Below are 58,570 nucleotides of genomic sequence, written 5' to 3'. Positions count from 1 at the left end.
TTGGTTTGCTCTTCCTTTTCTACTTGTTGAAGATGCAGCATTAGGGTGTTTATTTGTTCCCGTTCTGTTTTCCTAATGTGTGAGTTCACAGCTGAGATTTCAGTTTTAAACCCGTGTCTCTTTTTCTCTTTGGGTCCATAAAAGTAAATCAAGGTTTCTCATCTGTGGAAAACTTTGTCCCCATCCAACATTTGACAATGTCTGCAGACAATTTTTGTTGTCTCAATGAGAGGTGGCCCTGTAACAAGTGGATAGGAGCTGGATTTGCTGCCAGACACCCACAATGCTAAGGGCAGCCCCACAACACAGAGTGGCACCCAGAATGTCAATAGTGTTCAGGTAGACAAAAGCCTACAGTCCAAGAAACCTCCTCACCTTCCCTTCTAAGCACTGCCCTGGAGGCCAGGGCGCTGGAGCAGGGCTGCCTTAGTGCATCTGAAGTTCTTCCTGTGGGAAGAACCAAAAAATGGCCACAGGGACTTCCCCCACAGTTTCCCTCAAATATCTTACTTGCCCAAAGGAATTTTTGGACCCAACAATCCTACTACTGCATTCTATGAGACCTTCAAGAACCCTGCTGTTAAGGGCCAGAGAGACAGCTCAAAGGACTAAGTGCCTGCTTCAGCAAGCACAGGGTCCCCGGGTGCCAGGCTGGCCCCACCACGTGGGTGTGCTGAGCTGGCCACCAAGACTGGGCCTGGTGGTACAGGCCTGTAATCCTAGCACTAGGGAGGCTGCAAACAGGAGCATCACTGAGTCTGAGCTGCATAGTGAGACCCTGTACAAAATATATTAAAAGAAAGAGCCAACCCTCTGGTGTAGATTGGTAGCAAGGGACAAAGTGGGCTGAACACAGAATACTGCAGCTGGGCACCACACTGCTGCTATCAGGGCTGGTCCTGGGAACAGCATGTTCCTCTCCTCAGCACTTACCTTTGGGAAGCTGTTAAGCCTTCGACACCCATGGAGCAGTCCGGTCTAGCCAGGAGAGGAGTAGGGCACGGAGAGGACCCAGGCCCAGGCTGCTCCCGTTTGAGTGAAAAGCCCATTACCTGTCTGGGAACTGATGTTTGAGAACTGCTGGTTGTTGAATGAATGAATGAATGAATGAGCAGAAGGGTAAGCCTGGTGAGATTCATTCATTCATTCATTCATTCATTCATTCATTCAAAAATAGTCACTGAGTGTCTCCCCATGCTGGGAGAGGAAAAGAAGCTGAGTCTCTGTTCTCATGACATTTACTTCCTAGTGGAAGGAGACAAATGCTCTACAAACAGGTATCATCTCAGGCCTTCCTTGGAGGGCTAGGAATGAAGGAAAGTCTAGCAAGGAGATTGGGATTGACAGAGTAAGCGACTGTTTACCTTGGCTGCTTAGAAGGGCTTCCCTGAGGCCATGGGGCTTGAACACCAGAGGCCTTCTGCCATGCTGCCTGTGGTGAGCGCAAAGGCCTCACCAAGCCCATCACGAGGTATGAGGCAGGGATGCTCCTGAGGAACCAAGAAGCAGCAAAATGACCAGGTGTGGAGAAGGGCGGGCCCAGCCTCACTTCCCAGTGCATGCTCAGGCCCGAGCCGACCTCTGCTCCTGAAAGCAGCTGGTTGGCGGCAAGGCTGGGAAGCTGCATTTCTACAGTGCCCTGAAGCCAGTGATGCGGCGCTCCAGGGCACTTGTTCTCCTGCACCAAATCCTGTCTGGATCAGCACTGCCTACCACAGTGAGAGAGGCTGCCTTTACCACCTGCCTCCCCGAAGGGTTCACGGCTCTATAGCCTGGTGCTTAGTAAGCACTCAGTGAAATATTAATTGCATGAATTCTTCAAAGAAGGCTTCTGTGCAGGGCCCTGCCCTACTTGCTTTTGCCATCCTGCTCTGTTTGGCTGCAAGCAGATCTCAGCTGGCCAGACCCACCTCCTACTGGTCCCTCCTTCATCCCTAAGCAAAAAATCCAGATCTGGGCTATGCTCCTGCCCTGGTGCCCTGCATGTCATCCCAGCCTTCCTTGTGCCTCTCGTGCATTCCTGCCCATTCCTCAGACTCTCCATCCCTGCCCACTCCTCTCAGGTTAGCAGCACTCCTCAAAGTGCAGCCATTCTATACCTCCCCAGGTCCCAGGGCCTGGTCCAGTTGTGTCTTCCTTTCTTGGCCAGAGATCACAGATGGGTGGCTCCAGTTTGAAGCCACCAGTCAGCAGAAGTCTCTAGTGCAGCTCGTGGGTTTTTAATTTAAATTCATCACCAGGTATGGAGGCACACTCCTGTAATCCCAGCACTCAGGAGGCTGAGGCAGGAGGACTGTTGTGAGTTCAGAGCCATTCTGGGCACAGGGTGAGACCCTTTGTCAAGCAAAACAAAACATCAGGTTCACTGCCAACACTCACAACTGAAGGGATTGCATATCGCCACCCAGCTTCTTGATTCCACTAAAAGCCGAAGGACCACCTGGTGCGGTAGTGTGCACCTGTAGTCCCGATGCTCTGAAAGGCTGAGGCAAGAGGATTAAAGGTTTGAGTGCAGCCTGGGCAATTTACTGGCTTTGTGAGACTCTTTCAAATTAAAAATAAAATGATAAAAAGGACTAGGGGTCTAGATCAGTGTGAATGCCTTGGGGTCAATCCCCAGTACTGTAAAAAGAATAAATTACTTAAATAAAATAAACATCATGGACCTGTACCATGGGCCCACATTCCCACGTGGCCCACATGGGCCAGAGTTGAGGTCTGGACCTTGTCCTCGTGCTTTGGTAACTTCAGCAACCAGCACAGTACCTGGCCCTTAAAAAGCATGTTATTGAAACCAGAGGGGAAAATACATTGGCCCCAAGAATGAAAAGATGCAGGGTTGGTTCTGGCTTAGGTAGACTCATGTGACCTTGGGGTCTCTCTGGCCCTCAGTGTCCTTGTCTGCTCAATCTAAGTAATGGCAGTCCCGCTTCCCCGCCTTCCGTCAAGCCAGAGAGGCTGTGAGGAGCGTCGCACGCGCCTAGCATATAAAGCTCGGTCAGCGCGAGTCCATACCGCAAGGGACTCAGCAAGTATTTACTGTCTGGGATGCGAGGCAGTGGGAGAGGTGTCAAGAGGCCCGCTGGGTTCCTGGGGCGCTGGGGATTGAGGGAGTCCCTGGGGTCAAGTGCTAGTGCACCACCACCTCAGGAATTGGAGCCGGGATTTCCCTATCTATCCAGTGAGGATGATCCAAGTCTCATGAGGGTTAATGTATCCAATATGCACATTGAGCCAGGGATATAGCTCAGAGGCATAGTGCCTGCCTGCAAGAGCAAGGTCATGAGCTCGTTTCCCAGTACCAAAACTCTTGAGTACATTAACCCTCAGCCACCCTAAGCAGAAGGCTGCCATGCAATGTACATGCAGAAGCTGTCAGGGGCAGTGGACAGGAAGTGCTTAGGGTCCTTCCTGGCTGCAAAACTCTCGGCCACCTTAAGCCTCAAGAAGACTCCAGGGCACAAAACCACAGCTGTCACTGGGTGATGTGGCTCAGTGGTAGAGGCCCTGGATTCCAATCCTCAGTAAAGTGAAAAACAAAAAAGTGTAATGTATAGAGGCCCTTGAAGGGGAGCAGTGGAGGAGGGGAAGAACGCACTGGATGGAAAGTTTTCATCTCTCTGGAAAGATCCCAAGCGCCCTGAGGATGGCGCTGACTAAAGTTGCGCAGGACAGCAACACAGGAAGTGAACAGATGTGGGAAGAAGGGAAGCAGCCCTTCTGTGAGGGAGGAGTTATTTTTACCTCATCCCCATGCAGAAGAGGGACAGTCCTGCCCCAGATACACCCCAGCGCCTCGGCTCCACGGATGCCCCCCTCCCAGCACAGCTCACTCAAGGGGCGCTCCAGGAGTCAGAGGGTCACTCACAGCAAACAGGCAGCCCTGCAGGAGGATCAGCAAGAAGGTGCAGGAGACCCGACAGTGACTTTCTGCTCACCCAGGCCTCGGTGCCTGAGACAAGCAGCAGGATGCTGCTGCCCGAAAACAGCAGGAGGGCCCAGCGCAGGGGAGATGGCTCTCTACCTTCATTATGGAACCCAGGAATGAAGCTTGAGAAAGAATGTGCCAGCTTGCACTGTGTTACTGTGCATCTGATGCTACATCACTGGGGCTGGGGAGATAGCTCAGTAGAATAAGCGCTTGCCTGGCAAGAGCAAGGACCTGAGTTCAGTCCCCAGTTCTGGCGAAAAAAAAAAAAAAAATCACTTCTAGAATGTGTGCGCGTGTGCCTTCTGCACAAGACTGAAAGCCACCTCACACCCATAGAGGTGAGAGAAGGCCAAATGTCTCAGGTATCTGAAGGACAAGCCACTCCTTGCTGTAGGCATCTTGGAAGAGGAGCTGCTCTTCCCTTTCAGCAGCCATCAAAGCTGTGCGGAAACGGATACTGCGTGCAGCCGGCCTCTGCACCTGATGGCAAACCCGAATCTGAGCAGGTAAGTTCCCTCGCGCTCAGCATCCAGCAGTCAGCTGGCGCACGCCTCCACGTCCTGGATGCTTACACACGTCCTCTCTTTTGTCCTCATGACTCTCCCCCATGAAGTGAGTTTCTCCCATCTTTAGGAGCCCAGCGGTGAGGTGACACCCAGGCCAGGAAAAGAGCAGCCACGGTCTCTGACCACCTGATGCCCCCAGGGAGAAAGCTGGCGTATTCAGAGCCCTGCTTGGCCAACAACATCCTTAGGGGCTGTCTTCTCCATTTCAGGACAGGGGGACATCTGGTCCCTAAGTGCATAAGCCCTCCACGTCGGTTTATTTGTCCCTTCTGTTCACGGAGGTCACTTTAAATACTAGTTATATCCCCCAACGCTGATGGCTTCTCCACGGTGACAACACTCAAACCCCTTCCTCTTGGCTTTTGAAACGTGCCCTCCACTGTCATTACTCGGTCATCACCCTGAGCAAGGCGCGCAGGACTCCTCACTCCCAACTCTACCTTCGCACCCACTAACTTCTCTCTCCACCATTCCCTCATCCCACTTGAGATTTCAAATAGCATAACAAGATGGGCTTTTCAAATGAGATTTGTTTTAAGAATGCAGGGTGAGGACTGGTTTTGTTGATGCCTCTGACAGCCTGACTCCACGGAACCTGGGAAACAACACTGGCCAGGACCGAATTTCTCGCCACTGCAGTTTCGCCCACTGCGCAAGCGCAGTTGCAGTCTCCTCCAGCCTTGCCCACCCCCCGCCCTCTCTCCGCCCTTGGACGAGTCCAATTCCTTGAGGACAGGGGGGTGCCGTGAATCTTCATTATTTCCGAAGATAGTCCGAGCCAGCTTCTGACCAATCAGAAAACTTCCTTTATCGCTCCCTCTGGCTACACAGGATAGAACTTCTTTTCCCGAAATGCTCCGGAGGAGCTGGGGTGGGAGGTGCCAGTGATGGACGGTACTTAGAGCCATTTATCAAGAAGAATAAAATTGAAGGTCAGATACTGACACGAATTGCATGGAAAGAAAAGGCTGCTGGTCCCGCCCCCACCTACTACTGGGTTTCCTAGAGTCTGGGGGGCGGGAGGTATTGGCATCAGCCAATCGAGAGCCAGAGAGGAAAAAGAGGCGGGGCAGTGGCCAATGGTTGCCAGGCTCGCTTATTTGGCTCAATGCTTGGGACCCATTTCTCCCGGACCCTAGCGCCAGGGCTTGGGTTGAGGTGCTGTGCTGTGAGCACTAGCTGCGTCGCCCGCTTGTACCTTTCCAGGCTGCTTTGAGGGCCTTGAACTGGAGCCCGCCTTCTTTCCTAGCTCCCGACGTCCGACCCAGGCCGGACGGTCGAGCCGCCTCCCCACCGTGCTCGCACGCCCTGGTGATCCCCTTCCCCACTTCCCTGACCCAGGCGGGACAGACCCGCGAAGCTCACCCACCAGCCCCTCCAACAGCTGCGACCTTCCCCGGTTGGTGGTAGTGGTTGGTTACCATGGTGAAGCTGGCGGCCAAATGCATCCTGGCTGGTGAGTCTGAAAACTCGCTCTTGAATACCTTGGTCCCCGGAGTCCCAAGCTTCATACTTCATGGGGAGCTTTTGTTCAAGTGAACTCTCTACACTCTGTCCCTGTTTCTCTCCCAAAGGCTAGCTGCTGCGGTTACCCATGTAGTAAATACCTCTAGGCGGGAAGCACTTATCCTCCAGAGCACGTTTCTAGCACCCGCCCCGTCATACTCTGAGACCCCCAATTCAAGCTCTATTGACGAGGAGGAGCAGGCTTGTTTTACAATCAGGCTAAGCGAACCCCAAGCGCTGGATCATTTGCAGTGCCCCCAAATGAGGCATCGGTGGCTTTGGTCGTCTTCACTTAAGAGATTCTTTTCCTGGCCCCAATTCTTCTGATAAGAGAGATAGAAAAGAGTTTGCAGAGGCACCTGTTTGCTGTCTGTAAGGTCGACTGTTACTCCGCTGTCCTGTCTCAGGAGAACATAAACTCAGAGACTCCTCAAAGTGAGCCGTCTGTTTTGTTGCCTGCCGTCCTAAGCACCCACTACAGTGCCTGGAACATAGCAGTTACTCAGGAAATACTGACAGAATGAAAGAATGTGTCGTTCCCAGGATCCACCCCAGCGAAGGTCAGACACAGGAGTTAGAACCCCAGGTCGGCTCAACTCCAAAACCATTACCTGGTGTTACTGTCCAAACCTATGACCTCTCCAGGCCTTCCCAGCCAACTCAGGAAAGAACTGAGGAGAAATTACATAGAGAAAAAAAATTCCTTTTTATTCTCTTCCAGACTGAAAATAATTGATATTTCGTTTTTCTGTTTGTTTTTTCAGTACGGAGAATTGAACCCAGGGCTTTCACCCTGAGGTACATCCCTTTTTAAATTTCGGGACAGCATCTCACTAAGTTATCTGTGTTGGGCTTGAACTTGCAATCCTTGTGCCTCAGGCTCCTACAGTGCGGGACTTACAGGCATGCACCACCACATCTGGCTTGATGATAGCATTTTTATTTTCATTTTTACTTTTTGGTTTCTCTCCACTTGGTGCCTTTTTATTTATGATTTTTATTTTATTTTGTCATTTTGAGGCGGGGTCTTGCTGTGCGGTTCAGGCTGACCTTGAGCTTGCTTTGTAACCCACATTGGTCCCGATCTTGCAATGATACTCTGTCCTCAGCCTCCCAAGGGCTGGGATTACAGGCGTGCGCCACCACGCCCATTTGATGATAATGTTTTTAATGACTTTTTTTATTTGAAAAGAGAAGGTCTCGCACAGAATGATGTCTGACAGTAGTACCACTGATCATACTGGAGCAAAAGATATTAATGGTTCTCCGGAGACTCTCTAGTTTCCAGAGCGCCAGGGGAGGCAGTGTTGTATAACAGAAATAATTCTGGCTGTTCTCCTGACTGACTGTGTTACCTTGCACAAAGCATTTCTTTGAGCTTCAGCTCCCTCGCTGGCTGAGGTGGGAACATTTTCATTTTCTAAGACTAGGTTTCTTTTAAAAATGAACTTCTATCTCTGACTGTTCTTCCTCCTAGCTCCTTTTGAATTCAGCTTCCTGAGCGCCTTCTGTGTGCTGGCCCGGTGCTAGTCCTCAGCGCTGCTCCCCTGAGCCCTCAGAACATCTCTATGGGGTGGGTTGGACTTGCTGTCATCCTAAGGTACAGATGAGACACGTGAGGTGCAGAGGGGTGAGGACACTTGCCTGTGGTCACGCTGAGCTGTGGGATCCAGAACCTGATCCAGACCCAGGGGGTCTGATTTCCAGGACTCTGTTCTTAGCACAGGCTGTCCTGTCCTCAAACCTTAGTCCTTTCTGCCCTTCTTTACCCCTGCTCTCTCCAAACTTGTTTCTCCTGATTCCAGCATCAGCCCGAGTCAGTGGCTCTGCAGCCTCCTATCAAGGCCGCCAGGGCATCTCCTTCCAGAAGTTTCCAGGGATCAAAGACCTCTGCTGGGGACCTGGCTATAGCGCCCCTCCCAGCTCTCATCCCCCCCCCACACACACACCCCTCGGGAGCTGTTCCCATTCAGCACTGTAGGCCCACACCTCTTTTCTCATGCAGCTGTTCATCAGGGCCCTGATGGTCCAGGGTAGAATCCCTCAGCAGATATTTACTGAGCATCTACTGTCGATCAGTCACCACGCAAGGTGCCCTAGAGCTCACGAATGGATCAGGGAAGCTCTGGGAAGAACTAAGCCATGCATGACCCATTATAACTGGTCAGTTGAGTCAGTGCCACAACCACAAATTGATTCCCCTTTGTGTGTCTGACTCTGGAAAAATATCTAGGCCCAGCTATTGCGTGTTTTGGTTCCCATGAAATGAGAAAGCCGTATGTGATGTTTGTCTGTAATTGATTTATTTTAAAAAACACTTACAGAGTCTTTACTGTGTGTCAGTCACTATGCATATTAACTTACTAAATCCTGTAACAGTTCTATGAGGTAGGTGCTGTTTGTAACCCAGTTTACTGATGTGGCCACTGAAGCACAGAGGTGGAATAACTGACCTAATGACACGCAGCTGGGAAATGCAGGCGCTGGAGCCTGGCTGGTGGGTCCATGCCCTTAACTAATGTGTTGTGCTGCCTCTCTGCATGTGGGGTGACAGTCATGCCTCTGTGGGTCACAGTGCCAGTGTCAGCTTTCCTGCCACCACCAGCAGGGATCCATGCAGCCTCCCAGGCAAGACCAACAAGGTGGCACTCCCCTCCTAGGCTACGTAGGAAGGAACTAATTGAGCTTTGCCTGAAGAGAGCGGGATTTGGGTTTGGGTTGGAACACAGTGGCTGCAAGTCTGTGGGGTGTGGAAGGATTGGAGAATAGGGGTGCAGAGCCCAGATTCTGTGTATGGGGCAGGTAGAGAGAGTGGGCAGGAGTCAGCAAAGAATGGAGAGAAATCAGCTCTGTGAGGTGCGCCACCCGCCCATGTGCTGCAGGGGTAGGGTAGCACCGGAAGCCTGGGAAGGCGAGAAGGCCTTTGGGGAAGCGTTTTCAGTCAAGGCCTGGTCGAGAATCCCAAATATATTGAGCCTTACAGCAGGGCCATTTTAATGACGTCACTGGCCTCTCAGGTGTCAGGGACAGAACAGGCCAGAGGCAACTCTGGGAGGCACAGCAGTGGGGAGCTGGGGCTGTCAGAAACCTGGAGGATCCACAGGGGGGCGCTGTGCCCCAGAGGTTGAGCTGTGGGCCAAGAGACCACCATGTCCTGCAGGTCACTCGGGGGGCCTTTGGAGGCTCTCTACTTTTGTGATCTCTCTGGGCCCCAGGTCCTGCTTCATCAGGGTCCAGGTGAAAAACAGGAATTATAGGAAGGGAGGACTTCACTGTGTTCAGAGGACCTTAGATGTGAAAGGACTGTTAGGTATTGAAGGGCTTGAGAAGAGAAGCAGACAGGAGCACGGAGGGAGCACGGGAGTGGCTGCAAGAAGGACCTGGGCCTCCGAGGTGAAGGTCAGCGGGAGGTGGGCGCTGCCCAGGGCCTTAGGAAGACTGGGACAGTGCAGAATCTGCCCCTGTGTGCTGTAGTGAGAGGAGTAAAGGAAACACGTGCGTGCAGTGAGGACTCGGTGAGGTACAATCTGTTCTGTAGTCACAGGTCTCATCCCAGCAACCCCATTTGTACATGCGCAGACTGATACAGAGAAAACGCTACAGATGTGAGCACCCCACAGTGAGGACCTGTGGTGGTGAGCAGGAGGAGTGAGCTAAGTGGCGGGACCTCTCAGGGACAGGCGTGGTGTGAGGTGGCCATGGACACAGATGGGATGAAGACCCATCACCCTGTGGGTAGCCGGAAAGTCAGATGGCCCAGGAGGGATCCTGGCCTGCATTGAGTTGGGAAAATAAGGGCAACTGAGGCAGAGAAGCCAGGAGCAGGCCCTCAGGAGGGGCCACATCCCAGGGCTGGGCAGGGCAGGGGCTGGAGGCCGGCCAGTTCAGGGTCAGAGACATCAGGGTGAAGCTTGAGAAGAGGCCACTGGGTGCAGCGGGGATGGAGTCACAGGGCAGCCCTGCGCTGAGCCCTGCAGTCCTGTGCCAGCAGCGCCCTCCACTGCACCCGCAGGCTCCGCCCTCGCCCTGGGCAGGAAGCCACCCCGGCCGCAACCCGGCTGCCTCTTTGCTTCCTCGACGCTCCCTCTGACGCTGCGGTTCTCAGCTTGTGCTATTTGAATTTGCACTTGTCATCTTGTTGCTCTGCAAACGTGTTTATCAGTTCTGTCACCTCCCTGGGCTCGGATGCCTCCCTGGAGCCCACACAGGAGCTCTGCTGGAAGTGTTGGTGACTGACTGACAGGCTGGAGGGAGAGTCATGGCATTAGCCAGAACCGATCTGTGGGGAGTGTCACGAGCAAGGAGAGCCAATTTCCAGCTGGATTCAGGAGCAGAGCTGGAGTCGGGAGGATGGGAACAGTTCAGGCACGAAGGAGAGAGGCCATGTGCTCGGGGACAGGGGTCCCAGTGATGGGTGATCCAGGCTGCGGTGCTCATGTGTCCAGGAGGGACACAGCGATGAAGGCCTGAAATATGTCAGACGTGGTCCCTTGAGTGGAAAGAGAAGGCTGAGGCAGTGCAGAGAGTGTGATGTTGGAGCCCTAGGCCCGGGAGTGACCTCTGAGAGGCTCGGTCTCTCCCTCCGCAGCTGAGGAAGGAGGGGGCGTAGCGTGGGGAGGAATGAATGAGAGTGTGACTGGGTTCACGAGGGAGTGCAGCACGTGTCAGCTCGCTTCTAAGAAGTGGTGGCAGACGGCAGAGCGAGTCTTGAATAGCGCACTCCGCCCTGGAGGAGTCCGCGTCAGTGCCGTGCCACTCGCCGTCAAATAATCGTCTCACAAGAGAAAATTACAGGTGGGAAAAGTCAAAACTGGAAATGAACAGAGTGGCAGACTGTCGAGAAGCCAAGCAGGGAGAAGTGTAGAAGCAGCCGCAAAGTGGGGAGCGAAGGTGCGGAGACCAGGCACGGTGAGAGAGCCAGCCAGGCACATGGTGGAGGCTGATGTCACCAGAATCAGGAGAACAGAGAGCACCGCTCAGTGGGGGGCGGGAGAAGGGTGTGGGAGCCACTGTGAGACTGTGATGGGAGGTGCGCCTCCCTTGAGGACAGCTGACATCCAATGACACTGGGCAGGGCCCTCTGCAGAAAAGTGGGGAGGGTCGAGAGCAGTTACTCGTGAGCCCTCAAGGACCTCTGCCATCCTCAGTAGCACCAGAGGGCCCTGGGATGACCTGCTCCTGACAGTCCAGTGGCAGATCTCAGAGATCTAGGAGCCTGGAAGTTTTTGGTTTATAGAGCAAGCAGGTCTGGGAAGGCCTGAGGTAGTGACTTTCCTCTTCTCTGACCCCAGGAGACCCAGCTGTGGGCAAGACCGCCCTGGCACAGATCTTTCGCAGCGATGGGACCCACTTCCAGAAGAACTACACCCTGGTAAGCAAGGGTGATCTGGTCTGGGCACAGCTCAAAGAAATGTGACCATTGACCCTGAGGGAGTAACTTGGCAGAGCCCCTAGAAGCAGCCCCCAGAGGCTGTGTAGAGATTAGCTTCTACCCACTGCGCTGAGGGGTGACCACAGGCTTAATCCCTCCAATTGCTGCAAATAGCAGCTCCCCTGGGGACAGCGACGTGGGAAGGTGAGGGAGCCTCTACCTTCTGCGGGCTAAGCACCACCAGCCAGGGGTGGCCCCCCAAGGAGAGGGGTCTCCTCATGACACCTGTGCTCTTCTGTTCCTTGCCAGACGACAGGGGTGGATTTGGTGGTAAAGACAGTGCCAGTTCCTGACACAGGCGACAGTGTGGTGAGTGGCATCGCTGACCCAGGTGCACCTGGGGCTACTCCAGTAGGCCCAGGGCCTCCTTCCTGGGAGGCAGATCGTTGATAGGGGAGTCAAGACCCAGATTTCACTGTTCATGCGAGTGAAGAAACCCAGAAAACCCTCGAGGGGGGCACTGACAGGGCAGGAGGGGGCGGGCTGCGGGCCTGCTGAGGAACTGTTGTGTAGTACCAGGTTGTTCACCCAGGTCCCTCTGTGGGAAACCCAGAGCTCATGGAATGGAATTGCAGATGTTCGTTTGTTAGATGTGTGTCCCTGCTTGGCGAGAGGGTTTGTAGCTTCTTCCAGATGCTGAAGAAGGCCTGTGAACATGAGAGAGTGAGCAGGAGGAAAGGGCATGGGCAGGAAAGAAAAGAAGTTGTCAGCAACCTGACACAGCAAGAGAGGCCAAGACAAGGACACGGGTGGCCAGCTTGGAGGACAGGTGTTGGGGCTGATGTTGTGACAGCAGGTGCCAGGGGTCAGGCCATCCTGCAGGGAGGGGCAGAGGGACCTGCAGAGAGGCTTCCAAGGGCAGCTTGGAAGGGGCTCCCATGTGGGTGGGGATGGCTGGAGCGGGCAGGAAGGAGCATCTGGTGCCCGCATCTGAGCTGTCCCCGTATGATGACAGACTGTCCTACTTTCAGTGCCTTCCCAGGCCTACTCAGTGACCTCCTTTAAAAGGAATTGTTTTAAGATTTGAAAATCAATTTGGTTAACAAAGTGCAGAATGACCTTTTGGAAACGGGAGCACCACCGTCGGCCTGTTTCGCATTCTGTTCTGCCAGGTGGGCAGGCAGCCTGTTCCTGGTGGTTTTGCACTCGGGTTTGGGAGAGGCGAGGCTGCGTAGCGCATGGTGGCCGTGGGCCTCTGGACTTCCTTCTCATGCCTGGGGAAAGACAGGATGTGTAAGAAAACATGTGGGCACGTGGGTCCACGCATGTCACCACCGAGCCACATTCACGGTGAGCTAAGCATGCCTGGCGGCCCGTGGCCAGCAGTGTCCCTGGTGTAAGCTTCCCTGGGGCGCACTTCTCTGGTTGCAGGAGCTCTTCATCTTTGACTCGGCCGGCAAGGAACTGTTTTCCGAAATGCTGGATAAATTGGCAAGTACCAGAGCTCTTTTACCTAACTGGCTGCCTCCACCCCACCTCCTGCCCCACCCCTTACATGCTCCCGTAGAAATGCCACTACACTGTGGCTGGCGAGAGAAGCTGCTGTGCCATGGCCATATCCAGGAGGGGACATTCCTCACCCTTGCTCATGGATGGTGAGATCCCAAATGTGCCGAAGCTGCGTGGCCATGTCCTTGTGCCCCCCTTGGGGACTCCATCCTTCACAGCACCCCCCCCCCCGTGTGCTTTCAACACCGCCTCTTAGCCTCCCAGGACAACAGTGGGGGGCCCTGAGATGAGGCTCACCTTCCACCCTGACCCCCAACCGTGGGGATGGTTGCTCTTCTAGGATGTGCCCCTTCTGTTGCCCTGGGCTCTCAATACCTGTGTCCAGGGCCACCCTGCTGTCTCACCAGAACCCAAAACGCTGTTCCTTGCAAGGTGACAATCTCTGTAACCTGGGTCCAGGAGCCCACCTGAAGGCCTGAATTTTCCAGAGCCCTCCCTTGCCTTCCCCAGAACAGCCACATTTTGAGGGAGACTGCTCTCTGCCCCCTTTTTGTTAAGTGGAGCTAACCATGGTGGCTTCACCCTGGGCTGGCTCATGCAGTGACTCATGATGCTCACCAGCACCCACAGAGTGCATGGCCTGGTGCTGGGGGCTGCCGTCCCTGGAGGGGGAAGGCAGGAGTGAAGGCTTACAGAGAGACCCTCCCTCCCCCAGCCGGCCTGACCCAGTCTTGCCTATCCCAGCCTCAGCTTGAGCCCTGGGGCTATGTCTCAGCTCCATGAAGGCCTGGATGAGGGAAGGTTTCTTAAATTCGGGTAACACCAAGGTATCTCCTGATGTCTGCCGGGGAAGTAAGTGTGTTTTGTTTTTGGGGAATGCGCATGAGTCAGCCTAGAGGAAATTATGGGGGTCTTGGTTCAGCTCATACTCTGCACCCTGAGTGCCTCCAGGAATCAGTGTAGCTTGGGAGGTGGGGAGAGGGCCCTCCAGAGCCAATCCTGGGCTGGCCCTCAAAGGACAACTGGAAGAGAAAGGATTCTACTCTCTGCCCACCCCAAACCAGGGCCACTCCATCTCCCCAGGGCAGGACATCCCAGGACTCTCTGAGAAGCCCTCACAGCCTTTGAGAGTGAGCCCTGGCTCCTAATTGGGACATAGAGCCCGGTCTGGTGGGTGTGGTATGTGTTGGGGCTGATGCCAACGCTGCAGGAGCAGCAGTGGCCTCTGTATTTGGCAAAGCCAGCCCTGACAGGAAGATGCATGTAGATGCACTCCCAGGCCCTGGCTTAGGAAGGGAAGAGGTGCTCTCAGCTTGTAGGGGACCCTGGACAGCAAAGCCAAGGGTTAGCAAGAGTGGAGCTCTGGGCTGAGCAGAGGCTCAGGACCACTGTGCCTCCTCTGTCCCTGAAGCATCCAGATGTGGGCAGGTCAGACGGTCTCCCTGTACTTGGTTCCACTAGTACAAAGTAGGACCTTGTGGACTGAGCCCAGAGTGTTAGCAAGTTTCACAGCAGAGTCTGTCCCACCTGTGAGATCTGCAGCCCCTCCCCCACAGGGAGCGCCCCTCTGTTCATTCCTGTGGAGGGGCTGGACACCTGTGGATGTGCCTTTTCCTGGCACACAGCCCCTTTTCCCTCCATCAAGTCCCTTAGCAGAAAGCCACATTGTCCCCCAGCCTAAGAACCACCGTCACATTACTGACATGTGCTCCTCCTGGCCCTCGAGCAGTGGGAGAGTCCCAACGTCCTGTGTCTCGTCTACGATGTAACCAGTGAGCAGTCCTTCAGCAACTGCAGCAAGTGGCTGGAGAAGGCGCGGGCACAGGTCCTGGGCACCACTCTCCCAGGTAGGAGCTGCCAGCATTGCACTTCCGGCAGCCCCGCTGTCCTTCAGCTCCAGAGGGGGAGGTCCCAGCAGAGGTCACCATGGGGACAAAGCAGGGCACCGAAGCTTTGACTCCGATGGCCAGGAGTGTGCCCTGGCTCTGCCCCTAAGTCTGTAGGTACAGCGGGGTCGATGCCACCCACCTGGCAGAGCCACGGTGAGACTCAATGTCATGGGGGAAGGTGCAATAATACGAATTGATATTTTCAGAAAGCCCACCCCAGGGAGGCGTCCTCATTTTCTCCTGTGTGTGAGGCATGAGTTGCATTCAAGTCCTGTTGTCGTTTCTGAATACTTTAAATCGGTTTGTTTCTCATCCCTATGCGAGATCAACAAATTCTGCTCATTACAGACCAGGGAAAGCGATCTCCAGAGACAGGCTCAGAAATTAGCTGTAGCCGATGCAGCTGGAAGCAGAACTAAATTATCTCTGAATCCCTGACTCTGAGCCCAGGCCTGAGATTAGTATTAATGACCATTTTTAAAGTTTACCCCATGTGCTAGGAATTAGCACAAATGGGCACCGAAATCAGCCCTCGCCTGCACCACACTTGTAATCATGGTGTGTGGAGGGGGAGTGGGGGGGGACAGCTACATGTGAAGCTTAGAAAAAATCGCCAGGCACAAGCTTGTGTTCAAGGCAAAGACCACTGGTTCTTCTGAGGCCCTGGGGACCAGCACAAGCCCCCTGGCCTTCCTATCCCTCACCAGGCAGCGTCTCAGACCAGTTCAGCAGCTCTTGGAAACAGTGTGCTGCCTCCCTGGCTGACCTCCTGGCCCGCCATGTTAAATGTGATGTTCTGCTTGTTTTCTTCTGAGTAGGTGTTTTAGTGGGAAACAAGACCGATCTGGCCAGCAGACGAGCAGTGGATCCAGCGCAGGCCCAGGCATGGGCGCTGGGCCAAGGCCTCGAGTGCTTTGAGACATCTGTGGTGAGTACCTCTATGTGCCCCCAAGTCCGGGGTGGCCTCTGCCAGGAGTGGTTGAGCCCTGAGGTCATCTCTGCAGAGTCCTGCTGGGAGCTGGTGTTCATGTGTGCAGGTCTCCACTAGTGAGACATTTCAATTTCCCTGACACAGGCATGAGACGGCATAGGTGGCTGTGTGCGTGACTTGATTGGACCCTCACAGTAGGTCCCGTGGACCGGGAGTTGCTCCCCCATCCGGTTCCTAGTTCAGGACTGAGCAGGTGAAACAACTGCCCGAGGGCATGTGACCAGTAAAGAGCCAGGGCCAAGGCCAGGACCTCCAGCTTCTAGTGCCCACCAGTGCCTCTGGGAGCCTCGCCAGGTGGCTCCAGGTTATAGAGTGTCTGCTCGTGGAGTAGGCAGATCAGGAGCACCCTACCCCCAGCTTCTTTGGCTGATCTGGGGTGTCATGCCCTGGGGAATGCCTGCGGAAGGCCTAGGTGCTCTAACCCTGCTGGTGAGGAGCTGGGCCAGCTGTGTCCCTGGCTTGGTATTTAAACCACGGAAGCCTGGGGCTCCTCACCTGTATGTGGGAATGATAACATACGGCCCTCACTGGGCGAGAAGTGTGAGAATGAGGACGACAATGGGATGAAACATGAGCACAAAAGTCTAGTGCAGAGTATCGGTGGCAAATGTTAGCTTTTGAAAGCACAAATGTTCCCTCAGTATCTTGTTTTACTGTTATTACTCACTAAATCCTTGAATTCGTAGCTTGCACACAGACGAATGTCACCCTTGCCTCTGGTCCAATTATCACAAATGCTAAATTAATGAAGTTCAAATTAGAGAACCTGAGTCTGTGGCACGCTGTGCAGGGGCCCCCTGCATCTGCACAGCAAGCCTTGAGTGGCGCCATGAGCCATCACCCACGCCACCCCATCCCATCCCCTCTTCTGCCACTCACGTGGCTGACACCGTCCCATATTTCCCAGAACTCAAAAGTTAAACCCCACCCCAACACATCAGTCACCGAAGGCCATGGGCCACGAGTTTAAACTCCATTCAGGTGTTGCAGCGGGTGGGCATAAATTATGCTTGAAGAGGCTGCAGCGAAGCGCTTGGTATTAACTGTGCGAGTTAACTAGTCCCCCCTGAGTTGATGCTAACAGAAGCTCCACTGGCAGCTCGGGTAAGAAAGCTGTAATTAAAAAGGAAATATAACCAAATGCTGTTTGAGATGCAGCCAAGTCTTGATGCCGAGCCCGTTTCCTCTCTTCCTAAGTGCAGCGGCAATCCTCTGGCTGACCCAGCAGTACAGCCTGCAGGGCTCTTTGACTTTCTGATGCCCCTGGATATTTGAAATTCTCAGGCCCAAAAGTAAAAGGGTTTCTATCATCAGGAAGTAAAAATTATAATAAACAAGCATCAGTAACAAAATACCCATTGTTCACCACTGGAAGACAACAGTAAATGTAAACAAGTTCAAGATTAATCTGTTGGGACGCCTGCCCGGGCAGTAGCCAGAGGAGAGAATAACGCATTGAGGTCCTACTGTGTGCTGGGCGTTTTGCAGATTACCCATTTATGCTTCATAGTAGACCAAGGAGACAGCTGTTCCTAGCCCTGATATATGCTTGAGAAACAAATTAGAAAGGGAGGGGGTAGCTCTCCCCAGTTGCACAGCTAAGGAGGAGGAGAACCAGCACCAGGACCTGTGCCTGGCCAGCTGGAATGCTCTGGCCTCCTGAAAGGAGTCAGAGCACCTGGTGGCATGCTTGGGGACAATTCTGAGCCACACTGAGAGCAAATGCTTTAAGCAGACCTACTGTAGGGGTCGGGATGTAGCTCAGCGGTGCAGTGCCTGGTAGCAAATGTGAGCTCCTGAGTTCAGTTCCCAGTGCTCCCAAGAAAAGCAGACCTATTCTATCAGTGTCTAATCTGTGTAAGCAAGATTATGATTAGTCATTTGACAAGAAGATTCCCGTCCCTGGGAACCCCTTAGCACTTTGGTTCAGCTGGTGTCTGTTGAGGCTCACAGCCCCACCTTCCTTGATTTCTGCTGGGTTCTCCCAAGATCACGCCTTGGGGAGCTTCCCGATTCTTTATGTGTGGCTCTGCAGACCCTACTCTCTTCCTGTCTGGGACTTAACTGTGCCAGAAAAGGATGGGCCATGCTATGGGTTGACCTTGGCATTGTGTGGCAGGAGACGCTTCACCACCCCTAGGCGTCACACTCACCTCGTGCCCACCTGGAGGCGGCAGCTTTCAGCGCTGTGAGGTTGTGAGCTCACACAGGTGCTCGTCTCGGCTCGCTTGCCCCATCCCTCGGCCTGCTCCTCGCACTGCCACCTATTTCCCTCTCGGGGCGTCCCTTGCTACAAAGTCCAGGTCGCTTTCTCCAGGGCCTGGTCTCCTCTGTGCACGACTGGCTGCACAAGGAAAGCCTGCTTCTCAAGCTGAGGGTCTGGAGCACTGACCAGCTGGGACGCTCCAGCCGGGGCCCCATCCACTCATCTGGAAAATGCAGTCACCGTGCGTGACGACTTGGGTGCCATTCTTCACGTGGAGGTTCTGTTAGGGCTACTTCTCTGCTTCCCATCAAGGTTGTTCTTTTGCCAGCTGCCAGAGAGCTTTCTAAATCGGATTCCCACACATTCACAGTTTCGGCCATTAGCTGCAGTAGAGTGCGTTCCTTGCTTTCACCAGCTTATTTCTTAAAACTTAAAACACCTGTGTTTCCTGCACACACCAAGCAGGAAAACAGTGATGGGGGCATTGGGGGCCACCGTGGAGACCTGTCATTTCCCAGCCATTAGCTGTACTGGAAGAGAGTGGTGTCAACTTGTGGCACGCATGACACACTGAGCAGTGGCACTGAAGGCTCTAAAAGGTTCACCATTACCACTCTAGCACAAGTGCTTTACCTTCTCTGATCCCTGTCACACCAGAGAAATGTCCTTTGGATCCTGAAGTTACGAAAATACTAATTCTAGCCAAGCATGGTGGCACACACCTGTAGTCCCAGCTTCTCCGGGGGCTGAGGCAGGAGGATTGCAAGTTGGAGGGCCAGCCTGGGCCATGTGGCAAGACCTTGCCTCAAAAAATAAAAAGAGTAGGGATATTTCTCAATGGTAAAGTGCCCCTGGGCTCAGCCCCCCGGTATTGCAAGAAGAGAAACCACCTCATTCCAGCTATTGTAATACCCAGGCCTAGGTTGTGATGAGAACTGGTTTGATGAGAAGCCACACCTCTGGCAGGCCACGAGGGAGAGGGAGGCAGCAGTGGATGGTGCTGGGTAGTGCTTGGGTCCTCTGTGGCCCACCGTGCGTACTTGTTGGGCGTCTGTCTCTGGGCACGTTAGTCCTGTGACCCTCGTGAGCCCCTAGCAGAGGTCCTCTAAGGCAGCCGCCAGGCAGCTGTCCCTTTCCGTGGGTCCTCGGGAGGCGGAATTGGGAAATGCCGGCCCGTGTTCAGGAAGCTCCTTCAGGCTCCTCTGGTCCCTTCAGCCCTGACCTTCCTTTGAGGCTCTTGCTTACAGCACAGGGTGGCTCTCTCTGCTACTGGCATTGACCTAGGGGGCCTTGTTTTAACGTTTGGCCAGCATGGCTGAAAGGACAAGCACTGTGGGAACTGCTCTCCCTCAGATCCCGGCTCCAGCCAGCTGCATTGGCACCAGCTGAGGCTGGCTGCGCGTTCCCTTAATCTCTGTGTCTGTTTCCTTCTCATAAAGCTGGCAGCATGAGAGCAGCCCCCCTCCCATGGTATCGAGGTGGACGAAGCCGGGTGGGCAGCTCCCGTGAGAGGGAAGCCTGAAGGGAACGCTGGCTGCCTGGGCTGGGAAGGTAAGGCAGCCACCTCTGACTGTGTCCACAGAAGGAGATGGAGAACTGCGAGGCCCCCTTCCGCTGCCTGGCCACACAGTTCCTGCACCTGTACCGGGACAAAGTAGAGCTGTTCCAGGGCCTGGTGTGACAGCCCCGGCTTGCTCTGCAGGATGGCGCGGTGCTCTCGAGCGTGACGGGGCTCCATCTCCCTCCTGGAAGGAAGGCAGGAAGATGGAGCTGCCTCTGCCCTTCAGTGTATCCTGGTAGCTTTAAATAAAGGCAACAGCAGCAGCAGCAGCAGCTCTTTTCACTCTTGCCCAGGCAACCCTGTTCCATTTCTCATTCTGGCTGTGGTCCAAGAGGGTCCCTGTCTGGGGGGGTTGGGGTGAGAGCCCTACCTGGGGGGATGTTGGGGCGAGGACCCTACCTGGGGGTGGAGTGGGGTGAGGGCCCTGCCTAAGGGGCATTGGGGTGAGGGTCGTGGGGGGGAGAGGGGATTGGGGTGAGGACCCTGCTGGGGGGGATGGTTGGGGTGAGGGCCCTGCCTGCAAGGGCCACTCCCCCAGCTGCCTTGGGGCAGGGCTGTCTTTTTCAACAAGCTCCTGCCTCTCCAAGTGTCTTGGTCTCCTCAGTGGCCACTGTCCCTGGCCACACAATGTCCCCTGCCAGCCTCCGTGATACAAGGCCACCTCCTCCACGGTCATCTCTCAGCACACCAGCCAGTGGTTTTCACTCTGCCTGAGGTGGACCGTTGTCCATCCCATCCTAAAACACTTTGATTGTTCCCCTTCCCTGGTTAGAGACCCATGACAGTCCTTGCTGCCGTGCTCCTCAGTGCTGCAAGCCAGAGCCCCAGCCAGGGCCTTCTGGAACTGTCACCCACCCCTAAGGGCCTATATCCCCCAGCCAAGACGCAAGATGCCCTGGTTCTGGGGTGGATGGCCCCGTCTGTCCTGGTGATGGTGGCAACAGTGGCACCACTCTGTCCTGTTTATGCCCTGCCATATCTGTGAGCAAAGCCGGTGACATATCTTACCTGATTTTGTCCCTACAGCTGAGTCTGCTAACAAGTGTGGTCTGCTAAGGAAACCACTTTCTGGGGGGTCACCAAAAGTTAGGGACTTCCAGGCCCCTTCCCTGTGGCTGCTGAGATGGCCTACTCTACCCCCCTTCCACCCTCCTATCTCTGTCAGAAGACTGGAGTGGCCACAGTTGGTAGGTGGGTGCCCTCCCCAGCCGAATCCCTTCTTCCCTAGAACCAAGTGAAAGACCCCCCAGAGCCTTCTACAGTGCAGAACACTGCCAAGAAGAGACGCTGCCGCCTCGCTGCCCAGCTGGATGCTGGCTGAGCTTCAGGAGGCCATGGCAGCTGTAGGCATGGGTCGTGGGTGCCTCTCTCCAGGGGTTAGGTGTGTAGGGTCTGGGAGAGGCCGGCCCCAGTAGCAAGGAAGACGGACTTTGTGGAAAGATGACACAGGTGGCATGCAGGGGGCCCAGACGGATCCACATGGAGAGAAGTCCTGTGACTGGCCAGACCAGCACTGTACTGAGAGCTGATTCTCCCTGGAAAAGGCAGGGGCTGGCAGCTGGCAGAGCTGTGGAGGGAGACAGCTGTCCCCTCAGGAGAAGGCTCCAGCCAGAGACAGGTTAGATCAGCATGTTAGGAAAAGCCAGCAGGAAGTGGGCTTCAGCAGAGCATGATAAAATAGGATGGCTTAGCTTTGGGGCCCACTGAGGTAAACTGGCCCGACAGGGAAGTAACGGTCAAGATGGCTCCAGACAGTGCAGACAACAGAATTGGCTCCATTTGGAGCTGAATATTCCCCTCACCTCCCACCCTACAAAATAAACTTTCTTTTCTGGTCAGAAGTGGAGCTTTTGGAAAGTTAATGGATCAGGGAGATATGCTCAGGAGTGGGTTCATCTATTGGTAGGTTCATCTAGTGGTAAGTTCACCTATTTGTGGGTTCATGTAGCAGTGGCTTCATCTAGTGGTGGGTTCATCTGTTGGTCAGTGTGCGATTAGGAGGTGAGTGAGGCCTAGCTAGGAGAGGCAAGACACCGGGGGGTGTGGCATGGAAGGTTGCGTCTCCTCCCAGCCTCTCTGTGCTTCCTACAAGCCCAGGCCCTTCTGTTCTTCCTGCCTTGGGGCAGGCTGACTGGACGGAATCCTCCAAAAACCAGAAGCCAAAATAGACCTCTCCTCCTCTGGATTGTGGGTGTCAGGTATTTTGTCCTACTGACAAAACTGACTAAGACAAGAAAGAAGCTATGGTCTGAAATGATTTATCGGGGACCCAGGTTAGGTGGTGGGACTCTGTGCAGACGATATCATTGAGGGGAGACCTGAGAGCCACGTGATGTAATGGGGGGAGTGCTGAAGGGAGCACAGCCAGCAGGGACAGAAAGTGCAAAGGCCCCAAGTCACAGCTTCCATGAAGGCGTAGCCTGCGTGTTCTGGGAAAGCAGAGGGAGGCTGGTCCTGCTGGGCCGCTGAGGGAGGGATGTGGGTTTTACTCCAGGACAGCAGGAAGCCAGTGGTGGAAGGGCTCCCAATTCTTCTCTCCTTACAGCGACGCCTGTTGGGAGCCTTCCACGTGGCCATTAATTTCTTCATTTGCCTGGAGATCCCATTCTCATTGAGCAAAACTACACGGTGCATGCCCTGTCTGCAGACTTTGTTCCTTTTCTTTTTAATCACCTCCTTTCTTGAATGCCTTCATTTTGTGTAGTTATTTGTTGTACAGTAGTGGAGACTGAACCTGGGGATTCTACCCAGGGAATGCCGAGCTACATGCTAGCGCTTCCTATTTATTTGGAGGCAGGGTCTCACTAAATTTCCCAGGGTGACCTCAAAGTTTCCATCCTCCCGCCTCAGCCTTCCTAGTGGCTAGGACTGCAGGCATGCGTCACTGCTCCTGGCCAGATTTTATTGAATGAACATGTGTGTTGAATGACAGGATAAAGCAAGCATTGCTGAGCACTTCCAAAGTGCCGGTCCCTGTTGCAGGTGCTGGTGATTTCTCAGTGGCTCTAGAATCCCTCCCTTAGGATTATAACACTCTAGAACAGCGATGGCGAACCTTGTAGAGACAAGCGCCCGAACTGCAGCCCAGAACCCACTTATTTATCATAGAGCGCCAGCACTGCAGTTAAACTGGAATCTTGATGTTTTCGCTTAGAAAAACAGCTCATACATTAGCATTTTTGTCTTAAAAACACAATAACACGCATGCCATAGGTGCTGTAGAGGTGAGAGGTGTTGGAGGCACAGGTTCATGATCTTTTGTCAGGTGGCCCTAGAGCAGGAGAGAGCAGGGGACAGAGGAGTTTTGATGTTAAGTTTGGGATGGAGTGTCCAAGCCTGGTCTTTTGGGACCCCCTAGACTGGGACTTTCACCTAAAACAGAGACCTGGAACTCAATGCGCAAGGGATGTGTGTGGGCCCTGGTCACCTACAGTGCAGGAGGAAAAGCATAAGCTGATGCTAGATTTGGAAATTCCAGGGGCAGCCAAAGAGTACACACCTTGGTGTCTCCTTAGCAGCATGGGCTGCCAGAGGGGCCACTTTCATCTCATTTGCAATTAAAGAAAAAGGCTCTAACACTCACCCTCCACACCATCCTCCCTTGCATGACACTGAGTCCAAATCAAAGACCTGGTCTTTTTCTCTCCTCTTTTTTCTCTCTTCTCTCCCATTTATTTATTTGGTATAGGGTCTCACTGTGCAGCTTGGACTCATAATGATCCTCCTGCCTTAGCCTCCCCAGCACTGGGACTACAGGCATATGCCACCACACCCAGTTTCAGCAGCTGCTCGGTAGGTCCAGGGCTCTGGGGCCGGCCAGGGCATGTGGTACTGGGGATCGATCCCAGGTCCTTGTGCTTGCCAGGCAGGCGCTTAGACCGCCAAGCTATCTCCCCAGCCCATGGTCTCTTTTCATCCTCTGAAATTGGCCATGGGTCTGCAGGAGAGGGATGCAGCTGGGCCACTCAGGTTTGGGGTCACACACTCAGAAGCATAAAATAGCTCCCCAGTGCAGGAAACCATCCCCTCTCACCCAGGCCTTTTCCTGCCCCTGTCTGGTGGGTGGTATGGGGTGCAGCCTGTTGCATTCAGGGTTTACAAGGGAATGGACTTGATACAGGACATGTAATTTGTAAGATTACTTTATAGTATTCACCCAAAGAGTCAAAGGCAGAAGAGTGCAGGAGATCTGTCCACATACTAGAGACCAAAGAATCCAGCAGAGGGCCTGGCTCCTGCGGTGGCGTCCCTACCAGTCCAGCTGGAGGCCGAGAGCTCACAGCAATGTCTCATGCAGGTCTGTGTCATAGATCTGCCCTGGGAAGGCCCAAAGGTCAGCGTGGAAGCTGGAAAGTCTGCGGCAGTGGGATGGAGGATCCGTGCCGGCAGACTGAGGGGTCTGCACCCGGGCCGAGGTGCTCAGAGTCAGGACCGGAGCTCTCCCAAAGAGAACCCCGGTGGCAGCCAGGACCTGAGCCTCTCCTGCACTGAGAACGACTGGGTTAACCTCAGGAAAGCCAGCGTGACAAGCTTCTCCAGGAGGATCATCAGCCACCATCTTTCTCCAGTTCAGCTTTTGTGCTGCTGGCAGCAATCCACGGGTGGGCCCTCTGCACTCAGCACCACGGGTGTTACAAGTTGACGGCACAGCTGCAGGGAGCTCCCGGGCCCTGTAACACCCTTCACTTCCGGGAGAGCAGCCCTGGGCTGCTGTGTGCCAGGGAAGGTATGCTGGCTGGTTCATCTGGGGAGCCTAGGGCTGGAGGATTCCTGCTGCAGTGTACACGAATAACACGCTTCTGTTGCAGTGCTAAGATGTTGTATTTTATTTTTTATTCTTTTTTTATTTTTTTGTATTTTCTCTTTTTTGTATTTTAGGGAAGGGTCTACAGGGTGTTCAGGGTCTCACTACTAGACCAAACTTGTAGTGATTTGCCTATTTACAGCCTCCCAAGATCTGGGATTACAGGCACACGCCAGCACGCCCAGTCTCAATCGCCTTCTCAGCACGCCCCACGGGCAGGGCCAGCACAGCAGGCCTGGGGATCGAACCTTGGGCCCCTGCACCTGCTTGCAGGCACTTCAATCCACTGAGCTATTTGGCTGGCCCTAAGATGTTGTATTTTAATAGTGGGGTATGGAAACTAAGTGTTTCCAGCCCAGCCAGTGACAATAGGCACAGATTCAGTTGATCACAGAGGAGGCCCTGAAAACAACACTCTGCCACAGCGCTGGAGGGTTCCTGCCCAGGCTGGATACAGGGAGAGGAGCCCTGGGTTTCTTTCCTGTGCTTTACATTCCTGCCTTCCACTCTGTGCAGAAACCTGCTACATTTGGGGGATCAGGGACAATTGACTTACCCTGCAGGAAATCCAAGTTCAGGGACAGGGCAGAGACAGGGTTTGTCAGGGAAGGGCATTTCACACAAAGGGCAGCATGCGTGCAGACCTTGAAGCCTGAGGTGGGTCCCTCTTGGCATCTGTGGCCATGTAGGATTTGGCTAAAAGGGGACCCAGCAGGCGAGAGGCCAGGGACAAGGATAAAGCTAGAGGAGCTGGACTTCTTCCAGAAAGAAGTAGGGAGCCACTAAAGGGTTTTAACTGAAGTGATTCACCTCTCTTTTAGCTTTAAGACCATCAGTCAGGAGCTTAGGAGGCTGGAGTGGGGGAAGGAGGGCCACCAGTGGGGTGAGAGGCAGTCACAGTGCTCTGGCCAGGTGATGACTGGGACCTGGGGAACAGGGCCAGAGCCCCCTTCAGCATTAGCAAAACTGTGGGAGACACTGCATTTTCAGCCCAGCATAGGATCACCTCCTGACACACGCGCACACATTGTTTCTCTTCCAAACATCAATTGATTTTTTTTTTAAAAGCATTATCCTTTATTTACTTTGGAGATAGAAAAACAGAGAGAGAGAGAGAGAGAGAGAGAGAGAGAGAGAGAGAGAGAGAGAGAGAGAGAGACTTGTTCAAGTTGTAAATTGTCAGCAATGGAGCCAGGATTAAGAACTCGGGCTCCCTGGCCCTCTGTGGATTTTATGATATTTATGTAAGTGACACCGGCTCTCACTTCCGCTCTGCCAGTAAACAGAGCTGATGGATATGAAGAGGGCAATCGCAGAGAGCTCGCTTCCATCCTCAGAAGGCGAGGAGACTAGGAGGCTCATTAGGAGAAAATATTGAATGGCAGTGTTCAAGTTTCTCCTGTGAGAGGAGGGGGAAGCCTGTTTTTACCAAAGCCATTACATAACCAATGCTACGGGCCCAGGGGTGCGTGGCTGGGGCAGAGCGCGGAGCAGGAGCCAGGAGAGGGGCTGCTTGATTTGGGGAGAGCAGGGACTGCATCTGAGCCGTGCTGTAGGTCCTCAAGAAGCAACCAGGGTGAGTGGACGGAGGACAGAGCGGGATTAGAGCTAAACTGCACGTTCTCACTCTCTCTGATCCCGAGCTCCTCACCGTGCCAAAGGAGAACGGCACCAACTATTTGACGGATGAATTTAATGGTACTAGGACTGAAAGTAAGGCTGAAATGAGCTACATCCTGGTCTTTTTCAGCAGCTTATCCTGAAACAGGCTTTTGCTAACTCACCAAAGTTGTCCAGGCTGGGCTCAAACCTTACTTGTTTTTTGTGTGTGGATTAGCATAGGCAAACCTTTGATGCGGCCTGATATATACTACACTTTCAATGTGTATATCATGGCTGGGATCTAAAATGCACCCAAAAGACTCCTTTGTTGCTAACTGAGAGGCTTCAGGGGAGTGATTGGGTCACAAGAACCCCTGACATCCACAGATTAATACACAGGTAAATTCATAGCCCAGGGGTTTGACAGGAGGTGGGGCCTATTGGGAATAAAGGAGTCTCTGGAGTTTGCCTTTTCAGGCCTATTCTGTCCCCAGCCCTCCTCTGTGGCTCTTTCCTTCTCAATCTCTGCTTCTGGCTGCCACAATGTGAGTGTCTTTCCTCTGAACACTCCATTTTATCTCAGGCCGGAAAGCCACAGAGCCACGGACCCAACCCTCGGAAACCATCAGCCCCAGTAAACCTTTCCTCTTTCAAACTGTTATTCTCAGGTATTTTGTCACAGTGACAGAAAGCTGAACATCACAGCAGAGTGAGTGATTCCCAAACTTTCTATAGTAGCTATTGTTTTATTTATTATGAAAATAATGTATGCTTAATTTCAAAGATAAAAAAACTGCTGCGAGAAAATAGAAATGGATCCATTCTACGTGAAAATAATCCAGGTATAGTGGCGCACGCCTATAATCTTAAAGGTTGGGAGGCTGAGGCAAGAGGATCACTGTGAGTTTGAGGCCAGTCTGGGCTACATAGTGAGTTCAAAGCCAGCCTGCACTCCAAAGCAAGACATGTCTCAAAAAGAACCAAGTAAATAAATGAAAATGATTCTGATCCTACCTCTCAGAGCTGGCCTCCGTCAACACTGAGGGATGTGCCCTTCCTGTTTCTTTCTTCTCTGTAGAAAAATGTGTACATATTTTGAAACCAAAAAAATATGCTCTTGTCAGGTATGTTACTTGGAAATTAGTCTTTGAACAGCATCTTGCGGGCATTAGTTCAAATCCAAAAATGCAGTATGAAATGGGCATTCTTTTTAAACCATGAACAAAATGAAAGGGACAAACAGACATGATGAACTTACGGTGACCCAACGGGCAGATTTAGGGTTTCACCCTCTACCTTCCAGTCCATTTGGGCTTCTGTCATTGTCACAGTAGTTTAAACCAAATTCCAATGTTCCTGTCATGTATTTCTGCGGCAATCCCATGGCTATTATCACTGCTAATAAAATAATGAATTCTTAGTCACCTCTAATAGTCATTCCACGTTCAGATTTCCCCAATTATCTCCTGGCTGGTCTGTTACAGGACTGTTCTAATAATCCTTTGTTGATAAACACAAGGTTTCACTCCTGAAAAACCCTGCGGACAATGTCCTTTGGCACTTGGTTGTGGACCCCCGTCCAGTTATTTCTACAGGACAAATGCCTAGAAGGGGACTTTCCAGGTCAAAGCCTATATGCTTTTTTAAGGCTCTCTAATAGCATGTGACAAATTACCCTCGGAGAAATGGTGCCAATCCAATTCACACTCCCACCGGCGGAGGCTGGCAGCCCTGGACAGCCTGGGGATGCTAATGAAAGGGAGAGAAACAGTGCAGAGGAAGGGAGGCCCGGGGTGAGAGGTGTAGGGCAGCCCCAAAGAGCCCTTGGCACCCCTCATACCTGCCAGCTCCCTGAGCCCCGGGGCCCGGCGCACTGCTGGCTGTACCACATTAAGTCCTGAAGCTACGATTCCATCAAGCCTGAGGACAAAACCCAAGCAAAGACTGTTCGATCTGTTCTAATTAGCAGCTGCTTTTCCAAAGGAGTCAGGAGCAGCCGCCACGGCTGGAAGCAAGAGACAGAAACCCGAACTGCAGTGGCTCAGCTGGTCTGGGAACTCGTCTGTTTCCCTGAAATCCCAGGACAGAGCTCTTGGCCACTGTGCTCTGAATCTAGGAGGCCCTTGCCGTCCTGAGGAGGACTGAAATTGACTGAGGGTGAGGGACGGCAGAAGGTCTCCACCAAGGCCAAGTGTGGTCGAGTTTGGTCTTTGCTAAGGGCAGGGACAAGAGGCAGGGTCAGACTTCACAGGGGAAAAGCCTACCTCCTCCTACTTCTCCTCCCTGTCCTCCTCCTCCTCTTCCTGTTCCATCTCTTCTTCCTCTTCGCCATATAATTTAATTATTTCAAGTTTGAGAAAAGCAAACAAACCCAAAACACACTTGAAACCTGGCTGTGCACGGAGGTAGGGAGCAGACTATGCCATACCTAGCAGTCCAGGTGTACCCAGCTCACTCTCCAGGTGGAGCTGATGGACTACAATGGTCCTCTTGCCTTGGTCACGCCCTCTCCAGCCTGCACTGTCCTGTTACTGTGTCAAAAACAAATATCCCAAAGAAAGTCACAGTCGGCTCTCCAGGTGACAGAGATAGCCATTTCCACCACCATTGTCCTGTCCTCGCCCAAAGATTCATTCAGCCCCTGGGTCTCCCACTGCTGTGTCATTTGTAAGATGGTGGTGACATCAAGAGCAGGGCCAGGGCCAGGGCACAACGGTAGGGCACTTGCAGCATATGCAAGGCCTAGGGTTCAAGCCCCAGAATTGCAATAATGAAAAGAAACAATTGAAGCGCATATGGCACCCACGTCATGATAGCTTCTTGCTGATACAAAAGGAAATTTTCCAGCAAAGATCAAGACGTGACTCGTGGGCAAGAATCTAAATCATTTCTGCCACAGCAACCATTGAAAAAGAGTAGCCATGGCCCTCTGTTATCCCATGGCCGTGGGCCTCAACAAGGGCCACAAGGTGACTAAGAATGTGAGCAAACCGAGGCACAGCCGCCGCCGTGGACGTCTCACCAAACACACCAAGTTCGTGCGGGACATGATCCGGGAGGTGTGCGGCTTCGCCCCCTACGAGCAGAGCGCCATGGAGCTGCTCAAGGTCTCCAAGGACAAGCGCGCCCTCAAGTTCATCAAGAAAAGGGTGTGGACGCACATCCGCACCAAGAGGAAGCGTGAGGAGCTGAGCAACTGGCCGCCATGAGAAAGGCAGCTGCCAAGAAGGACTGAGCCCCTCCAGAATAAAGCTTTGCAGAAAAAAAAAAAAAAAAAAGAATCTAAATCATACAAAGTACAGATCAGCAGTGCCCATTGCAGCTTCATCTCATAGTTACCTATGGCAATGCTGAAGCTGGATGTTTGTGAACAACTTCACAAAAGTAGGTGCACTGTGGTGGTGTGGTGGACTCCCTGTGCCTCCTGCCCTTCTGTGACCTCGTGCTCACTTTGACCCCAGCCTTTACCTCACTAATGTGCCAAAGACAGCTCCTTTCCCAGGCTGCTGAGCTCAGGAAATCCTGGCAGGGGACACAGTTCTGTGGCCCCCTGTGCTGCCGGCATCTTCTCAGGCGAACCCTTACCTGTCACAGCCAAGGGCACCTTGGATCCCAGCATAGCTTCCAGCAGTGCCCACAATTCCCTCCACGTGCTTGTGATTCTTGGGAGATCCAGGGAAGGCGAATCCTCCCTTCAGCTCCCATCCTTAGGAGTGGAACCCAGGGCTCCAAAATCTCAGTGCCTATGGGTGGGAACCTCTGCCCAGACTGGGTGTCGTGCATGGGACCCTGGGGAAGAATGGCCCACAGGGCCCTACAAACAACTAGAGAAAGGCCTGAACTCTTGGAACAGGACAGCAGAGAAGGCCTCCAAGGAGAAAGATCAAGCGAGGGCCTCTCTGTGATAGCCTGCAGGAGCTGGAGTTGTCAGTGAAGCCAGGAAATGCTCAGCTGGAGGGAACAGCATGTTCAAAACTCCCCAGGGCAGAGAAGAGCTGAGGCTAACAGAAGAGGCCGGCACCGTGGGGAGCCTAGAGAAAGAGGCAGGAGAGGCCGGGAAGCCCATGCCCAAGCATGGGGCTGCAGAAGGGTTGTGCTCGAGGGAAGTGGGTGGTATGGTGTCAGACTGGGGTGCAGAGCTCAGGGTCCTCCATGGTTACTTTTATTCCTTCCTTTGTTCACCTGATGGTCACAGAGCACTGAAGCTCAGAACACTTCAGGATGGGCCTGTCCTCTCCCCAACACCTCAGTGACCAGGACCCCTTCCCCCAGGACCCAGCACATACCTTTGCTCATGGCCACAGGGGGTGCATCCTGGGGCCCAACAGCATGGGGGTGGTTGTGCATTGATGCCTGCAGAAGGCCGGCAGGGGCAGAGGCAGGGAGGGGTGCCTATACCTGGGAACCCCATCCTACCACTGCTGTCTGCAGCACCTGCCCCTCCCTAGCCTGGCAAACCCTGGACCCCCAGGAACAGCGGCCACACAGAACCTGTGCACCTTTGGTCACTGAGAAGCGACCTAGACTGACAGGAAAGGACACAGGGCTGGGAAATTTTCAGGACAGGCTTGGAGGTTGTGCTGGAGGATGTTTCTCAGGGGTGCAAGCAAAATCTACTTGATAAACACTGAACCCTCAGAGCAGAACCCCAAATGCAGGGTGGGAAGCCCCCTTCCTCTAGAATTTGGCAGTAGGGGCTTTGAAGGGAGGGAGAGAGGCAGGCACTAACCCAGGGCTATGTAGGCCATTAGTAAAAGCAAGCTTCCTCACCCTGCTCTCTGGGGGCCCAGTGAAGGTCCTGCCACCCCCATTAGCTACCCACAAGGGATTCATATGTGGTCGGGGCTCCCCAGGCTGCTGAGGGTGCTCCACCCCTCCTTCTCTCCTGCTCCTCCCTGCTGCCAGTCCTCTGCTGTGCTAAGCCCCGAGATCCACGTGCCAACCATACCATACTGTGTTTGCCGTACTCCCATCCAGTTTAGCGCCCAGACAGCAGGCAAGGGCAGAGGAACCCAGGGAGGCAGGCGGAGAGGTGGGTGCAGCAGACCCTCCTGACCTGGTTCGTGTCACACTCACTTCCAAGATCATCTGCTCCTGCGGGCGGGCGGGCGGGCGGGCGGGCGGGCGGCTGGGGGCACTGTGGCCAAAACAGCAGCATCCAGCCATCCACATGCTCGTCTCCAGCTTGCACAGTCAGGAGGCCCCTCTGGGCTGCCCAAGGCAGCTGCTGCCACTCTGGCCGGGCTGCAGGGTGCCAGGCCCCAGTTGGGAAGGGGTCTCCGTGATCTAAGAGGGTCCACAGAGAAGGGAGGAATTGTGTGGGTGTGGTGAACAGCTCCTGAAGGCCCACAGAAACCCAAGCCACATGGCATCCCCCAAGCTGAAACAGGGACTTAGTTGGGCCGGGGAGATAGCTCAGTAGAATAAGCACTTGCCTGGCAAAGGCAAGGGCCTGAGTTCAATCCCCAGTTCCACCAAAAACCAACAACAACAACAACAACAACAAAACCCAGGGACTTACTGATTGGGTCTACAGGTGTCCAGGGATAAATAAAAGTGGGATGAAGCTTGGCGTTTCTGCCTTCATTTTATATCTGTCCCTTTTATTACCTTGAGACTTTGGGTCAGATCCCTGCTCTGCTCCACATGTAGGCCTGTTAATCACTCAAGGAGTCTGTGATACAAGGTTCTCAGCCCTCAGCTTACCCCGTCTGTGTCCTCCCCCGTCAAGAGCACCTAAAGTAAATCAGGATTCACAGAGGCATCTGATGACCAATTTTTACCAACAGCCTATTCTGGACCCACTGGGGCAATGCCTAGCAGCCATTGTCCTCAAGTACAGTCCCCTCAGATTCCAGGGAAAGCAGAGCCTTGCAGATGCCCCCATGATGAGGCCACCCCCAGGAAGGAGAAATGACCCCATGATGGGAACAGAGGCTGCCCCTGAAGCAAGAGCTGTCGTCTCACTGTGGGCTCCAGATTTCCCTGCCAGGACTGCACAGTACCAATGAGGAAGGGCCAGCCAGATAGCTCAGTGGGCTAAAGTGCCTGCTTACGCAGCAACAGGGACTGGGGTTTGATTCCCTGTGTGCTATGCCAGCCCTGCGTGCTGTGCCAGGGCGCACTGAGACTGTGATTGAGACTGGGCGTGGTGGCGTGTACCTGTAATCCCAGAGCTTGGAAGGCTGACAACAGGAGGATCACTGAGTCCGATCTGTGTGGTAAGACCCTGTAGACCTTGTACTAAATACATACAAAGAAAAAAAGAAGAGTGAGGAGATGGCAATCGACTAGCGCTGCACTTGAGCAGGATGCAAAAGCCCAGCTATGCAGATGCCCGGCTTTGCCTTTGTCTCCTTCTCTGTCGATCCACAAAGCCTCCTCTGCCCCTCCCAGCAGGATCTTGAGGCTCTTTCTCTGGCTTCCCAGCATGGCGGTGCTGATTAAAGCTCCTTTCCTGTCCTCACCACTTTTGTCTTCTTGATTGGCACCATGGACAGGTGGCTCAGCGCTGTCTGTGGGGAATTCCAGAGCCAGGCCTTTGGCCCCCAAACTCCCTGACACAGTGAGCTCAGTGGCCCTGCCCTGGTAAGTCCCCTAGAATGACCACCAAAGCCTCCTAACCAGGCCCTCATACCTGCTCAGACATCTCTAATCTCAGTTCCTCTCAGTCACAGGGCAACCCATCCCCATAGCATCAGATGTCAACCTGGCTGCTTACAGCTTTTCAAAAGCCTCCTGTGCCCTTATTAGTGACCCAACCCTGGACCTGGCCTTCATGCCCACCTCACTGGCCTCATCTTGTCGCATGTCCCCTACTCCAGCACACGGCACACACATTTTTTTAATGCTTTAGTTTCAAGGAACTTCTTCCAGTTCTTCATTTCCTCCCTCTATGGTAATTTCTTTGTGCCTCAGTTTTCCCATCTAGTTATTGGGATGCTTAATAATATTTTTTTTGTCCATCCATCGGCAGAGCTTGAGGCAGGTGTTCAGCAGTTGATATGGAAGGCTATCTCACAAGCGGAGACCAGGAGAAAGCCAGTGGGTGGGGCTCCCCCTGTAGGCCCTGGGTGGCATCACCGGGCCTCTGAGAGAGTGCCCCTTAAGGGCCAGTCCTCTACTGCCTGTCCAGGGGTGAAGGAGCTGGCTATTTGTCCTCCAGTGGAGGACACTAGTCAGTGGTGAAGAGACCTGGGGGGCAGGTGGGGGGATGAACTCATCAGCACATCCAGTCTGGCAGAGCAATGCAGGAAGCGGTCACCAAAACAAACACCCACCTCCAGACTGGGCTGCAGAAATCTAGGCAGGGCACGGCTCCTGCTACAGTTAAATCTCTCCTCTCAGGGCTTTCACATGAATGACTCCTACCATTCAAGTTAAGTGCTCCCTGCAGCTCTTGGGCACCAAGGAAATACTCAAGGGGTCCAAGCTGCATTAGTAATAGCAATAATAATACTGGTGTGCTATCACCACTGCTGTGCTCCCTCCACCTCAGGACCTTCACTCTGGCTGACCCACTGCCTGCCCATCCTCCCTACACCATGTTAATGTCTGCTGATTCTTCCCATCACAGGCCAAAAGTCACCTTCTTGGGGAAAGCTTTCTCTCCACTGGATTCCCTCAGGGCTTTCTCCCTTAAACCACTCTTCCTCTCCTTTCTTTCTTTCTTTCTTTCTTTCTTTCTTTCTTTCTTTCTTTCTTTCCTTCCTTCCTTCCTTCCTTCCTTCCTTCCTTCCTTCTTTCCTTCTTTCCTTCCTTCCTTCCTTCCTTTGCTTCTTTTTCTTCATGAGTACCCAGGAAGACTACATTTCCCAGCTTCCTTTATTTTGCTGGAGTCATGTGACTATCTGTAGCCAATGGAATGTGGCAGAAAGTGAGTAGCATTTCCTGCCTGGCCCATAGATTCCTCCCCCACAGCCTCCACACTCTCCATCAACCTACAGAGCCACAGAACAAGAGTCAATAGTCTTTTTCTGTAAAATCCAGAAGGCACATATTTTAAGTTTTCGATCCACACAGTGTCTTAGTTACTTTTCTCATTGCTGAGACAAAATACTCAATACACATTTAGCTCATAGTTTATAGAGGTTTCAGTCCATAATCAGCTGGTTTCAGTCTGTAATCCAAGGTAGGATGGCACATGGTAGAGGGACAACAGTTCATGGCAGCAGAAGACAGAAAAAGCAACAAGTGAGCAAGAGAGAAGCCTCTTCCTGTCCCTTATATTGTACCCAGTCTACCAGAGGTGCCAGTCCAATCAGTGAACTGATCCAGTAATCACCCACTCTTAATCCCAGAATTGCACTATGAATCAGTCACACACTCGAGATTCATCCACCTAAAAAAGATCCTATGACTACCTGAGGCTTTGGGAGAACTAGACACAAGCTATAGCACTCCGTCTCTGGCCTCTCAAAGACTCATGCACATCCCTTTATGCAAAAGGCACTCAGTCCATCTTCAAGGGTTGCTGAAGTCCTAACAACATCAGCATTGCTGAAAAGCCCAAGTCAAAAGTCTCCTTTGAGACTTAAGGTGAACTCTCAGCTGTACAAATGAAAAGAAAGTTAAACACATGCAATGTTCAATCACACAAGGTAGACATTTCCATTGCAAAAGTTACAGACAGGGGACACAAAAGAATGAGACAGAAGCAAGTCTCAGGTCCAGCAAAGAAAATACTAAGACTGGTAGTTCCATGAGCAGCATCCGAGGCAATCTGTGGCAAGATGAGAGCTCCAAAGGGAGTGAATGGTTCTGCCCCGACTGGACTTTAGTGGTTGTAGCTCCCGTGGCTTCTCTCTTGGGCTCGCTCTGCTCCCTTCTTGCAGCTTTCCTCAGATGATCCACATTTTTGGCTTCTCCAAACTTCTCAGGTTTCCCCTGCACCTTTGGTTTCACACTCACAACTTCATGTACTGCCCCCTCAGGGGCACACTGCCTGGCCTCCCAGGCCTTGTGATCTCTGTGTGGAAGCCTTGCTGAACCCACATCATTCCATTCTGCATGCACCTAAAAAAAGCACTACGTGAATGATGCCAAGGTTGGTTGTTAGCTAGAACAGGAGCCATATTTCCCTCTCTTGGGCTTCAGTGCCGAGATCACTGAACATTTTAAGGAACAAATTCTCTAGGCTGCCACCATCCTGAAACGTGGTGCTCTTCAGCTTTCTTCTCAAAGCAAAGTCATTCAGTTTTGCAATTTTGAAGCTGCAAAGGTTGGAATCCTGCTGCCTCTCGTGATGCCCTCAGGCCATCTTTTCTATTCTCCAGTTTCTGCTAAGTAACCAAGAGCTCATCTATTCTTTGTAGTCCACACCTTTACTGGACCTTCCTTTCTAGCCAAACTCACAATGTTTTAGATCATTCTCCTGAAAAGATTCTCTGATATCTAGACCCAAACCATAACATATGGTCCATCATGGCTAATCAACTTTGGCAGGGGATGGGGGAATGGGAATCAAATTCAAGACCTCATGTTTGCCAGGCAGGTGCTTCACCACTGAGCTGAACCCCTGGCTCCTAATCATCTTTTTCTCTGTAGTGCTGAAACAACCACTTGTTGGGAGCCAAGGAAGCTGGAAAGTTGGTCAGATGCATATAGGTGGGACTAGGCCTCCGTGCCCAAAGCAGGCAAACAAGCTACCTCAGTCCTGACATAAGCATCCTGACTGGTTAATGTTGGTTACTAGTCACTAGCCAACCTTGTGTCGCGTATTACTAACTTTGCAAAGGTATAAATAAATGTCCCTATTGTTGCTTGCAGGGTTGTCTTGCCAACCAGGCAGATGAGTCACAACCTAACCCAGCTTTTGTCTTCTTGTCTATCTTTTCCTCATTCCTGCCACTGTTTCTCCCCGGGTAGAATGGATCACACTGAGACCCACAGATCCTTATATTTGGCCCCTGATCAGGACACCAGTTATGAGATAAGTGTGGGCAGTGGGAACACTTCCAAAGAGACGCATAAGGGAGAGAAGTGGATTGGTGAGAGCCAGTGGCATTCACCACAGGTGTGCATTGGTACTGACACATTAGGTATAAAACTTTGGGGTGGAGTCTCACATCTGTTTGCCTCTTCCAGCCATGGAGATTTGTGCATACTACCAACTACAGTTCTGTGTGCCTGGTGCTAAGAAGGGGGTCAAGACTATGGTATGCTCTGGGCTTGACATTGGCTATGTGTGTTGCTGGCGTAGCAAATTTGTTAGGCTCAAGATAGTATCTAGGTTTAAAACCTGGGCAAAAATGAAACGTCCAGTGGTCAGAGCCAGAGAGAGAGCAGGCACACACCGTGGCTGCACAGAGGCCATGGCAATTCAGAGACAGCTCACTGAGTCACAGATCGGAACTTCTGCCTCAAGGGAAGTAGAACCATTTTCTTTATTTCCCTTGCAATTGGCACTAAAAGAAGCCAGATGGGCAAGTGAGTCCCTGGAGGGTTTTCAACATCTCTACCCTGTTTCTGAAGTTCAAGTCCCTAATAATCCAGGACAAGTTGTATGTCTTCATGAAGCTGTACCTTTTAAAACCTTAAAAGAATTTAACCAAGCTGTTGTTACTGCTCCCTTTACCTTGAATTTAGGAGAAATGCTAGGAAAACAGACTGTGGTCCCAAATGATTGGAAAGGAATAAGGAAAACATGTTTAAATCCAGATTATTTATTGTAGAAAGGAAATTTCTTTGACTATTGCAGAACAGGCCGCTCAAAATGTGGTTCACAACTTAACCATTACAAAAGATAAGCTAATTGGGGAGGGCACCTTTGCTAGCACAAACAATCAACTGACCTTTGCGTTGCAAATATACAAGCAAACTAAGATAGGTGCCATTAGGGCCCGGAGGGGACTTCCTTCTAAGGGTGAAGCACCCCTTAATTTGGCTTCCATTAGGCATGGCCCTGATGAACCTTTCCAAGATTTTGCTGCACATTTATTGCAAGCTAGTGAGAGGATCGCAAGTGACAAAGAAGCCAGCAAATTAATAGTTCAACCATTAATGCCTTTGGAAATGCTAATAAATGGTGTAAAGAGGCTTTAAGAGCTCACAGAAAATGGGCTACACAGCCTGAGATGATTCAGAATTGTTCAGATTTTGCCCCTCATACATACAGGGAGCTGCCTTGGTAGCAGCTATTGCTCACGTTATTTATCCACAGGCTGAAAGAAAGGGAAACTTCCGCTGGGGCCAGCTTCAGCCCCATCATGTTAGGTGGGTGCTTTCCTCTCCTGTGCCACAAGTGTCTTTCACCTTTGGAGGACGACAACCCACAGCGGAGGCTTGGCCCTTAGTTCCTCCTCCAGGTTCCTATTAACTCCTGAAATGGGGCTCCAAATTCTCCCTCCTGGAGCCTGTGGATCTATGCCTCAGGGAACAGTGGGAACCTTGCTAGACCATGACAGTCTCATTTTAAAAGGTCCCCAGATTTTTGCCTTCTGTTGTAGATACTGATTATGCAGGGAAATCAAAATTATAATTGAATCCACCCAAACCATTGTTTGAACCACACCAGACTCTTATGGTGCTCAATTGGTTGCTCATTCTTTGATAAAAATTTTAAAATTATTAAAGAGAAATATTGGATTAAAAATAAAAATAATTCATTAAAGGAAAAACATTTTAAAGGGCGTTTTCAAATGCAAGTGTGTATGGCCTCCAGGTAAGGCAGCTAGGCTGGAGAGCTACAACGGACCATTCCTCAAGAAATAGAGTTTAGCAGAAGGATTTTTTTTGGGGGGGTGCCCACTCAGGATGCCTTCAGGGCAGGTCTGGGTTTGGCATGAGGATGAGGGGATGAACCACAGCATCCTGAGCCTGACTGCTTTGTTTCAGCAGGCACTTAAACACCTGAGCTAATGGGCAGGCCCCCGAGTTTAGAAGAAAAACAGGAAGTAGAATTGTTCTCTCTCTCCCTCTCTCCCTCTCCCTCTCTCCCTCTTTCCCTCTCTCTCTCTCCCTCTCTCTCTCTCCCTCTCTCCCTCTCTCTCTCCCTCTCCACTACAATTGACACTAAAACAAAAGCCTTTACATTTTCCTCTTAAGGTGATTAAATGAAAAGGCTGTTTCCGTCTTACAGATAAAAACATTTTGCTTTTTGGGTGCATGCTGGGAGATAGCTCTGTGGTCTAAGCACCTGCCTGGCAAGCACAAGAACCAGGCTTTGATTCCCAATGTCACGTTCCTGATCAGCATGAGCCGAGCTGTGCATTGAGACCCTGTACCAAACAATTAATTAATTAACTAATTTTTTAAAAACAATTTGCTCTAAAAAAATCATATTTCCTAAGATTTGCAATAATGGGGATACTTTGAAAGATTATTTAAAATTCCTTTAATTCCTAATAAGTCTGATTGCTTGTTTTGCAGTCTTAAATTAAAATTGGTATAAAAAAACTTTGATATTTTACCAACAAATATAGAGGTTTGGAGTACAACCTAAAAGCAGTGTGAGTTAAATAGTTGCTTGATTTTGACGTTCCATTTAAATAACAAAAGGCCTCGTGATGGACTCCAAAGGGGAACAAGCTGTGATCACTTCTTCATATTTGAGTCAGCTTATCCAGCAAAGATATATTGTGCCCCACACTGTTCAGATGAACCCTTCATGACTTTCAGACTTTACTTGGTAGTATTAATTGGCTCCATCTAGATTTTGGGTTCATTTCTCTGGTGTTATTGACTATCAGTATCCTTCAGATAAATTAAATTAATTTGCTTTTTTTTTTTTTTACAGCAAGGTCATATTAGGTTAAGTGAGGAAATGTAGGACTTCCTCTTCCAAAATATAGGATACAGGTTTATCACTGTACGATTAAAATACAATTAAAAAGAGAGGGGAATCAATCGCTCCAACTTCACTTGTCAATCTATACTACTAAAAATGTTAAATTTGGGGCCAGCCAGATAGCTTAGCAGACTAAAGCACCTGCTTAGACAGGCACAGGGACCAGGGTTCATCCCTAGTGTGCCGTGCCAGCCGCGCCCCCATGGCACCCTGAGAGGACAACTGAGACTAGGTGTGGTGGTGAGTGCCTGTCATCTCAGCACTTGGGAGGCTAAAAACAGGAGGATCACTATGAGTCTGATCTGTGTAGTGAGACCTTATAAACTCTGTAGTAAATAATAATAATAATAAATTATTTTTAAAAAATTTAAATTCTGCAAAAGCTTGAAATACAGCAGCAGAAAAAATTCCATCAAATAAGAGAAAAAAAGATTAGGAAACGTCCTTTGAAGAGATCTCCGTACTGGACAATGGAAGGGAACCAGTCCACTACTAACCTGGGGCAGAGGGTATGCTGTGTCTTTCCAGGAAATGCTAAATGACCCACTTGGGTGCCAGAGCATGCTGTCAGGCTGTACCATGAAGCCAGATCTGGAGAAGAAGTTAACAGCAATGAGGCTAGATCCAACCTGGGGCCTACTGAAGTAACTGACAAAATGGAAATTTAAGGTCTAAATAAATGATAAAATATATAAAAATAACTGAGCCAAATTTTACTAGTATTAAGACAAAAATGCAAAATATGCATATTAATTATAGATAAAAGATTTTATTCCTTCTAAAATTTTCTGATAAGAGATCTCTGCTTATTGACAAATAAGAAGATCTGATTAGTCTATTTATAATTATACATTTCTACAAATTATAATAGAGTTACTATAATTCAGTTTGGTCAAGAATAATTCTGAGTGCACCCTGATTTTGAAAAGATGTTTGTGTGTTCTGTGTATGTTTATGTGTTTGTGTGTCATTCTGTGAACAGCTGTCTCTCTTTTCTTTCTTGATCATTTGTTCATATTACAATTTGAATGGGCCAGGGCGATTGCTCAGTGGTATAAGCACCTTCCTGGCAAGCACAAGGTCCTGAGTTTGATGCTTGATACTACAAAAACAAAACGAAACAAAAAACACAAAAAATAAAAATTAAAAACAAATACAATTTGAGATATAAACTTAAAAACATGGTTTTTCCTATGTTACCAGCTAGTCTTAAGTGATATCAAAGTTGGTTAATTTCCCATTTATCAAAAAGTTTAAGATATTAAGCAAAAATTCCTTAGAGTAGGAAGAAATTATTAGAGAGGAGTCCAATTGATGAATAAGAGGTTTGGCCAAACTTTTTGTTCATTATTGAGGAGCTCCCAATAATGTCAATAATCTCTTAGGAGACACCCTCAATAAATTTGTCATTGGTTAAAAGATCAAGTTTTTTTAAAAAAAAAAATTACAATGAGGCTTTCTCTTAAAAATGGTTTGATATAAAGCTAAATTAAGAAACAAAGTTTTTTCACATGTGTATGGTAATTCATTATTATTAATCTCACAGTGTATTGAGTGTATTCAAGATTCCAAGCATACAAATCTTCCAAAATGTAAAATAAAGATTGCTTATTGTGATAAGACTTTCTCTCAGATTCAAACCTCTGTCTTTAGAAAAAAACTTGTGATGTATATCTCATTTAAGGACAGCTAATTAGGTAAAAATTTCTTATGTATTAGATAAGAGATGATTGGTTAAAAGGGTTATGTTATGTCAAAATGAAAATTTAAGTATGTCACAAAATGTCAGAGGCTGGGGAGATGGCTCAGTAGAATAAGCACTTCCGTGGAAAGCACGAAGCCCTGAGTTCAATCCCTGGTTCTGAAAAAAAAAAAGTCATCAGGATTGTCTTTTTACAATGTTGTATATGGTTTTGATCTATAAATTTCTAAGTAACAATATGTAATTGTTATCTACTACCATTCTATAGGGATTTATATATTAGAATATCAATGGTTGTTAGAAAATAACAGTTCCATCTTATGTCTAGGATATTTGATATTCAAATAGATAGTAACGTTAAGTTTACTGCCTGTGTTACATGGTAATATCATTAAACTTTTCTTGTGGATGTTTAACAACTAAATTTTGGAGACCAAAAATTAGACAGATAGATGGTCTAAAAGGATAGCCAATATTTTGGCCCTAGCCCTTCAAAGTCAGTGAGCACTCAGGACATAAGAACCTCTGCTGTAACATCCTGTAACTCTGTTGCATCCCAAATTTTCTTATCAAGGAGACTATGGGGCCACAGAGGAAAGTGATCAATGATGCATAGTGTGCCTGAGGAGAGTCTCTCTAGTGTGCCTAGAGAGAAAAAAAATTATCTCATGTTTTCACAGAGAGCAAATTGGTCAAGCAATGGCTGTGACTCATCTAGATGGCTGACACTGACAGAAGATCTAAGAGGTGCTGTACATGGTTCCAAGGTAAATCCTGAGATTTAACTGACCTTCTCAGATAGCAAAAGTTAAATTTGTATGTATACAGGTCTTGCTTTAACTTAGTCTTAACCAGCCAGCAGAAAAATGTAACCAAAAGATGTGAGAAGTAATGCCATATTAATATGCTAAGCTGTAAAAGGCTCAAGCCACTAACAGCTTCTGACAGAACCAGCCATACAGACAACTCACTACTATTATGGACTATTGGACTGTATAGGGTTGCATTGCTGAATTCAAGTACCTAAAATCTTTAAACTAGCATCAAGTATGAAGAGGTCCTCTGAAGAATTCTCAAAATACAGCTTCTCTAACTGTAATAGAACACCCATCTCTGACACAACAAAACAAAAAAGGGGAATGGAAGCTAGAAAATTGGTCAAATGTGTGTAAGTGGAACTAGGCCTCAGTGCCTAAAGCAGTCAAGCTACCTCAGTCCTGAGATAAACATCGTGACTGGTTCATGTCGGCCACTAGTCACTAGCCAACCTTATGTCATGTGTTACTAACTTTGCAAAGGTCTAAATAAAGATCCATATTGTTGCTCACAGAATTGTCTTGTTAACCAGGCACACAAGTCACCACCTAACCCAGTTTTTGTCTTCTTGTCTATGTTTTCCTCATTCCTGCCACCATTTCTCCCCAGGTGGAATGGATCACACTGAGACCCCATGGATCCTTACAACCACTGACAAAATATAAGTAAATTAGCATGGCTGTGTTTCAATAAAACTTTATCTATAAAAACAGGTTCAAACTGAGTGTGCAGATAGGCCTAATAATCCTAGCACTTGGGAGGCAGAAGTTTGAAACCAGCCTGGACTATATAATGAGTTCAAGGCCAAATGGAACAACATAGAAAAGACACTGTCTCAATAAATAAATAGAAACAGGTTATAAGTTGCCAACCGCAATTCTAGAGGACGGTGGAGCCATTGAGTAGAAGAAAACTGGGCCCCATGTGTAACTTTGTGCAGCAAACGTGATGGGCCTAACCCTTACCAACTTTCATGTCCTGAATGAGAAATAAACTCCTATTGTGCTAAACATTGAAATTGGGGGTTGCTTTGATAACAGACAGTATCTCCTAATTAATAAGACTTCACAGAGAAGGGACATGAAATGTGGTCACCAGAACATGAAAACAAGGAAAAGAGGGGTAGAAATGCGCTGCTCACCTGGTTGTCCTGCTGTTCCCTAACACACCTTGTACTCCCCTCCACATCTAGACCTTTGTCCTGTTGTGCCATCTGCCTAAATGACTTTCAGCCTCCTGTCTTTTCCATCCCATCCTCCTCTCAGCACTTCCTGAGAGCCCAGTGGGTTCTACCATACCAAAAGGCCACAGGGCCTCTCAGTAATGTAAAAGCTTGGAGAACAGATGGTTCTGGATTGAAGTCCTGGTTCTGTCAATATGAAGTCAGAAAGCAAACTATTAAATGTAACAGAGCCAAAATTCCCTGGGCTTGAAAACTTTTTACATGACAACAAATTCTTGGTATGTGAATGAGACCGCCCAGGGCCCACCAGATCTTCATTTGACCCATGCCTGGCGTGACTGAGACTGCCCATGGCCCACCAGATCCTCATTTGACCCAGAGCCCAGGCCTGGAAGCATGTGAGTGGAACTTCCTCCATCAGACAGGCCCAGTGTGGAACCCTGGGGCACAACTTGCTGCAAAGAGGCTAAAAGCAAGACCCACCCACCTGATCCAGGAGCACAACATCTTGCCAGAGTGGCACAGAGGGTTCACTGCAGAAGACTGCAGTAGGAAGAAGTGGAGCACAGCAGCCAGACCCACACCACACTCATCTGGACGAGTCTAAACTTGGTAGATCCAGCTGTGGTGCTAAGATAATAACTCTATCAAAGTTCTGACCAAAGGTCAAAAGACAGTGCTGTACAGAACAACAAAGAGAAGGAGCAAAATGCATTCTCAGGCCCTGAGCCCACCCATAACAAATGCAGGGGACAATAGCTTAGAAGAAATTGGAAATCACACACCTGAAATCTCTGAAATAATAGCGTTGGAAGTAAAGAAACAACTACAGAAAGACATAGAAGAAATCAGATCAGAAGTTATTTCTAAAGTAAAAAAAGAAATAATTATAATGAAAGTAGTACCAACTACTTCTAAAGAGGATACTGATAAAAAAAATAGAAGACAATAGAAAAATTATGGAATCCTTCAATGAGCAACATAGGAAAGAAATAGAATGCATGAAGCAGATTCAAAGTACTATACAGGAAATTAAAACCTCAATCACAAGCTGGCAAAACCATTTGAATGAAAGTTAAAATAGACTTTTAGACCTTGAAGACACTGTTGCAGCTAGTGAAAAGGTAAGAAAAGGTCTCTTAAAAACAACTAAGATGCAAGAAAAAGTAATTCAACATCTGCAAGTTGATGCAAAGATGAACAATGTAAGACTAATGGGCATCAATGAGAAAGAAGGAGTCAACACAAATGATATAAGAGGAATATGGGCAGAAGTAATAGCAGAAAACTTCCCAAGTATGGGGAAACAATCTGACATTCAGGTAACTGAAGCATATAGAACTCCAAATAACATCAACCCAATTAAAACCAGACCCAGACATATAATAGTCAAGATCCGAGAAATTCAGCACAGGAACAGTATACTAAAAGCCGCTAGAGAAAAGATCACAGTTAAAGGAAAACCCATCAGAATAGTGGCAGATTTCTCTTCACAAACCATCAAGTCAAGAAGAGCATGGAGTAAAGTACTACAAGTCTTGCAAGAAAATAAATTCCAACCCAGACTCGTACCCTGCAAAACTCTCTTTCAAGTTTGATGGAGAAGTGAAATACTTCCATGACAAAGAACAACTAAAGAATTTCATGATGATGAAGCCAACCCTACACAGACTACTAAAAGATATTCTAAAGAAGGATCAAAATGACAACAACTCCATGAATGAGAATGGAAAGAATCTACCAAATAGGGCAAACAATTAAACACAGGAGAATAAGAGGTATACAAAAACAGTCTTTCAGTTATTCTTTTGTATACAGCAGCAAGATATTTCTATCAGCATACTCTACAAATGGACTTCTCATGCACCCTATAGGGCATAATTCTATCTGGGTCTACAGGGAGGATATCAAAGAAATAGCAGTAGCTCGGTCCCACAAGTGACACCTGGCCACCAGTAAGAGTCATGAGTACTGTCCATGTCCATGATGTACCAGAACTTTGTGTGATATCCTATCCCCAAACTGTTAGAAGTGCTGGTCATATGTTTGCCATTCCAGTATTTATGTTATGTTTTATTCTTAGTAATTCTTCACTATCATGAAAACTTTTTCTTAGTTGAATTGTTCTGAAATATTAAATTTTTGATTAATTAATATTTAATTAATTTTCTGAATATTATTTAATCTTAATTTTTGTTTTAAGATTTATATTGTATTTTTGTGTGTGTGTGGAACTGGGGATTGAACTCAGGCCCTTGTGCTTGCCAGGGAAGTGCTTATCCTACTGAGCCATCTCCCCAGCCCTATACTATATCTTCGACTTACAATCTACTTATAAGACATGATATGATATTTTCTCCTAATATTAGAAACTTTAAAAAGTATATTTCCATTTTCCATTGAAAAAAACAAAAAACAAATTCTTAAAATAAGAAATGACAGAAGTAAAGCCATGCTGTTATGTTGAGCTATAGGGGACTCAGGTCAACAATTTCTGACATTGCCAGTGAAGTGGAAGACCCAATACTATTATGGGCTACTGGACTCTTTTAGAATATTTTGCTGAGTTTACAAACCTATAATATTCAAATAACGGAACTTAACAAAAAAAGGTGGATCCAAATGAATTCTCATTTTGTATCTGTGTATTCAAAGTGGTTAGAATAGATATATAGTTACATTCTCTTAATGAATAGAAGGATTTTTCTAATGGTGTTTGTAAATAGGATATCATGTCTGCATCTTGTACAGCAATTAACCACTAGGAAGAATGTGTGTAATGTGTTAATTATTGAAACTGTCCTACCAATTTGATTTGAAACTGTCTCATTGCTATTTGTTTCTCAATAAAATTATGAAAAAAAAAGAAATGACTCCTAGGCATAAATCAAAGCCAGGGTCACTATTAGGAAAATAGCTAAACCTAAAGGTATGACTATAGTACCCTTTAGGAAGACCTTAGGAAGATTTGAGTGGTACCTCCTGGGCTTTTTCAAACAGACCCAAGCAAACAGACCCCCTGAGCAAAAGCTAGAACCCCTTTCCTTTTATACAGAGAACTTTTAAGAATCTTAAGGGCAGCCTTACCAGGAGCCAAAGATAAAAAAAGAGATTTGGGACTAGAGCCTTTGTCTGACAGGAGAGATTTATAAACTGATTCATAAGAAACCCACATGACTTTTAAAGGCTTTGAATGAAAAGTGTGGACAGAACCAGACTGAAAGGAAGGCTTTCACACTTTCAAATCTGTATGGGAGGAAAGTTGAGAAAAATTATTCTGTAAACACCAGATGTGTGTGTATGGGTGTGTGTGTGTGAGCACGCACGCACGCATGTGCACACACATATGTGCAAAGTAATGCAGACATATGTATATTTGTGGTACTAGGGATGGAATACAGGGTTTTGCAGTGAGCTGCATCCCTAGCCCTTTGTTTTATTTTTGAGACAGGACCTTACTAAGTTGTGAAGCTGCCCAAGCCTTGGCTTTCTCTTGTCTCAGCTTCCCACAGTGCTGAGATTACATATGTGTACCATTCTGCCCAGCCGATGGTCACCAAAGTGATTCAGATGACAGAACCAAGAGCCCAGAGGGTGGGTTCATGAGCCTGGAGAATATGTCTTGAGCAGCTGGCATAAGCATCATTCTGCAATGTGCCCAGGTGGGACTCAGAAATGCCCTGGACCAGGGCCTGCTCCCTTGCAATTAGGGGATGTCCATGGCAGTTCTCTTGCACCCATTTCATATTGCTTGACATGATAGGGGAGATGACTTAGTTCTTTGGCTTGCAGATCTCCCCACTTGGTGGAATGGCCCCCAATTAGCTGTGACCAGGGATCCCCAAGGGCACACATCCACACCTGAGGTAAATGGCAAGATCCCAGGCTTTGAGTCAATACCTTGAAGAAAAATCTTGGAGGAAGGGAACAGATGAATACACTAGCTTTAGGACTGTGTATTAGACAACCAGGGCTGCCACTAGGAAACTCCACAGCCTGAACAGCTCAACCACCAGGCATGTGTTCTCTCACCATTCTGGAGGTCAGAAGCCCGTGATGAAGGTGTGGCAGGGTTGGTTCCTTCTGTGCCTCTCTGCTGGGCTTACAGATGGAGTTCCCTCCCCTGTCTTCTTGCAGTCTTCCCTCTGTGCATGTCTGTGTCCTCTCTTCTTCTTGGAAGGATGCCAGTCAGATTGAATTGAGAGCCGCCATCATTACTCCATGAAACTTAGCCACCTATCTAGAGACCCCCATCTCCAGATAGAGCTGCATCCTCGGGTCCTGGAGGTTGAGATTAGAATCCCTGATGGGTGGGGCAACTCAGCCACAACAAGGGAAGATGCGAATCAGTGTTTATCTTGGAGACAGAGAGAGAAGGTAGTGTTTTCCAAAGATACTCATAACACACACACACACACACACACACACACACACACACAACCTGTGTGCACACACACATGCACACACCTTGCCAGGGACTGTGCCACACTTCCATCAAGAAGTAGGGTTTATGTCCCCTTCTGTTCAACCTGGATGGCTCCGTGAGACTTTAAGATACTGAATGGGAGACGCCCCAGACAGAACCACAGAGCTGAGTCCAGTCAGTGCCCTCATCATGGTGATAATGATCGCGACAGGCCAGGAGTAACAGCACAGACCTGTAAACCCAGCGCTTGGGAGGCTGAGGCGGGAGGCAAGCCCACTCTAGGCTACAGAGTGAGGCCGGCTCTAGACAAACATCCCCCTAAGTGATTGCTGTTGCTCTGCACTTACCAACTTCGGGGTGGCCGGGGTAACTGATGCACCACGGGGTGGTGGAGAATAAGGGCAAAGAGAAGAAAGGAGGCAAAAGGAAGGAAGGAAGGGAGGAAGGGAGGGAGGGAGGGAGGGAGGAAGGGCAATGGCAGGCACCCAGAGAGCCTGGTGATGGCACGTGCTCTGCTGACCTCAGGAGTGCCGGATGGAGCCTGAGGGTACTGAGGTTCTATCACACATTTGGAAATGAAGGCCAGCAATCACCCACGACAGACTACAAATGCCCAGACTCAGCCTTGACTGCTGAAGCTCCTTGAGGTGCCAGGGTGCAGAAGGGGCAGACTGAGTCCACGGCTTTGACCTTGGCCTTGGAGGGCAGTGCTGCTGTGAAGTCAGGGAAAGGCCACCTGGGAGCCAGGGTGACCCCACTAGGTAGTGCCCAAGGAGGCTGTTCTGAACCTCTCCAACGTCCCAGGCCCCCTGTGCTTCCTGTCTCACTAGCTCCGCCCCTGACCCCAGCTCTCAGCCCCCCGCCTAAGCCTAAGTGGGGCATGGTCCATCTCATCTGCCCTTCCTCTGTGTTGTGTGCTCCACCCCACCCTTCCTTTCCCACCATTTCCTCCCAGCATGCTCTTGGCTTCTCTGTTCCCATCTGCTTACTGCCCTCTACAGACTTCTATCCCTGTCTTCCAGCGCTTGAGTCTCCCTAGCCCTGATCTGTCCCCCGGGCTCTCTGGCTCTGGGGCTGCGCTCCATCCTCTCCCCTGCTGCTGCTCCTCTGGTCAGGTCTCTGAGCCCTTCCTGGGCTCCAGCAGCTGTTTCCCTCCTTTGCCCTCCCTCCCTCCTCCTTCCTGTCTTCTCCCTTGGTTACTTCCCTTCCCCAAACTGACCCATGGGTCTTGCTTGTGGAGTACCATCCATCACTTTGGAGCAGACTTGCACATCCAACGGGGAGGCTGTGGAGGGAGGGGGTCACAGGTGTGATTTTATTTTTGCAACTTCCTTGGGTGGGTCGAGATGTTCATGCAGGGTGGGGCTGTGTGCTGGGTAGGAGGGCACCCAGATGATGAATAGTACTTGTCATTAATATAGGTCAGTTACCAAGCTGTGTGCCCAGCAATCCTTGTCTTCTGGGGCCCTGGCTCTGCAGAGATGACCACTGCAACTCTTGGAAAAGCTGCTCAGTGGAGACCAGGGATGGACATGGGGCAAAGAAGATAAGCACAGGGCTGGTTTAAGAGACCTGCACCTCCTCACACCTCTTCTGGTCTTCAGAAATAATTCTGGACCTTGGCATAGTCCCCTTCACTGGAGGAGTCTGGTCTCATGGACTGTAAAACCCCATCTTGTGCCCAACTCCACCACTGGGTTCTTGGGCAAACCAACCACCCATCATCTCTGGTCCTCACCATCCTCGTCTGAAAAACAGGTCAAGGACACTTGCAGAATTGGAGAAGAATCGCCTTTTCAAGTATGTTGTTTGGAACATTTGCATGCTTCACACATCTGATTTTCCAAGCCACTGGGGCAGCCCCAAAGCCCCCATTTCACAAAGGAGGAAACTGAGGCATAAATGTCACAAGACTTAACAGAGACCCAGAGTGTGAACGGAGCCCTAGAGCAGAGCAAGCTCTAGAGCTGTGGGACACAGATGGTGTCCTCTCTTCTGGCACTTCCCAGAGAGAGACAGGAGTGGCAGGAGGGGACACTCTGGGGAGACAGCAGCAGACACCTCCCCTTGTTCAGTGGGACATGCTGGGCGTCCTGTCTCAGACACTCCGGGAGTTGCAGGTGTACAGAAGGCATAGCAGACACAGTGCCTGTCCTCAGGAAGCTCCCACTCGAGGAGCGAAGCGGACACAAATGTGAAGAAACAAGTGGAAGGTCATGGAGGAATTGCATCGGGTGAAGGAAATAGCCCACCAGGAGAAAAACCACAGAGCCTAATCTAGATGGAGGAGTTGGGAAGACACTCCCAAGAATATGAAATTTCTGTTGCAGCCTGAAAGAGAAGCAGGTTTTGCCTGGAGAAAGAAAAGAGTCTGCTGCAATCTGAGGCAGAAGACAGAACGTGTACAAGGGGCCTGGGGTACGAAAGAGCACAATGTGGTGAAGAAATGGAAAGACTTCCACAGGGCTGAAGAGCAAAGCTAAAGATACAGCGCTAGAGAAGGGCCGAACAAACTAGGAGAAAGAAGGCAGCAGAAGACCAAGACACACAGGAGGGAACTCAAAGGGACATTTACGCAAAATGACGATGACTTATATGAAGAAAATGCTCCAGTCTTTATACTTTGGAAAGCGTTCTTACAGGACCTGGGAGTGTGATGTGCCCATTTAACAGATGAGAAAAGTGAGTCTGGAAGGGATTGCGATGGTGCGTACTCATGACTACTTTGGTAAGTAATGGACTCTGGATCATGAGCCCAGAAGCCCCACTTCCCAGTCCCTGCCCCTCTCCTTTCTGCCACATGGCTCCAAGGTGGTGACAACATGGGTCCTGGGACAGCTCAACAAGGATCTGCTGGGTGTTTGGGATGTACCCTCCCTGGCATCTTTCTCGATGTGCTCTGATGGAGACTCATGCCTGACATTTCCTGAGTGTTGCTTTCTCCTCCTGGGCCGTGGTGGAAGGTAAGAGATTGAGGCTTCACAGCCACACCGTGCCCACTAGGCACCGGCCTCCTTTCCTCTGGGGAAGACCAAGGCCAGCCTGCCTGACCCCCAAAGTCAGAGATGCACATCCACTGCCGGCTGCTGGCCAAGCTCTGCCGCCAGGCTGTGAGTGTAGCCAGGAAGAGAGGGGAGTCAATCCTTGGGGCTTGGGCTCGCGCTCTGGCCATGACTCAAGAGCAGGGTCCAGTCCTGAGGCTGTCCCTGGCCTAGATGTCACATCCAGCCCCCAGCAGCAAGGCTGCCTGAGAATACACCTAGGGGTGGCACCTGACCCCACCCCTTCCAGTGGCCTCCCTGCCCCTGGGATGGGCAGCCCAGCAGGTCTCAGAAGCTGGTGCTGCCCACAGGAAGCTCTGTCGCATGTCCCCACCTCAAGAAGCTACAGCTGGCTCAGGGTGATGACAAGTTCCCCTTGGGAGAGAGGAAGAAAGGATGACTCACAGAGGCAGGGGACATGCCCTGGGATGTACACGAAGTAGCCAGGCCATGAGGAAGGTGCAGAGCCCTTCGCCTGGCCCTGTGCTCCGGTCCTGGAGCATGAATGGCTTGGGTCCAAGCACCCCTGTGGTAGTCAGTGTCCCAGAGGAGCTGGCACTGTGGCCAAGCGTGGCTGAATGGAGGGAGAGATCAGGCACAGGCAGCCTTTGAGGACCCCGGCTGCAGAGGCACAGAGCTGGGGAGGTCCTGGTGCCACCGCAGGGAGAATGGGGTCAGGCATGGTGATATGGGCAGGAAGAGGTGGCAGGGAGAAGAGCAGGTACTCAGGACACAGGCTCTGCCTCCACCACTGTGAGCCCTGCATGCTGGGTCACCATGGACCCTGTTTGGAAATAGAGTATAAATAAATTATCAAATCATATAACAGCGCTCCCTCCCGCCAGCCAGTGACCTTGGAAGGGACTTCAGAGCGATCCTCCCACTCTTCTGGAGCTGTCAGATGTGCTTTTCCATCCCCAACCAGCACACCTGGCTGGACAACTGCCACACACCAGCCCCAGGCCTGCTCAGGACACAGGGCAGGAGCCCAGTTCCACCTTTAAGGAGGTCACAGTCTGACAGACATGAAGTTGAGCCCTCAAAAGACTCTGTAGGGAAGATACCCAGGGAAAGGGAGGAGAGGGCTAAGTGCTTCCAGGACTGAGGAGGGTGAGTGTCATGGTGAGCCTCAGGGAGGAGGCGGCACCCAACCATGACTTTGAATGTTGGCCAAGAACCCAGGAGGCAACAAGGGCACAGTGCAGGCAAAGGCCCTGTGGTAGAACTGAGCTGTAGCCTAAAGGAGCTTCGCCATTGTGGGAGCAGAAAGTGGAAAACAGAACAGCGTGACAAGCAGGGCTGGGGCAGCTCTTCCCTCTGGACCCACAGTTGCCCAAAGACTTGAACGATACTGGGAGAGTGGAAAGAGCTCGTGCTCTCTTCTCCCCAGGGACGGGGAGAAATCAAGGACCACAGGAGAGGTGCCAGGATTGACTCCTGAGTCCCCATGGTGCACAAGGCAGGGCCCTCAAGCTCGCGGCAAGTAAGGCAGCAGAACAGGCCAAGGGCTCAGCAAGAGAATCACCAGTCTTCAGGAGTAAACTCTCCAAAAGCAGACACTTGGGTTCATTGGTAAGAAAGGAAATCAGAAAGTGGCAGTGTGAGAGATGAGTTTGGGGTTGGGGTGTGGGGGCCACAGAAGAGGAAGCCTACTGAACAGATCCAAAGGAGTATGGAAGTGAGCCAAACGCCTGACTGGAAGTGGCGGGGGTAGGGTGGGGAGTGAGGCCAAAGGCCCTGGGGCAGGAGAGAGCCTCCTGGGGTGACCTGCGCCTGAGCACTGTGCAGAGCACCGTGAGGTAGCAGGCTCTCGCACTTGGCTGCAGTCCTGAGTTATGGGGAATTATAGCCCAGGCTGATGCAGATGGGGTCAGGCACTGAGCTAGGAAGTGGGGGAGGGCCGGGAGTGAACAGGGTGGGAGCAGCGTGATCGGACAGGAGGATAATAACAAGATGAGCCAGGAAGAGAAGGTGGAAGGGAACCCACGGAGGTGGTGAGAAACCATCAATTTGATTAGAGAGACAGAGACAGAGACTTGCCGTGCTCCTCACACAGGCCTCAAACTCCTGGGCTCAAGTGATCCCCCTCTTGAGAAGCTGGAATAGCCAGTGCAAACCACTCACTGCCCATGGCTCAGAGAAATGAGCAACTCTGAATGTGGAATTTCCTAATGGATTGGATGTGGGGTCTAAAAGATGCGGAGAGCATAGGGTATCTGCTGGGATCTGGGCTGAGCAAGCATGGATAGAATGGGTACCAGAAGTGGAGGTTGGGGAGCTGAGGCATACGGGTCAGAGAGCAAGGAAAGAATGTGTGTGGCACTTGTGTGTGTGCAACCGAAGTGGCTCTGGCAGAGTTCAACACCTCCCCGTCTCTCTGCAGGAGAAATAGCCTCGGCCAGTACTGAACAAGACCCCGTGGGACCGAGCACCATCCTCGTCTCCCCAGCATCTCCGGCCTCAAGCACTCAGGTGAAGGGGCTGGAAAGAGGGCGCTGGAACGCTGATGTTGCTTCTGTCCTTCAGAAAGCGCCCCTCTACCATCTCCGGTTGAGAAAAAAGGTGCCGCTCACTGCCTGCACTCATTTGATTTTACACAAACATGCTTTTTGAAGCTGAAGCACACTTGACTGGCTTTCAATGTGAAAATAAAATATAAAAACTGTTCTTGGAGGTATTTCTAAGCAGAACTGGTCTCCAGTCACAATGTAACAGAAAAATATGGGATGGTCACTATTTAGTACATTTTTTGTTCATGTGATGAATTTCGAAGTGGTGGAGAATGATTATCTTTTGTGAATGGAAATACCACTACTAGAAACAGAAGGCTGAAAACAGGTTGATATCTTTGTTTCCAAAGACTGTTGATATACCAGAGAGATGCAAAAATAATAATGAAAGTGAGCCATTTTACAGGAAGCTCTGGATGTAAGTTTAAGACTGTAAGTCATAAGCTATCTTGGGGTAAGCACAGTTGGTGAGGATTGTTGAGATAAACAGGAAATGGGTTAAAGGGCCAGGCACATGGTAGGTGCTCTGAACAATACACTGTCACTTGTAGGAGCAAGGTTGAGGATGGCATTGCTGGGAAGGATGGGGAGTCCGACCCTTCCTGAAAGAGCCCCACCAACCTGCCCTGAAACCTTAAGAAGCACAGGACAAAGCCTATGGCAAACATGACAGCAGAGCCAGCTGCCAACACCAGCCCACCTACCACCCAACCAACCCTGTGACACTAGGACATGGTCACTCAGTGTCAGCTGTGGTGAGTGTCCGTCTGATCCAACATGACCTGCCTGCTATGAATAACTTGAGACCCACTAGGCCAGTCTGGATCCCAGAGGAACAAGGGCCCAAGAGGAGGAGAATCGTGAAGGCAAAGGTCCTGTGCTCCCAGGCCTGTTCTGAAAGCTTTGTCACAGCCCACCATGCACAGGTTGCAAAGGGGCTCCTATTAAGCAAAGAGTAAATGCCCCCCAAGGCCTCATGTGCACCTGGCTAAGACTTTGGGGGTAACAGGATCATGGCTGTGTGATAAGTGAAGCATTCCACTGATTGGATTCACAGAGCAAACCCACTGAATGGATTTACTGATGACAGAACACCCATCCTGCTATTGGTGGCACCAACCAACAGGCTTGTGGCCTGGATGGAATAAAAAGGGATAGAAAGCAGAAAGGCTCCCTGCCTCCTGCCTGCCCTGCCAAGGACTATTTCTCCTCTTCGATGCCCCTCGGCCATACAGCCATCCCGTGGAGTCAGCTGATGATGCACTGAACCCTCATCAAACCGTGAACTGTGAACTAAACCTTTCTTCCTTTAACTGTGTGTGCAGGTATTTTGTCTCAGCAGCGAGAAGAGTTACTGAGACACTGCCCACATGACTATGGACGAGTCATTTTCTGCCTATGAATCTTGGTTTCCCACTCAGCAAAATGATAATGATTGTCTTACCCAGGGGTCTGAGGCCAAGTGTTTGCCACACCCTCCTGTCTAGCCCAGGAGGTGAGCTGAGGAATTGCAGCCACAGGACCACAGGAACAGGAAGCCTGGGGCCCTAGGCTCTGCCTTGCTCTGAAGGGACAGATCTCTAGAGCATCTCAGATCAGATCTGACTCTTGGGATAATATCTTCCCAAAGCCTTGTATCTTCCCAGAAGATACAATCGGCTGAGACAGCACTGACTGGTGGGCGATGCTGGATAGAGCCCCAGGGCCTTGTCTCCTTTGGCCTTTCTAGAAACCCAGGAGGGCCGTTGGCCTCCTCACCTGCCTCCTGACCTGAAGCTGGTGCATTTGCAATGTACCCAGCTTGGTTTGACAGTCTCATGTTACATGAAAGGAGCATCGGTGAAGATGGCAGATTTGGGACAGGAGATGCTACCCACTGTGGTAAGGACCTGCAATCTCCAATGTCCACATATGTCTTTGAATCTGGAGCACCGGAGCCAAAGCTGTGAAATCCATTACCACTGCTAAGAGACGTCAATGAAGAGAGTCTGAGCCCAGTCTGAGTCTTCCAAGTTCTCAGCAACATGTATGTATATGCATGTGCACACACACACGCACACACACACGCACACACACACTTGCCGTCTCCACCTGCAGACTTGTAAAGGAACATACATATACCATAACCCAGAGGACAGCACCAAGTTTCACATGAGATTTAAAATGAACACAATTAAGAGTTTTTGTCTATATTCATTTTTATTTTTCGAGATAAATAAGGTTTTGCTATGCAGCCCAGGCTGGCCTTGAACTCATGATGTAGTCCAGACTGGTGGAAAATGTGCCCTCTTCCTGCATCAGCCTACCCAAGTGCTGGAATTACAGGTGGGCACCCACACACCTACCTATGACTGAGTCTTAAAGCCAAAATAGCTCAAAGTTTTAGAACCAGCACGAAGTGTCCCTGTGGTGGATAGCTAACTGGTGGTCAAGTTGCTACACCAAGCTGAATTAAACTAGCGTGGTGCTGGGTGCAAGAGGCCCACCTGAACGTTGTTGCCAGAAACATAAAGGCAGAACAGGAGAAGCTGCTAAAAAGCTGTTAGGGATGCTGCTTGGAGAAGCTGCTGGAAGCTGCTAGTTCTCTCGGGCTGTTCTGCTGGAGGACCGTGTCATGCTGGCTTTCCTGATGGACTTTGCAGGAGCTCTGGTCCTCATCTTGAGCATTGATTCCTGGCTCCAGAGGGGAAGCTGGTGCACTGCTCAGCCTCATGAAGCTTGTCACATTGGCTTCCCTGATGGGCACTCAGCTTTCCTCATCACTGGAGGAGCTCAGGACCTCACTTTTGCTGAGGATGGCTGTAGTGCCCTTGGGGGAGCTCCGGTGCCTACCTGGAGCGTTGCTTCCTACCTCCAGTTCAGATCCCTCAGCTTGCTAGCACAGATCCTTCATCCCGCGGGCACAGACTTCCTAGCTTCCACCACTGACCTTTGGGCCTTTCCAGCATATATCCATCAAGTGGGCTTGCATGAGACTTTGTTGTGGGCTCTGGGCCTCTAGCTGGACTGGTGGGAGGCATTGCTATGAGCTCTAGGCCCTCAGCTGGATTCATTAGCATTTAGTGTGTGGATAGATTTCCTGCACTTGTAGTATGTGATTCTTGGTTGATTTATTATAAAATACTATTACAAAACATGTCCTGTACTATATTGTTCACCTTACAAAAGCCCCAAACCATGACAGTCATAGAGGAAACCAGCTGTCCAGCAAGAAATATAAGGCTCGGCAGAACACAAGGGGCACCTGTTTACTGCCTGCTCCTGGGTTTTCCCACTCTCTGGTGCCATTCTTTGCTATTACTTCTAGTCAGAGCAGGAAGCTGCTGTTGATTTGGGAACCTGAAATGTAAACCAAAGCCTAGAGGAGCTTGCTACTGCCTCATTGCTTCTGTAACCCAGACTGTGTTTGCAGTGGGTTCAGGGATACAGGGTCTGCTCACAGCCCAGCGATGCTCTTCTCTGACACCCTCACTGCCCTCTGCCCTTCTACCCCGATCCCATTTTCTCCCAAATAAAGAAAAAGCTGGAGGTGAAGAGGAAGGTGTGGGCAGGACTCAGAATGGAGACCCAGATCTGCTGCCTGCCAGCTATGTGATCTGGGACTAGTGACTGTCCTGCACATTGACCCTAATACTAGCTCAGTGAGTCCATGTAAAGACGGGAGAGACCACGTGGAGAAAGGCCCTGCACACAGCCGCCACACATGCACACACGCATGCACGCACGCATGAGCTGGGGTCTCTCAAGGAGGCATTGCCAGGACTCTAACTCCTACCACTTGCCAGCACTGGAACCAACCGAGTCACCCTTCAGGACCAGCGGGGCAGCATGAGACTTTAGCTCCTCTTCTCGAGGGGCCAGAAACTGTCTCCTCTCTGCCCCAACAGAAGCTTCTGGGTGTTTTGTGAGCATCTATTTTAGGGTGAGTTCTAGCAGTTTCTCTGCTCAGAGGAGCCCCAAGGTCACAAGCACTCCCTGCCTGTTCCTAGGGAAATCCAGCTTGTCTTAGCTGAGCCCAGGAGCCCCCCTCACTCCCACGCCATGGGGCAGGAAGATGCCACACTGCCCCAATACAAGGAGGACGCGCCACTCCAGCATTCCCTCTGAGTACCGCAGGATGAGTCCTTCCCATTCACAATCCTCCTGCCTGGGAGTCACATCTCCTCTTTCCCCCTCTGGCTCCAGCCCTTGTGTTTCAAATTTCACCATTAGCTCACTGAACAGTGGCAGCGATCCCATCCTCATTCAGAAGACTCCTTCCTCCACAGGACACAGGGACAGCCAGGAGGTGGGGCCGTGGGGACCAGGACAGAGTCAGCATCACATACTGCCATGCACTACCACTACCGGAGCTTGGGCTTCAGGCTCAAGTGTGAGCCCCACCTTCTCCAGCCAAGGGCCAGGCCAGTGGCCCTTAACCCCAGAGGTGCCTCGTGATGTGAGACCTGCAAGGGGAGGTGCTTGGCCTGTAGAACAAGGGCTCTGCAGGCCTAGACACGACACCATGGCCAGACACAGGGGTTCTCGCAAAGGCCAGGTACATCTCTGTGTAGGAGAATGTCTGAGACCAGGACAAGTCACTGGGCTGTGAGGGCCAGAGAAGAGTAAGTAGCTACTCCACTTCACACTGAGCTACACTCCCAGCCCTCTGTTTATTTTGAGACAGGACTTAACTAAGTCTCTAAATTGCCCAGCCTGGGCTTAAACTTGCAATCCTCCCGCCTCAGCCAATCAGAGTGCTGGGACTTCAGGTATGTGTTTCACTGTCTTATTCTACTCCTTTGAGGCTGTCCGGCTGGAGATGCCATTCTTTGCCCCTTTTGACAAATGAACAGACTGAGCCCTCAGGAGCAAGGTGACTTCCTAAGGTCACATGGCTGGGGTGATGATCTTGGGGTCCAAACCAGAGGGAGCCATGGAGCCTATGCCTGGGATTGGCAGGAGGAGGAAGGCGTGTGGTGCCCAGCTCAGGGCCACAGCTTCAATGACCTTCCCTCCACTTCCACTGGCACCAATCTGAACAGAGTGGGGCAGGACTGGAGGAACAGGACTGAGGCCTGAAGGGGCCACCCTAGGACTTGGGTGTGTGTGTGTCCGTGGGACACTGCAGCAGGAGGGGAAACACCCGGCCCTGGGCAGGGCTCAGCTGGAGGCAAAGGTGAGACTGGCTTCCCAAGACCAGGTTCATTTAAATGATTGTTTGACCATTTAGAAACCATAGCCTTGTCAGCAAAAGCTGTGCTACTGTTCTTTCACAGGCCGTGCAGTTTTTGGCAGTCCTCACGGTCTCCCCAACCTCTTGGAGATGTCCTGAGGTCCAGCAGAGAGGGGCTGAGATCTGGGCTCCTAACTAAGATCCACTAACGGCTGCCTGCTGCACCCAGCCCTCCCTGAGCCTCAGCTACCTCAGCTGTAAGATGAGTGGGAACTGGCCTGACCCCCTCCTGGGCCTGCCCACTCCAGCTTTCCGACACCCCAGTGAGTGCCGTGCCCAGCTCTGTGTATGCAAGCTATATAATTTTTAAAATATCTTACTAAGCATAGGACTGAGCTGCTGTACAGGCGTAACCTGGGCCACCATCAGTTCGACCCTCCTGAAAGAAAAATAGAGTCACCTGCCCCATAGAGAGGGATGCTGAGATTTCTTTCTTTTTTTCTGTGCCAGGGATCGAACTCAGGAGCTTGCACTTGCCAAGCAGGTGCTTATACTGCTGAGCTATCTCCCCAGCCAGGATGCTGAAATTGCAAGAGGTGGAACCACGCGTACTGTGTCTCACAGAGTTGCAGCTTATCACATGCACCTGAAGCCCCGAGAGGACTGAGAGGACAGAGAACTGGCCCTGCTCGCTCAACAAAAATGTGGCAGAACTGGAGTTGTGATCCAAATTTCACTTAACTCCAGGTCCTTCTTCTTAACCGTTAGATTTTGCTGATCTTCAAAACTCCACCCCTAGACATTTGCCTCTTGGGCTTAACTCTCTGCTGTCCAGGGTTTGATATACAATCTTTCAGACATTTACACTTCAGGGTGAATGCGTATTTCATAAAGAGTAGCGGAGGTGTGCATATTCTAATTAAAATGCCCATATTTCCCCTGGCAAGTGCAAGAACCTGAGTTCAATCCCTGGTTCCACCAATAAATAAATAAATAAATAAATTTAATTTAATT

The 58,570-nt window shown here is 50.5% G+C and overlaps 1 protein-coding gene across 2 annotated transcripts; it reads left to right on the top strand.

Annotated features, from left to right (window-relative positions):
- The first annotated feature begins 5,568 nt into the window (after positions 1-5,568).
- Ift27 (intraflagellar transport 27) lies at positions 5,569-19,817 on the top strand. Of its 2 annotated transcripts, XM_004634580.2 has the most exons (7): positions 5,569-5,953; positions 11,295-11,374; positions 11,684-11,743; positions 12,806-12,865; positions 14,613-14,730; positions 15,591-15,700; positions 19,552-19,817. In XM_004634580.2, the coding sequence occupies exons 1-7, from the start codon at positions 5,920-5,922 to the stop codon at positions 19,648-19,650; spliced, it is 561 nt and encodes a 186-aa protein (XP_004634637.1). In that variant the 5' UTR covers positions 5,569-5,919; the 3' UTR covers positions 19,651-19,817. The 2 variants fall into 2 exon arrangements, with proteins under 2 accessions (XP_004634637.1, XP_023574790.1); XM_023719022.1 differs by lacking the exon at positions 11,684-11,743.
- The last annotated feature ends 38,753 nt before the right edge of the window (positions 19,818-58,570 follow it).

This window comes from Octodon degus, unplaced genomic scaffold (genome assembly GCF_000260255.1).
Source record: "Octodon degus isolate 3935 unplaced genomic scaffold, OctDeg1.0 scaffold00064, whole genome shotgun sequence".
Taxonomy (NCBI): Eukaryota; Metazoa; Chordata; class Mammalia; order Rodentia; family Octodontidae; genus Octodon; species Octodon degus.
This window is presented reverse-complemented; position numbering and strand designations above follow the sequence as displayed.

What these genes read in the sequence shown, in the direction of transcription:
- Ift27 (XM_004634580.2), top strand. Translation starts at nt 5,920, where the DNA reads ATGGTGAAGCTGGCGGCCAAATGCATCCTGGCTG. An exon ending in TCCAGAAGAACTACACCCTG is followed by an intron (nt 11,375 to 11,683) that starts GTAAGCAAGGGT and finishes GTTCCTTGCCAG; the next exon opens with ACGACAGGGGTGGATTTGGT. An exon ending in CCTGGGCACCACTCTCCCAG is followed by an intron (nt 14,731 to 15,590) that starts GTAGGAGCTGCC and finishes TCTTCTGAGTAG; the next exon opens with GTGTTTTAGTGGGAAACAAG.